Source organism: Pinus tabuliformis, chromosome 7 (genome assembly GCF_031772625.1).
Source record: "Pinus tabuliformis cultivar Carrire ecotype Pingquan chromosome 7, CPIR1, whole genome shotgun sequence".
Lineage (NCBI taxonomy): Eukaryota > Viridiplantae > Streptophyta > Pinopsida > Pinales > Pinaceae > Pinus > Pinus tabuliformis.
The window spans coordinates 1,784,742,935-1,784,815,023 of record NC_142293.1 but is presented as its reverse complement, the minus strand read 5'-3'; positions in this window follow the sequence as shown (position 1 = coordinate 1,784,815,023).

Sequence of the window (72,089 nt, the reverse complement as noted above, 5' to 3'; positions counted from 1 at the left end):
GAACAACCTATTCTGATCTGCATATCTGTTCTTCATACCCTATGTTGCTTTCAAATTCTTCTTAATTACTTGCATTTCATGCTTCATGTCTAGTCCAATCAACACCCTATAAACTGGATCGCTCCAAATGATGGGAGTATTACAACTCGACCCATACAATGCTTCAAACAAACTCATCTTCAAATATTCCTGGTACCCATTGTTGTAAGTGAACTCTACCAGTGGAAGGTACTCTTCCCACTTCTATTTTTGATGCATCACATACATCCTCAATATGTCCTCCAATATCTTATTGACCATTTATATTTGTCCAACTCTCTCCGAATGATAAGTTGTATTGAAGGCAAAATGTTGCCCAAACCTACAAATAACTTCTTCCAAAACTTGGAAGTGAACTTCGCATCCTTGTCTAACACAATGTTCTTTGCCACTCCATGCAATCTGACCACATCCTTGATGAAGACTTGTGCTACGCCACTCACTGAGAATGTAGACTTCATTGGAATGAAGTGCACTACCTTTATTAACCTGTCCACCACTACCATGATGGAATCATGGTGTCTCACTATCCTTGGAAAACTTGTGATAAAGTCCATGGAAATGACCTCCCATTTCCACTCTAGAATCAAAATCAACTATAGCAGTTGTTAGATAAACTTGACCCTACGGTGGAGTTGAAGTTATGTCAACAATTATGGTCAACAGTTGTGGTTTTGGGCACCTAGTATTGGTGACTCATGATATTACATGTACTTGAAGCCCTTAAAAGGCTTGTGTATTCTCCAATGTAGTTAGCCATGATTGAGTAGTGAAAGCTTAGGTTGTTGGCCGGCTTGGCTGTGTTTTAGCCAAGGACAATAATAGATCTATTGTTGGTTGGTTTTTCCCCAATTGGGGTTTTTCTAGACGATCATGGTGTACATGGTTTGAATGTGTGTTTCTTGATTGTGATATTTATTTCTCTTGAACCCTAACAAGTGGTATCAAAGCTCTAGTTGGCAAGGGCCCTGGCTAGCTGTTCGAAATGTTCCCATCGATGAAGTAGTGGTGGTAGTGGCACTGGTTGAAGCAATAGCTCGTTGTACAAACCAGCAGTGTTCGTTAAGTGCTGGTTCGATGAGGAGAATGAAAAAAAATGAATTCTGAAGGTTTTGCTAAGGCCTGGTTCGATGAGGAGCAAGAAGAAAATAAAGAATTAAACACAGAGGTACTACCCACAGAGGAGGTGGAAGCGCTAGTAGAGGGTTGCAGGGTGAAAAGAAACCACGGGGATGTTGGCATTATGATTCTGGTTTGGCTCTATGGTACAGGTGTTGTACTTGATGGCAACTCACTCAAGTGGAAAAACTCTATTCAGGCTCTTAAAATGATGGAAAATAAGAGGTTCGCAGGTGCATCGTTCAAAAGGTGCGGACCTGCAGGTTCGTTGTCTAGGGAGTGCGGACATACCCGCAGGTTCACCGTTCATAAGGTGCGGTCCCCCAGTTCACTCACTCCAATGCAGAGAAGCACGCTCACGTGGGGTATCCTATGTTTGGCCCTTGGTATTTAGCCCGTCTTTTATGATCCTATGGTTTTGGCCCGTGGTATAGGATCTAAATTATTGAACCCCGGTTTGGATCCCTTGTATTGGTTTTTGTTGGTTTTGTCCCATGGTGTAAATAAGGGATTGACTATAAAAAGGGGAAGGAGATCACTTGGCTGGACACTTGTGAACTTTGAATATCTTATGATCTGAATTTTTGGGTGATTGGTTTTACAAAGCTAGATCTAAATCAAGGAGAAAACTTAAGGCGAATCTATTGATAAGTCGTGATCTCTCGGGTGCATGGATCTGACTGTCTGTGCCACATTGGAGGACTGTTAATTTGGCCCTAATCAGAGGTTCGTAGGTGATCCATGGCGTAAGTGCGGGGGTACGCAGTGCAGGAGAAGACACAGTGCGGGGGTACGCAGCGAAACAGAAGGCGCAGTGCGAGGTACGCAACGCGGAAGAAAGCACGATGTGGAGATACGCAGAGGTACAGAAGGAACAGTGCGGAGGTACGCGGTCAGACAGATAGTGCAGTGCGGATTTGAGTTGAGATACGCAGTTCAGCAGAAGGAGTAAGTGCGGTGGTACACAGAGCATTAGAAGGATATAGTGCAGATCTGCGTAGTTCAAGCCCAGAAAGACTGCGGATATCCGCAGGTTTATTTCGGTGAAGTTGCGGACCTGTCTTGAAACATTTGTTGGCTGTCTTTTATCTATTGCTGCAGAGTTCTGGGTTTATATTTCTGGTATTAATTTTCTGTTTACAGCATTATGAGAAGTTGGGTGATTCATTGGTTGATTGTATAAGAAGATTAGGTGATTTGCATGTACTTGATGAATATTTGATCTTCTTGGATCCAGTCTGAAAATTAATGAAACGTGGTCTTTAAAGAAGTAAAAGAGCAAATGGGGTTGTAGCTCCCTTCCAGGAGAGACTGGAAAATGAGAGAGAGTTGTAGCTCTCTGCAGGTTGCAGCCTGCATACTGGTAAAGGACTGCACCAGTACAAAATCCTTGTAAAAGAAGTTTCTAATTGAAAGAAGATAGAGACATATTGCAGCAGGTGGTTTTCACCCACATTGGGTTTCCACCTTATATCTGGTGTTCTTTGGCGTGTTTATCTATTTTTCTTGTTCTTGTTCATTATTATATGGCACTGACATACAAATTAATGATCAATATCTGAAGAATAAATTAAAGTATAAATCTGGAAGGCATATTGAAAAAGAATTTGATAATACTTATTCACCCCCCCTCTCAGTATTATTTCCAACAATTGGTATCGGAGCAGGTCCTTCTGAAGAAGCTTGATCGCTTGAAGGAAGATCTATCATCATGAGCAACTACGAGAGGGAAGCATCAATCAGGCCACCGATTTTTGATGGGACAAACTTCGTTTATTGGAAGGTAAGAGTTATTGCCTATCTTCAATCTCCTGGTACAGAAGTTTCGGATATCATAGATACAGGGTATACTTTTCCATCAGCAACTCCTACAGATTCGGCTGAGAAGAAGAAATATGAAACAAATGCAAAGGCGGTTAATACTCTATTAGGATGCCTATCTCAGTCAGAATTTATTAAAGTAATGCAGTTTAAATCCGTAAAAGAGATATGGAACAAGATTGTTCTGAGCTATGAAGGAGATGATCAGGTAAAACGAGCAAAACTTCAAACCCTCAAAATTCAGTATGAAAATCTCAGGATGTATAATGATGAAAGTGTGGCTAATTATTTTCTTCGTGTAGATGAGATTGTTAACTGTATGAAAAATTTGGGTGAAGAAATAAAAGAGGCTGTTGTGGTTGAAAAAGTTCTAAGATCTTTGTCCCCTAGGTTTGAATCTAAAGTTTCTGCAATAGAAGAAAAGGAGAATCTACAAAGCCTTAAAATGTCACAGCTGCACGGAATTCTAACTGCTTATGAAATGAGGAAAGGAGGTCCATCGGACATGAGAGAAGCTGCCTTCAAGGCTTCAGGCAAAGGAGAGCACTATGAGTCAGGACACGTGTAAGAAGAAGAAGAAGAATCAAATTTTGTCAGAAATCTTCAACGAGGTACTGGTCGTTTCCGAGGTAAGTTACCTTTCAAATGCTTTTCTTGTGGAAGAGTCGGTCACTATGCTACCAAATGTCCTCACAAGGATAAGATTGACAAAGGGAAGGAACCTGTTATATGGAACAAGAAACAGAATGCAACTAAGAAAAGTTACTACACTCATGAAGACAGTGATGGCCTATCAAATAGTGACGAAGATGAACGAGGTAATGATTATAAACTTTTAATGGCCTTTGAAGATGATGATTACATGGATGCTATAGATGTAGATGGTTTTTATGAAGAGATTTCTCGACTCAAAATATGTTTAGAAGAAAAAGATATGATCATTGATACTCTGCAATTCCAACTTGATGAAAAAGAAAAATATCTTGAGAAGTTAGAATGTGAAATTGTTGGCCTTAGAAAAGAAATTGAGAAAACAAAGGCTCTTAATCTTAAATTTGTTAAAGGGTCTGAAACTCTGGATGAGATTATCAATGTACAACGTTCTCCACTAATCAAGACAGGTATGGGTTATAATGGAGAAACATCTCAAGCATCCATCTCAAAGAGCTATCTTGATGCAGCAAGGAGGAATGAGCAAAAGCCCAATGGAGATGACCAGGTAAGGCAGGGACGAATTACATCAAGAACAAACAAAGACTACTAGGTAAACCAGGGGCAATCCATCTTAAGGGTGAACAAAAGCTACAACCAGCCACAGGTAAAAACTTCTCAACTTGCTTCAAGAATGGATGACAATAGAAATTACAATCATTCGGCTGGTAGATTTGATAATCGCAGAAGCTTCTTCAATGGCCAATGTTTCTCTTGCCATAACTTCGGTCACAAAGCAGCTCAATGTGTTGCTTATAAGACAATCATGACTAGAGAAGCTAAAAAACAAAGAAGTATGACTGGGATTACGAAGAGGACCTATAACAACTTTTCTGCCCTTGAAAATGAAATTGAATGTTCTATTTGTAATAATTTCGGTCATGAAGATTCTGAATGCAGGAGCAGGTTTAGGCAACAAAGGAACACACCTCAAGCACGAGAACATGGAGAATAAAGGAATCACAAACAGAAAGATGTGGGATAGCATTTTATGCAGAAGGGCAAGAAAATTTATGGTACATTGACAGCAGATGTTCGGAGCATATGACAGGTGATAAAGAAAAACTTTAATCATATACTGCTTTAGAAAAGGGAAAGAAAGTTTCTTTTGGAAATGATACCCCTGCAGCCATAAAAGGAAAAGGCACTGCTCAGTTGAAAGAAAAGGTCAAAGCTGGAAATGTGTTGTATGTTGATGGCTTGAAGCATAATCTACTAAGTGTCAGTCAGATGTGCGATCAAGGAACAGAGGTAATATTTTGATCAAATGGATGTAGTGTTCGTGATCTTGATACAGGAAAAACAGTGATCAAAGGCAGAAGAACTCCAAATAATCTATACATATTTGAAGAAGGACAACAACAATGCTATTTGAGAAAAGATGATGAACATTGGTTATGGCACCGGAGGTTGGGGCATCTAAGTTTTTCAGAAATAAGGAAAGCATGCAAATACCAGGCAGTTCGTGGCCTTCTAGATATCAAAATTCCAGACAACACCATATGCAAATCATGTCAGTTTGGTAAGCAAACCAGAACTGACTTCCCTGAGAAGGAAGGATCAGCCAGCAGGCCTCTTGAACTGGTCCATACTGATGTATGTGGTCCATTTAGGACAAGGTCACCTCAAGGAGAAGAATACTTTATATTATTCATTGACGACTTCTCCATGATGGTTTGGTTGGGACTTATGAAACACAAGGACGAAGCATTCGAAAAATTCAAATCTTTCAAAGCCTTGGCTGAAAACGAATCAGGTCACAAAATTAAGTGCCTCGGGTCCGACAAAGGTGGGGAGTTTACCTCAAATGAATTTTTCGATTTCTGTGAAGAACATGGAATAAGAAGGGAATTCTCTATAGCTAGGACTCCTCAGCAAAATGGAGTGGTGGAAAGGATGAACAGAACGGTCCAACAAATGGCTCGTGCTATGCCTGATGAGTCTAGGACTTCCGCAACCTTCTGGGGTGAAGTTGCATTTGCTGCGGTTGTTATTCTCAACAAAACAAATGTCCGAGTGAACAGCACTCAAACTCCTCATGAGCTCTGGTATGGTGAGACTCCTTCGGTAAATCATTTCAAATTTTTTGGGAGCAAATTCTATATTAAGAATACTGATGAACAGCTTGGAAAACTTGAACCTAGAGCAGATGAAGGCATTCTCCTTGGTTATTCTCCCCACAGCAAAGCATATAAGTGTTACAATAAAAGGCTTGGAAGAATTTTTGACAACATTGATGTAGTGGTTGATGAAAAAGGATACGTCCCTCGGCAAGTAAATCATGAAAATATTGAAGAGAATGTAGACTACTCTCCAAATCAGACAGATGATGAAGAAGAACCTCAAGAGGCACCAGAGGAACAGATAAGGATAGAAGAGAAAACTCCATCCAGGTACGTTCAGAAGAATCATCCAGAATCTCAGATTTTGGCGCAGAAAGAAGCAGGTGTACAAACAAGAAGAACGATTGCAGAAGCTTCAAGATATTTGGCATTGCTCTCCTCCACTGAACCACAAAATGTAAGAGAGGCATGCAAAGATGAATGATGGGTCAAGGAAATGGATGAAGAACTTGAGCAGATCGAAAAGAACAACACTTGGGAGTTGGTTCCTAGACCAAAATATAAGAATGTTATAGGGACAAAATGGATCTTCAAAAATAAGTTGAATGAAAATGGGGAAGTAATTAGAAACAAGGCCAGACTTGTGTGTAAAGGGTATGCTCAACAAGAAGGAATAGACTTTGAAGAAACATTTGCTCCCATTGCTAGAATTGAGGCCATCAGAATGTTCCTTGCTCTCTCAAGCTTTCAGAAGTTCAAAGTATTCCAAATGGATGTAAAATCAGCTTTTCTGAATGGAGACTTAGAAGAAGAAGTGTACATTGAGCAACCAGATGGTTTCATCCTTGGGAATGATCCAAATCTTGTATGCAGACTAAAAAAGGCTCTCTATGGTCTTAAACAGGCTCCAAGGGCTTTGTTACACTAAAATTTGTCACCATGACTATTTGCAGTCAGTATGGCTCCATCAATAACCATACTGTCCTCCATGGCAAGTCTTATACCTCTGCTCCTCATGTCAAACTCCAAAAAAGAGAGAAAGCCTTTAAAAAATCAATATAACTCTAGTTCCGCACTTTCTCTTACTCTTACCTGCGGGCACGCACCTCAAGTACATAATAGCTATGTACTTGTACGCTATGTCTGTAAAGGGGTGGGTGCGTACCCCTGTAAAAGTCAAAAGGTGCAAGTTTTACTTCAAAAAACTTACTTGCGGTCGATTCTAGAACATTCTAGAAGATGGTTTGACGTGGATTGAGCGCCTCCAGATGGTTCATGCATCCCAATGAAAGAGGAACTTATCCCATGAAGAGGGGAGCTATCCCTTTGAAAGATGGACTTATCCCATTGATGGTGGACCTGTTTAACTTCCTCCAAAGCATTATAAATACAGGCATTGGGCCAAAGGCAAGGGAGGTTGAAAGCTGAACATTCCTAAGGGTAGATGCTGTTGAAATTAGGACTCCCTTATAGAGCTTGAGAGGAGAGATCACATTCCTTTCTTAGCTTCATTTGGAAGTGGGTGAGCTGATCAAAGTAGAGGAGAACTCTTGCTGGACCCTGGGAGGGACCTGCACAACACCAAGGCGTTGGTTGTAAGGTTTCTTTTGTTTCCAATTAATACAATTAAGTTCATTTTTCTCAACAAGTTGTTATATATAATTTGTTTCATAAACTCCTTGGTCTTTATGATGAATATGTTTTATTATATGAGTTATTCAGGTGCCATGTAATCGTTTTCTTGTTTGTGTATGGAGGCTTCAAGGAGAGGAGCTCATCTAGATCGAAGAGGCTTGGCTGCTACAAACAGTGTTGGACTAAAGGTAAGCCTTAAACACCTGGTTGCTTTTATTTTAAATGCATATTTAGGGAAAGATAGTGCTTGATTGTTTTGTTTGTCACTAGAAATGCCTTAGTTTCTAGGGAGGTCGGTTTTGTCCGCAAAATTGACTCTTTCCGCATGACAAAATGGCGACTCCACTGGGGAATCCATGGATTTGATTGATTTCTCTTTTGATTGATACTTTGATTTGAGAAACGTTGATTGCTTTCTAGTTTTTGACTGATTGACTGTGAATTTGGGTAGAATAGCTTAGGATTGAGTTCGTTTTTTATTTTTCTTGTTTTTGAGAGAAGTACGCACCCTCTAAGTTAAGCACAGTGCATACCTGTACGCACTTCTGCTTTGCACACAGAGCGTGGCCGCACCTGTGCAAATGGGCTGCCTGCGTACCCAGTCAAAAGTTTAGAAAATTTCAATTTTTGTTTTCCTTTTTTTATTAGATCTTGTTTATAGCTTATTTATTGCTGCCCAGATCCACTGGTTACCTGTCAGAAGTTTTCATCTAGGCTTGTTTCATTAGCATCAAGGGTTTTAGTGAAGTTCATAGAAATTCTAGCCCTAGGTTTGATTTTTGTATTGGGTCTTGTAGTGACTCTGGATCTAGAAGTTGTAGAAACCTTGGATATCCCTGGTCTTTTCAGTCTTCTTAGGAGTTAGACCATTCGTAAAATCCACCTTTTTTTGAGAAACCTACCGTTGTGTTGTCTCTTTGCGGAATTTCGAGAAGGCTTGTTTGTTAAGCTGTGAATTTCATTCTTAAGAAAAAGAACAAGAGCTTTTTATTTTTGTTTTTGACTGATTTATGATTCTTCATGAATTAGTCCTTGGTTGAATTGTAACTGAGTAAAGCAACCTGGAATTATATTTTGTAGGCTTTTACCTCATTGGATTTGCTTTTAGGTAAATTTCTCTTAGATTTTCATAGATCTTAAAATTGATTTTTGTTAAGTAGTTTTACATGCTTTGTTAAAATAGGAAAAATACAAAATCTCTTTTGAAGAAAGTTTGTTTTAGTAGCGTTTGAAGTCTTTGAAAAGAGAAAGGAAGTTTTTGTGAAATAATTAGTGGTCTTGTGTTGTGTGCTTTGGAAAAGATAAAGAGATTTTTTCTTTGATTTTCATTGCTAAGAAAATTGTCTTTATAAATTTTGCATTCTCCAACTCTCTTAGCTAGGGAATTCATTGAAAAGGAAAGATTGTTTAAATCATCTTAGGTGCATCTTTTTAGTGATTTCGAGTCGAGTCTACACATCATAAGTTTCATCTCCACTACCTTTTGTCCTAAAGAAGAGCCATAAAAAATTAACGCTTAAAGTAAAATTCACTTAGTAACATTTTATTTTAGGGCTCTGATACACCAACTTAGCTTAGGCTAGTGTCTTGGAGTAGGAGAGTAATTAACTCTCCAAGACAGTAAAAACAAACAAGTAGTTGTATCTTGTGGTAGGAAGAAATCCAACTGTTGCATTTATGCTCTGGGAAAGCTCCTCTTAAAGGAGAAGCACGAGATCGTGTCCGAACTAGTGTGGGAATCAATCCTTCCTCATTGGGAACGACACCAGATATTCACGTATTAAAAACGGTAAACCTCGGATTAACCATTGTCGAGGAGCCTGGGGTCACTTGTTGGTAAACCTTGGATTATGTCAAGGAGCCTTCAAGGTGATTGAGCTTGCTACTCTGCCCTTGCGTGCGTATCAGATCATAGGCTGTTCCCCTAGGTGTATTTGTCTCAATTGGTAGCCTTAGTGACCATATTCTTTAGGATTCTTCCTAAGGTGACAGTGGTGGGAAGATCCCACTGTACCTGGAGCAGATGTCGGCTAGACTCACTTGGATTTTCTGGGGGGTTCACTTCACTCGAGACGGTTAAGTGGAGGAACTTGGTCCAGTCTATTCATTAAGCAGGTTGTCGGGGTAACTGTTCCAACCGCCATTTCTGTACTGAATTCTGCGAGGTTGGATTTCATCACCAACTAGTGTTTTCGATCTGGAAAGTTACTGTTTGTGTGTGTTTGATCTCTAGATTCTTTAGGCATGTGATTCAAATTTGTTTGGTTCTTTAGAGACTTTAGGCGGTTTGCTTTGAGATTTTACTTTGTTTGCGTGTGCAGTAGTTAAAAGTTTTTAACTGTCGCTGAATTACCAAGACAGTCCCGTAGACTTCGGGGCCAGTCTCCTGAGGTTGTAACCGTGGCTGATTTGTTGAGGAAGTCCCGTAGACTTCGGGGCCAACCTCCTGAAGATGTCTCGAGCCATTATGAAGGTTTGAAAGTCCTCATAACTCCTAGTGGCAGTAAAGTTGGGTCACCTGAAGAAGGAGAGTCTTCGTTGGTTGTTCATCCTGATTACCAAACTCTAGAAATAGGTTATAATCCTGAAGCTATTTCGGTTTCCGAACTTGCTGGTAGCTTTTCATCTACTAGTGATATAGGTGAAGAACCTGAGATATCTGAACCTGTTACTCCAACATCGGGGTTTGTCTCTCCAACTTCTAGTGCTCCTAATTCACCTAGGGTAGAAAGAGTAATCACCGAAAATCTTCCTTCTGGTTTGATAGCTATTGAAGAACTTGCTCCGGAAGAAGAAATAGGCATCCCTATCCCTGAAAATCAACCTGTTATTGATCTAAGGGAGCGTGAATCAGTTTTTTACAGTCCACCTAGAAGTACTACTTGGTATCTTTCTTTAACTAATTATTTGAACAACTCAGTGTTAAGTTTTTCACCACCTCGTGCTCCTTATCAACCTAGGGGTTTTTATACTCCCGTAAATATGTCAGGTCAGTCGTCCATGTTTACTCAATCGCCAGAATCTTTTTTGTATAGCGGTCCTTCCGTTCCCTCTGGGTATCAGTCACTTTCTGGTACTTTTTCGGGAGCATCTCCTCAACCCATTGAACAAGGGTTATTCACTGGAAGCAATGGTGCAAAACCGTTGAGCGTAGAAGACATTCTTATGATGTCAGGTTCTATTCCCAATTCTCAACCTCAAGGTGGCCAGTTACCGCCTGGGGGGCAACCTCAAGGTACACAATTTGCATCTGGGGGGAAACCTCAAGGACAGTACATGCCTACGGTGCATTACGTTCCTCAAGGTCAACCCCAGACTCAATATGTACCCCAAGGTCAACCCCAGTATCAATTTATACCTCAAGGTCAACCCCAGTATCAGTACATGCCTCAAGGGTATCTACCCCAAGGTCAGTACTCGAACCAAGGTTTCCAACCACCCCAAGGTCAATCTTATGTTCAAGGAATGGGAAATGTACCTTTCAATTATCAATCCTACCCTCAACCCGGTTTTGGATCTCAATATTCTCAACCTGTTATGGGTCAGTACCCCGGAATGAACATAGTGTGGGATCCATCGCAAATTCAACAGGTGTTGCAGCCAAATGTACAGTTGTCATCTCAAACTGGACAACCCTTAGTTTCTGGTTCACCCCAGCAACCAGTCCAGTCTAATATTCAAACTTCTGTACCTTCGGTAGTTTCTCAGTCTGGGCCTACTGTGCCTCGTACTCCATCTCAAATGACTGCTGCAACTGCCACAACATCTGTTCAATCTACCACACCTACTTTTGGAGTATCGACAGCTCCGGTTTCTACTGTTCCTGTATCTACTCCTCAGACATCTTTACCACCGTCTGGATCCACGATTCAAACTACGGTTCAGATGCCTGTAGGACAACCTGGTTTAAGTACGGTTGTCACAAGTCAACCACAATTCACTTATCAACTGTACCAGGGACAGTACCAATTCGGTCCTGCTGTCCAGCAGCCAGTTTATTAGTATCAACCGTATCCTGGGTACACTTATCAACAACCTCAACAACCCCAGTACAGTCTGGTTAATCCTGGTTTTCCAGGAGGATACAATATCCCAAACGCGATTCCTATTCCTAGTTATCCTGGATATCCTCCTCCTGGGGCTGGTCTCATGACCTAGAGTTTTAGGGATCCTAATCGGCAGCTACCGTTTATCGCAACTTTGGCCTTACCAGACTTGTCGCGCCTAACGAACGATCCAATTAATTATCTTCCGTTTTGGCCGCCAATGCCGAATAAGTTGCCTAGTGACATTCCCAAGTTCGAAGGTAAATCTGGAGAGGACCCGTCGAACCATGTGATGACTTACCACCTCTGGTGTGCCTCTAATTCCATCTCGGATGATTTGATCCGCTTACGTCTTTTCCAGCGCACTCTCATTGGTCTTGCGGCCAAGTGGTATATTGAGTTACCACGGGCCTCTTTTTATAATTTTAGTCAGTTAGCTACCTCGTTTTTAACTCATTTCCAGTTGCCAGTCCGATATGACAATGGCACAGAATTATTAACTTTGCTAAAACAATCGACATCCACGTACATTTCAGATCATATTCATGAGTGGAGACGTCGACGACGTTTAGTGAAGGTATTTATTCCGGATCAAATCTTGGCTGAGTGGTTTGTAAAATCTTTGTTGCCAAGGATCACTGAAGATGTTGCTAAAGCCGGAGTTGCTACTGAGGAGCAAGTCATTGCTCAAGAACAGTACCTTGACTTGGTCTATACTCAGTCAAGTACGTTACACGAAAAGATCCCCGATCTTCCCAAGTCAAATCAAATCGCTGCAGCTCCTTCGGGATCTCATGCCGCTGATGGTATGATTGGTACGGTTAACACTAAAAGTAAGAAGAAGTCTTCCAAGAATTCTTCTCCTATCATAACCTTGCCTGATTCCCCGACAGGAAATTCTTCTGCAGAGGTTTCCGCCGATGTTCACGCTATAGAATCATCTACGACTAAATCAAAATCCGGTGGAAAGAAGAAAGGAAAGAAGAAGAATAAAACAGACAAGAGTTCAAAAGAGAAATCCGAAAAATTGGAATCCAATGATGAAAAGCGCAAACCTCGATATCCTTGTCTTATTTGTGAAGAGGAACACTTTACAAGAGACTGCCCTCATCGAGCAGAGGTTGCGAAAATCGTCAAAGGTTCCCAAACTCCTGCTGTTTTGAAGGATCCATTTCCAAATCAAGATAGCAAGATGATAGGTTCTTCCTCGAGTGCCAATGAAGAACCCATATTGATGATGTCCCATGTAAGGATTGCGACTCGATCACAAGATTATGGTAGTAAAAGTCCTGTTGATGGCAAAGAAGGAGAATCTTCTCATTCTAATCCATCAACCTCAGCTCCCGGTTCCGATCCACTACAGATCGAGAAGCCTAATCCAGACTTAGTAATCAAACCGCCTGCCAAGGGTATACTTCGAAAGTCTACTTTCAATCCACATGTGAGAGCGGCCCAGAATTATAACATTGTTGAGGACTTAGCTGTTTCACCCTCAGCAATGTCGGCTTTGGAAGTGCTGCAATCATGCCCAGCACAACGTAAATTACTTTTGTCGGCTATCGGAGCTGTTGATGTTCAGGACCCGAACCTAATAATCTTTGATCTAGAAAATAGTACACTGCGTTTGCCTCATCAAATGGCTTTCCAGATCCCAGTGATAGTAAAAAACAGGCCTATTCATCGAACTGTAATTGATGAGGGAGCTTCAACGTGTATTATGTCGATACAGTGTTGGAGATCACTTGGTTCTCCTTCACTAAATCAATCCCCGACAATTCTTAAGGCCTTTGATGGCCGTGGGTTTCATCCTTTTGGCATTCTACAGGATTTGCCTATAGGGGTTGAAGGAAAAACCGTTAGTCTAGATGTGGAGGTGGTTGATGCCCCTCTAGACTACAACCTTCTCTTGGGTCGAAGCTGGTCTTACGCTATGACAGCGGTCATTTCATCGGTCTTCCGAGTAATAAAGTTCCCACATAATGGAAAGATCGTAACAATAGACCAGCTGGCTTACTTTTCATCCGACCGAGCCTCTTCAGAGAGTATTCAGCATGTCGGTAAAACGACTATCCCATATAAGGATGTTGGAGTAGGATTAGTTAAAGATGCTGGTTTACTGGGAACTTTTCCTTTTCCTCCAATCAATGCATCATCTTCATTTGCAACCATTCATATGATTACATCAGACACTATTTTTTATGACGATCCTTGGATCGTTCCTTCTGAATCTGAAATAGACTCATTTGGTAATTTTATGCCTTTGAGTCCATATGGAATTGCCTATGAAGTCGTGCAGTCTTTTACCGACCCGTGTTCAACCGAAAAAGACTTAATGAATGTGGTCTGTGAGGAATCACTTTTCACATCAACCTCGGATTTAACTACGTTTTCTGAACTTGTTCACTCTGATGAGCAAATTCGTGAAATCCTATGTGTAGATGATTTACCATGGGAAGATCTCCATCACTGATCTTCGTTTTTACCTGAGGATGATCGTTTTGAAAATGATTTCTCATCAATCTTTACGACTGAATATGTCAAGGAACCTCAGAATCCCATGAAACATCCCGATTCAGAGTTAAATTTGGGAAACATCTCTCGAACTATTCCCATTGACATTTCGGTTAAGCCTGGAATTGTTGAGAACATTCATATAGGTGCCTCATGTACAGATGACGAAATTCAGACATACAAGGCCTACAAGGCCCTATTTCAAGAATTCCGCGACGTGTTTGCTTGGTCCTATGAGGAAATGCCAGGAATTGATCCCGCGATTGTTGTTCATGAGATCAAAACTTACCCGGATGCTAAACCCGTCCGGCAGCGTTTGCGTCAGATTCACCCACGAAAAGCTGCTGCAATTAAAGCAGAAGTTGAAAAACTGTTGAAAGCAGGTTTCATTTATCCGATCACGTTAACGGATTGGGTATCGAATATTGTTCCGGTTAACAAAAAACAGGGAACAATAAGAATATGCATCGATTATAGGGACATTAATCGAGCTTGTCCAAAAGACAACTACCCAACTCCCTATATCGATCAAATAATTGACGATTGTGCCGACAGCAAAATATTTTCCTTTATGGAAGGTTTTTCCGGATACAATCAAATCAACATTCTACCTGTCGATCAACCAAAAACGGCTTTCATTTGTCCATGGGGGACATTTTCTTATTGCAAATTACCTTTTGGGCTCAAGAATGCCGGAGCAACTTTTCAAAGGGCGATGTCTTATGCGTTTCATGACATCAAACACATTGTGCAACCGTATCTCGATGATTTGCCCACTCATTCATTACATCGAGCTGATCACCTCGTCCACTTACGTGCAATCTTCATGAGGTGTAGGCATTATCGTATTCAGTTGAACCCACACAAATGTGTCTTCTGTATAGAAACGGGTCGATTATTGGGATTTGTAGTTTTGAAAGCCGGCATTCGTGTTGATCCCTCGAAGGTCGAAGCTATTATCAATTTGCCTCCTCCTTCGAGTCTTCACCAACTCCAAAGTTTGCAGGGGAAAGCAAACTTTTTACGACGATTCATTCCTAACTACGCCGAGGTTACAAAGGGTTTTACACGGTTGTTGAATCAGAATGCTCAATTCTCTTGGGATGGGATAGCTCAGAAATCTTTTGATGCACTCAGACACGCGTTTACCCATGCACCGTTGTTGCATCCTCCCAACTACAACAAGGATTACTTTTTGTATCTCGCCGCCTCCCATTCCACCATTGGAATGGTCTTAGTTCAGGAAGATGGATTCGGAATGGAACATGTGATATATTACCTTAGTCGAACATTAAATCCAACTGAGTTAAAATACTCACATGTGGAGAAATTGGCATTGGCAGCCGTTCAAGCTGTCCAACGTTTTCGTCACTACATTTTACTACGTAAAACTACAGTCATTTCGGATTGCAACCCTATGATCTACATTTTGACCAAACAATTGCTAGGGGGAAAGTAATCTAAATGGATTGTTATCCTGCAGGAGTTCGACTTGGAGTTTGAGAAATCTAAGTCTAAGAAATCTTTAGTTTTTGCAGAGTTAATGTGTGACTTCCCGTGTGCTGACACGGAAATTGTGGTAGAGGAGCCCATTGCGGACGAATCTTTGTTTCTAATCAGCACTTTAGATCCATGGTATGGGGATATCATCATCTATCTCCAAACCCAATCCTTTCAGCCCGAAGTTTCAAAGTCGGAACATCGGAAAATTCGATTCCAATCCCAACAATACAAAATTATTGGAGATACTCTTTATCGCCGTGGGGCGGACTCTATTTTTCGACGTTGCTTAACTCACGAAGAGGCTGAAAGGGTTCTAAATGACTGTCACTCTGGAGCATGTGGCGGTCATATGTCTGGGTATGCCACAGCCCAAAAGATATTGCGCGCTGGCTACTTCTGGCTGTCCTTGTTTAAAGATTGTATTACTGCGGTCCGAAAATGCCACAACTGTCAAGTGTTTGATCGAAAGATGCGGGCTCCACCTGCTCCTCTCCACCCTATAATTTCCGTTGGTCTTTTTGCCAAATGGGGTATCAATTTTATTACTTGTAACCCTCACTCGGCCGGGGGGCATGCGTATATCATCCTTGCGGTAGATTATTTTACTAAGTGGGCCGAGGCGATGCCTACATTCGAGGCAGACGGCAAGACAGCTGCAATTTTCATGTTCAATCATATAATTGCTAGGTTGGTGTCCCACAAGCGATAATCACTGATCATGGATGTCATTTTCGAAACGTTATGATGACAGAACTTACAGGCCAGCTTGGTTTGCGTCACGATAGCTCAACTCCTTATTATCCACAAGCGAATGGTCTGGTTGAGTCCATCAAAAAAGTTTTAGTTATCATGATCCGACGAATCATTGGTATTCATCGGTCGAATTGGCATAACATGTTATTTTCAGCGCTTTGGGTGTACCGAACCTCAGTGAAAACATCAACAGAGTTCACTCCTTTCCAACTAGTTTATGGTTTGGAAGCTGTGCTACCCATTGAATGCGAAATCCCGTCACTGCAAATGGCCATCGAGTTACTTCCAGCTACTTCCGAAGAGGAAAAGCGTTTATTATACTTAGCTCAATTAGATGAGAATCGACGTGATGCTGCATTGGCGATCGAGACTCACGCAAAACGTATGAAAGCTCAGTATGATCGAAATGTGACCCCTCGAATTTTTTCGGAAGGAGACCTAGTGTTATTGTATGATCAAGCTAATGATAAATTAGGTGCTGGAAAATTCGTTCCTATGTGGCATGGACCCTATATTGTCAAGCGAAAGCTAGCAAAAGGGGCCTATGAGTTGGTAGACTTTGACGGGGACTCTTTAGGTAAACCCAGAAATGGTCTTTACTTGAAGAGGTATTATGCTTAAAAGAATGGGTATGAAGATTTTTAGTTAGGTTAGTTTTTCTTTCTAGCAAGTGTGTTTTGGTTTAGACAGTGTGCTTAGCTTAGAGAGTGTGTTTTCGCCATTATTTCTGCTTATCTTGGTTTTACTCTTGATGTTGCAGATGTCGATGCCTCTCCAAACACACATTGGTTTCGCTGATGGTGCTTGTCGTAGTATACGTAATATTTCTTCCGCAGCTTGGGTTATCTATTCGCCCTCTGATGAGTTAGTTTCTATGCATGGGGTAAGCCTCGGTCAAACAACAAACAACATTGCCGAGTACAGTGCAGTGATTGAGTTATTGTCTGAATCTATTTCATTTGAGATTCGGAGTTTGATAGTGAGGTTAGATTCTGAACTCGTTGTATTACAGCTTAATAGAGTGTATGCCATTAGAAATCCAGTGTTATTAAAATTATTTTTGAGAGTGCGTCTCTTGGAATGTGAGTTTGATTACATTGAATATCAGCATATTCCAAGGTCTTTAAATACATTAGCAGATGCAATTGCTCCTCGAATGTTAAATAGACATTTGCAATAATCATACATGTAAATTTAAAACCATTCCATAACATGATTTACAAGATAAGCCGGTAATAATGATATATATATATATATATATATATATATATATATATATATATATATATATATATATATATATATATATAATATATAGGAGTGTGTCAAAAAATACATCGTCTTCGATCATAGGTTGAAAAACACCTTATGATCGGCAAAAATGATAAATACAAAAAACCAAATTGTCACATGTGTCTACAAAACGACCATCCAATCACTGGTGATGATCTCTATATGACACCACTGCTCGGGCCACCCTACACAAGAACCTCCTAAAAGGTCCTGGGACCCCGACTACATAGCGCTGAAGCCTGATTGGAATGTCATCTATGGTAGTCTCCAGTATATCTACTGTAAGACGCTCCAGGTCACTTTCCAACTCAGCCAAAGTCTCTGTGGCCTCGTCCTGTGGGGCCGGTGCCGCTGCAGCTGGTAGTCTCCTCTCGTAAGGCCGGAGATTGGCTAGACGTCGTGGGCCTACATCTGCATTTTGAAAATTATTACTATCAGTTTTGAGACGATATAAAACAAACAAAAATAATAGATAGTTTAAAAAACTTGTGAAAAATGAAGTTACCTGTATCATCCCATTGTTCTCCCGGTGGAAGAACCATGTCTGGATCTCCACGAAAATCAACTCCGGCATAAGGAAAATCCTGTATAGAAAAGACCTGGTTTTCTAACCAGCGAAAGTACTCCGGAGTAAATCGGACGACCTCCGTCCCCTCATCAGGATGACGGGCCATAACCGCAACCCATCGCATCAATTTGGGCTCTCGAGGAAGCCCAACCTCAACAATGAGCTGCTGTGGGATCAGCATCAGAACCCTCTCTAAGCCAAAACTCACAACTAAAGCCCCATAACCAAAGGTCTTTAGCTGTCCGTTTTTGGCTCTAGTCAGTTGCCCTTTTACATTGGCCAACACAGCATCACACCAGTTGAAAATGGTACCTCGATAGCAATCAATTGCCATCCGCATCTGGGATCCAGTGGCAATGTGTAAAGCGGCAGCCCCGCAAAGTCTGGTAACTGTAAAGGCAATCACCATAAGTTCAGGACGGGATATAGTTTTTTTTTCTATCCCCTTCTCCTGAGACTGAGTGTTACACCACTCTAGTCGGAGACTAGTGACAGACTGGCCACCTGGCCTAGTCCCGAACAGAGTCAAGTGTTCGCCTCTCTTGGGCAAACCAGTGATAAAGTAGATATCTACTCACTCCATCTCAAGCTAGTGCCCTCCAATATAAAAACACTGGTCCTGAACGTTCCATCTTTCTACCAGCCACTCTAGAAAGCTCACTTGGGCCCTCATGCCAGGTATGGCCCAGAATTTATAAAGGTCGCATGCCTTCAAAGCATCAATTGACGGTTGATGATTAATGGCGGCCAAATCAACATCTTCGTGCTCTCTCTCTCGCCAATCGAGCATGGTGAACAATCTACATGTCGTAAAACATCCATTAGATTCCATAAAATAAAAAAAAATTGGTCCATTTTGGAGAATTTAGGTTTTAAAAACTCGTTGCGTGGGGTACGCACCCCACCTTTAGGAACAAAGCGTGGGTACGCAGGGTCCTTGAAGGCAGGGTGCGTGCCCCTGACATTTTTACAACTGAGAAAATGTCGGGGTACGCGGGTCCCTAGTGTGGCGCTTGCGTACCCCGAGAGGCGGTTTTTGAAACCATAAAACCTCCCAAAAATGAAATCTGGGGCCTAAAAAAGAATTCTAAATGGATGAAATTGAAGAGGAGGATGTTGTAGATTACTTGGAAGAGACGGCGTTCGATTTTGACGGTCGGATTCTCCGCAATGTCCACGGGAAGTTTCTTGCCAAAAGCCCTTTTTCTCTCCTCAAATAGTAAAATGGTAAAAATGAATTGGTAAAAACCTTTTTTATTGGTTTTTTGGGTAAATAAATGGTAAATTTGTTTATTTTTCACCATGAAAAGGTATTTTTCAAAGTATTTTTATCTATCTTCAACAGATATGAGTAATGTGTTGGTTTTTGTGCAGGATAAAGGATTTTCAGGGAAAATTGTCATTTTTTACAAACAAAAACATCAGAGTCATCTTTAAGCTCTTTTCTGACTCCTAAAATGTGAAAAGATTGTCGAGTTTTCTTTTTAGCTCGTTAAAACGGAATTAAAAAGACGGTCCTCTTACAGCCCTTTTCTGACCGTAAAAACATGAAAAGATTGTCGGATTTTTGTCGTTTCAAATTTGATATTGGAAATAAAACGACGTGTCCTTGATCGCTTTTTCAGATCAGAGACACTAATCATGAAAGTACTCCTTGGTCGTAAAGATCAAGCGGTTCTCTCAAGTATTATTTTATACTTTTTCGGGCTTGGGAGACACAAATTTACGAAAAAGGTCAACCCTGGAGTCTTCTTAAGTTTTTCAGACTCTCTAAAATTGAAAAACGCCGAGTTTCTCCTATACTGGACTCGTTAAAATTTCACAGTAAAGGACCTGTTCGATTACAAACAGGAACGGACCACTCCTTCTTAGGGTTCGAATCTAAACTAAGTTGGACTCATCCGAAGGATGAGCTTATAATCAAGCAAATGTTATCCTCCTCAAGCTTGTAAAAAATAAAGAGGTACTTGCCAGAAATGGTGGGGGAAAAGAGAGGAAAATGAGCCTATTTGTTATACTCTGTCTCGAAAAAACCTTATCACCACTCTTGAACACGACACTTTTCATTCACCTGGGTTGGGAAATCCTTTGCCTAATAGTTGATCAAACCACATTGAAAGTCTTCAGCCGGTTTCCGGGTATTAACTTTGGGACAATTGTCACCAAACCATCTGTAGTGTCGTTATGTGTTCAAGAGGAGTCTTGCAAATAAACCATTCATCTGCAAAATATCTGTCATCCATCTTGACCATCCCTGAGTCAGTCCTTGCAACTAAATTTCTTCAACTTGATCTATGATTTCGTGTTGTGGGCTTGCCTACGACGGATCGCTTTCTATCGACATCAGCACATTATCTAGAAAGATGATCTAGGAATCATCAGTACCTTGGGATCTGCATGCCTCAATGGCAGGTTTCTCGCCTTTGACGACAGGTTACATCAACGACCTTCGATCAAGGGATTCTGTGACATGTTCGACATCAACACATTCATTCACATCTCATGGATTGTACTGGGTACTTTGAGAGCCATTGACATCACTGGTGGTCTCTCTCACACTTGTTAACAGTTTACATCATTGACTGGTAATCAAGTGGTTTCTACCATGTTCGACATCAACTCATTTATTCGCATGGATAGAATCGTACTATTTCGGGAAGCAGAAATAAAGACCCTGGATCTAGTTTCCGCCATCCAGGCTGCGAGGAATTTTGTATTCATTATACGGTAGACTAATTATAAACAGATGGTTGTGTCCATACTGTGTCTATGATTATGATGTATTGCGAAATCATGCCTATATCAGAGCAGTAGTTAGTTTGTTAGTTAAGTTTTTGATCTGAGTATGGGAATGCCTACCTCAGCGATGATATGATCTCATATATGTATTTTGTGTTGAATATTTGCAAGTTCCGACTGGGCTCTCCACAAGATAATCCTCGAAATGATAAAGTGCTTCACCCTTCCTAGATGATATAAAACCCTGATCTACTACAGACCTCGCACTTTAGGGGGCAATCTGTTACACTAAAATTTGTCACCATGACTATTTGCAGTCAGTATGGCTCCATCAATAACCATACTGTCCTCCTTGGCAAGTTTTATACCTCTGCTCCTCATGTCAAACTCCAAAAAAGAGAGAAAGCCTTTAAAAAATCAATATAATTTTGGTTCCGCACTTTCTCTTACTCTTACCTGCGGGCACGCACCTCAAGTACATAATACCTGTGTACTTGTAAGCTTTGTATGTAAAGGGGTGGGTGCGTACCCCTGTAAAAGTCAAAAGGTGCAAGTTTTACTTCAAAAAACTTACTTGCGGTCGATTCTAGAGCATTCTAGAAGATGGTTTGACGTGGATTGAGCGCCTCCAGATGGTTCATGCATCCCAATGAAAGAGGAACTTATCCCATGAAGAGGGGAGCTATCCCTTTGAAAGAGGGACTTATCCCATTGATGGTGGACCTGTTTAACTTCCTCCAAAGCATTATAAATACAGGCATTGGGCCAGAGGCAAGGGAGGTTGAAAGCTGAACATTCCTAAGGGTAGATGCTGTTGAAATTAGGACTCCCTTATAGAGCTTGAGAGGAGAGATCACATTCCTTTCTTAGCTTCATTTGGAAGTGGGTGAGCTGATCAAAGTAGAGGAGAACTCTTGCTAGACCCTGGGAGGGACCTGCACAACACCAAGGCGTTGGTTGTAAGGTTTCTTTTGTTTCCAATTAATACAATTAAGTTCATTTTTCTCAACAAGTTGTTATATATAATTTGTTTCATAAACTCCTTGGTCTTTATGATGAATATGTTTTATTATATGAGTTATTCAGGTGCTATGTAATCGTTTGCGTGTTTGTGTATGCAGGCTTCAAGGAGAGGAGCTCATCTGGATCGAAGAGGCTTGGCTGCTACAAACAGCGTTGGACTAAAGGTAAGCCTTAAACACCTGGTTGCTTTTATTTTAAATGCATATTTAAGGAAAGATAGTGCTTGATTGTTTTGTTTGTCACTAGAAACGCCTTAGTTTCTAGGGAGGTCAGTTTTGTCCGCAAAATTGACTCTTTCCGCATGACATGCTTGGTACTATCGTTTGGACAAATATCTTCATCAACAAGGTTTCTCAAAGGGATCAGCAGATAGCAATCTTTATATAAAAATTGAAAATGACAAATTGCTAATACTTGTTGTGTATGTAGATGATATTATCTTTGGCAGCAATGAAGAAGCTATGAGTCAAAGCTTTACCTTGGTGATGCAGAAAGAATTTGAATTGTCTTTGCTTGGAGAATTGACATATTTTCTTGGATTGCAAATCCAACAAAATGAAGGCGGGATCTTCTTGTCTCAAACCAAGTATCTCAAGCAGACTTTGAAGAAATATGGCATGGAAGAGGCAAAACCAGTATGTACCCCCATGGTCATAGGATGTAGTCTCAGTGCAAATGATGAATCACCAGTAGTACATCAACCAACCTACAGATCTATGATTGGAAGTCTACTTTATTTGACAGGTACCCGACCAGACATCATGCATCCAGTGGGAATAGTTGGAAGATTTCAGGAAAATCCAAAGGAAACTCATCTTCAGGCAGTGAAGAGAATTTTCAAGTACCTTCAAGGAACTCAAAACTATGGCTTATGGTATCCTAGAGATACAGATCTCACACTTCATGGTTATACAGATGCAGATTGGGCCAGAAACATGGATGACAGGAAGAGCACAAGTGGTGGTGCATTCTTTATGGGTTCCAGATTAGTATCTTAGTTCAGGAAGAAACAGAGTTCGATTGCTTTATCTATAGCTGAAGCAGAATATGTGGCTGCTGCATCTTGCTGCACTCAACTCCTTTGGATGATGCAAACCTTGTAGGATTTTCAGATCACTTGTACTCCACCTATCTCCATCTTATGTGATAATACAAGTGCAATTAGCATTTCAAAGAACCCAGTCATGCATTCAAAGACCAAGCACATACCGATCAAGTATCACTTTCTCCGAGAACAAGTGCTTGAACAAAAGGTCAAGTTGGAGTATGTTCCTTCTAAGGAACAAGTTGCGGATATACTCACCAAACCATTGCCTAGGGAGACCTTTGAATACCTCAGGCAAAAGCTAGGGGTTGTTGATGTATCATCTTGTTGTTGAATCTTATCTGGTTCAGAAATTGTTGGTTGTACACGAGGTTCATATGGGGTATACGCGTACATTTGCTGGTTTATGGATTGGTCAAAGATCGAATGGCACAGATTTAGGGGGAGCACATATAATGCATGTTGGCATTATGGTAGCACAGAAGGAGAACATGGATGCTGATCTAAATATTGCTGCAATATGTCTCTATCTCTTTCTCTTATGGTGTATGGTGGATTATGGTTTGTAGATCTGGTTTACCGTCAGGGGGAGCATGAACAAAGATTTAAGCATGGTCTCAGGGGGAGCATAACCCTTTGCCCTTGATGTCAAAGGGGGAGAATGACGATGAGTATCTTGAGGTTGCCATCAAGTCCAAAGGGGGAGATTGTTGGCATTATGATTCTGGTTTGGCTCTATGGTACAGGTGTTGTACTTGATGGCAACTCACTCAAGTGGCAAAACTCTATTCAGGCTCTTAAAATGATAGAAAATAAGAGGTTCGTAGGTGCATCGTTCAAAAGGTGCGGACCCGTAGGTTCGCCGTCCAGGGAGTGCGGGCATACCCGCAGGTTCACCGTTCATAAGGTGCGGTCCCCCAGTTCACTCACTCCAATGTAGAGAAGCACGCTCACATGGGGTATCCAATGTTTGGCCCTTGGTATTTAGCCCGTCTTTTACGATCCTATGGTTTTGGCCCGTGGTATAGGATATAAATTATTGAACCCCGGTTTGCATCCCTTGTATTGGTTTTTGTTGGTTTTGTCCCATGGTGTAAATAAGGGATTGACTATAAAAAGGGGAAGGAGATCACTTGGTTGGACACTTGTGAACTTTGAATATCTTAAGATCTGAAATTTTGGGTGATTGGTTTTACAAAGCTAGATCTAAATCAAGGAGAAAACTTAAGGCGAATCTATTGATAAGTCGTGATCTCTCGGGCGCATGGATCTGACTATCTGTGCCACATTGGAGGACTGTTAATTTGGCCCTAATCAGAGGTTCACAGGCGATCCACGGCGTAAGTGCGGGGGTACACAGTGCAAGAGAAGACATAGTGTGGGGGTACGCAGCGAAACAGAAGGTGCAGTGCGAGGTACGCAGCGTAGAAGAAAGCACGGTGCGGAGACACGCAGAGGTACAGAAGGAACAGTGCGGAGGTACGCGGTCAAACAGACAGTGCAGTGCGGATCTGAGTTGAGATACGCAGTTCAGCAGAAGGAGTAAGTGCGGTGGTACACAGAGCAGCAGAAGGATACGGTGCAGATCTGTGCAGTTCAGGCCCAGAAAGACTGCGGATATCCGCAGGTTTATTTCGGTGAAGTTATGGACCTGTCTTGAAACATTTGTTAGTTGTCTTTTATCTATTGCTTCAGAGTTCTGGGTTTAGATTTCTGGTATTACTTTTCTGTTTACAGCATTATGAGAAGTTGGGTGATTCATTGGTTGATTGTATAAGAAGATTGGGTGATTTGCATGTACTTGATGAATATTTGATATTCTTGGATCCAGTCTGAAAATTAATGAAACGTGGTCCTTAAAGAAGTAAAAGAGCAAAGGGGGTTGTAGCTCCCTTCCAGGAGAGACTGGAAAACGAGAGAGAGTTGTAGCTCTCTGCAGGTTGCAGCCTGTGTACTGGTAAAGGACTGCACCAGTACAAAATCCTTGTAAAGGAAGTTTCTAATTGAAAGAAGAGAGAGACATATTGCAGCAGGTGGTTTTCACCCACATTGGGTTTCCACCTTATTTCTGGTGTTCTTTGGTGTGCTTATCTATTTTTCTTGTTCTTGTTCATTATTATATGGAGCTGACATACAAATTAATGATCAATATCTGAAGAATAAATTAAATTATAAATCTGGAAGGCATATTGAAAAAGAATTTGATAATACTGATTCATCTCCCCTCTCAGTATAATTTCCAACAGGGGAGAAAAAAGAAAATGAAGAATGTTGGTGAGAGCTGGAAAGAAAGAACACTTTGTCTGATTTGTCTGAATTTGCTAGAGTCAAAAAGGAAAACGCCTATGTGAATTCACGTCTGTGTGAATTCTGCCATTTGATTGCATGAAGTGCTGCCAATACTGTCTATCTTTGCGTGAGAAGAGGAGGACGTGCTACCTGTTAAGCCATGAGTTGCAGCGTGCTAGGGAGGAGGAGCGTGTAAGCGTGGAACTACTGGATGTAAAAACCTTGTGCTGTGTGTTAAGCTGTGAGTTGTTGCATGGTGGGAGGAGGAGCGCGTGTATTCTCTGCGTGCTGGTAAGAGGAAGCCAGGGCCGCAGCACTGCATGCCATTGCTGGTTCAGTCCATTGCTAGTTCCGTCCATTTGCTAATTTACAGTTGACGAGGAGCCCTACGCTGCCGGTCCGTTTGTTGGTTTGCATGGTTGGTAATTTACAAAGAAAGATTTATACGGGATCGATCCCAAGCAATATAGCTCCCTCTCGATCGAAGAGTTAGAGGCGTGTCTCTGTCATTGTGGAGTTATAAAAAAAATTTCATATATATTTTTTAAATAAAAATTCAGTTACAAGAGAAGGGTTAAATAGTGGGATAGGAGTCTTACAGGGTGAAATGCATGGTTAAATTTGCAACTGTTCAAGTTGTGTGTGGGTCAAGATAGCAAAAAAATAGAAAGAAAATGAAAATTTTCATGTAAATGGGTATACGACTGTAAGACCTGGTAAGGCATGCGTACCCCAGTAAATCACTGGTAAAGTCTGAATGTCCACTTGGGTGACATGGGGATGCATGTGGTGGTATGATGAAGCATGCTGAACTAGGATAGTGTGTGAGATTATCAAATACCCAAACATTGACTGGGTAGGGCCTGGAGGTGAGTGGTCGCTGGCTCACTTGGCAGATTTGGCTAGTTTTGGCCAAGGAAAACCCAAAGTCAAGTTTAAAGGGGGGATTGTTAGATAAACTTGACCCTATGGTGGAGTTGAAGTTATGTCAGCAGCTATGATTAACAGTTATGGTTTTGGGCACCTAGTATTGGTGACTCATGGTATTGAGCTCATGGTATTACATGTTGTTGAAGCCCTTAAAAGGCTTGTGTATTCTCCAATGTAGGTAGCCATGGTTGAGCGGTGAAAGCTCGGTTGTTGGCCGGCTTGGCTGTGTTTTAGCCAAGGAAAATAATAGATCTATTGTTGGTTGGTTTTTCCCCAATTGGGGTTTTTCTAGACTATCATGGTGTACATGGTTTGAATGTGTGTTTCTTGATTGTGATATTTATTTCTCTTGAACCCTAATAGTAGTCCACCTAGATTCTTACACTCTTCCTTCACCTGCTGACAATCCAAGCACCTAGCCACAAAATTTGCTACGTCTCTCTTCAAATTTGGCCAATAGTAAAACTTCTTACCACGATCAATGTATTCTAATAACCTTGGTGATTTGAAGGGGGTTTCACATGAAACTCCCTCAATACCACCTTCCTGAGCTCACTACTATCTGGCACATATATCTTGATCCTAAATCTAACCAATCCACCTTCCATGAGACAATAGTCCACATAGTGTGCACCCACACCTGTACCTATACTTGTACTAGTACCTGTACCTATACCTGTACTCTACTGCAACTTGTGCACAATCTCCATATACCTGACATCTCATTGACCTGCTTGCAAGATCTTATCTTGTAAGCTTGTCTCATAGCAGCTCATAGCTGCTATGTGATTTAACTGTATCCGCTTGCTAAGAGAATATGCCAACATGTTCTCTTTAACTTTGATGTACCCAATCTCAAAGTCGAACTCGTTGATTATGTCCAACCACTGAGCTTCCCTACCATTCAGATTTGGTTGGTCAAATAGATACTGTAAACCACTATGATCACTCATCAATACAAACCTCTTACCAAGAAGATAGTGCCTGTTATGAAACCAACTCACAAAAAGATAGAAAAGATAGTTGAACGCCTTAGAGTTTAGCCTCTTCGAGGGGGCAACCTCACTTACATTACACAAATGAACAATTCATGGATGATACAAATGACAAGACCTCCTTTCTATATATAGGAGTCTAAGGGGTCATAATATAATCAGAGCTGACATAACAATAATAATGTAAGGGCACAATAATAACAATAGTGGGCCTCTATGGGGCACAATAATAACAATATGGGGACTACATGGGCACAAAAATATAATAAGGGGGTTGTACTAATAACAATAAGGGATTACACTAGTAGTATAGGGACCTAACACGCCCCTTTCCTTCAAAAAGTGTTGTCCTCAACGCTTGAGTAGTTCTTCATGCTTCTGTATAAAATTCTTGTCCTCCCATGTGGAATATTCAGCGGGCATGCTCTTCCACTTGATGAGATACTCTGAAATTTATCGATTTCATAGCTGTCAGTTTCTTGTTTCTGTGACTGCTCCAGGTTCCAATATGATTTTTCCTTCCTCTTCAAGTTCTGGCAATATTGTTTGAATTGGGATCTTCTGCAACTTTTGAATGAGTTCCCACTCCTTTGGGCATATGGATATATGTAAGCCCTGATTTTTGGAGGAACACTTCATGGAATTAAATGAATAGCATGATCATTATCATGAATAGGTGGGAGGCCTTTGGGAGTCTCAAATACCCTGGAATGATTGTCCAAAACGTTTTGGAGATTTGGATAAATACATGACTTTGATGTGGGATCCTCTAGTGAACGTAATTGTGCAATTACACCCCGTTGTTCTTTATTTAGAATATTTGTCATGTTGTTAGAGTTGATTATCTTTCTAGGTTTTCCTTCGATACCCCTCAATTTAACTTCCTTTCCTTCCCAAAAAAATTTAAAGAAAAGTTCTTGAAAATTAAAAGGTATTGTACCCAAAGATTGTAGCCATTGGACTCCTAGTAAAACATCAACACCACCCATTGGAATGGAAAGCATTGGGCTATTCAATACATGTTCTCCCATGTATAGCTTGATATTATGGCACTTTCTAGAGCAATTTATGGTTCCTCCACTTGCAACCATCACTTGACACTCTGGTGCTAGATATAGGAAGCAATTCAATTCCTTGGCTATCTTACAACCAATAAAATTATGGGTACTACCCGAATCAATCAACACTCTTACCTTTTTCTTCTTGATATGTCCTTCTATCTTAATAGTTTGAGAAGTGGTAATTTCTTCCAATGCATTACAAGATATGGTCGGATTGATTTCTTGAGACTCGTTGCGATATTTCAATTCTTGAACATTTTTCTTCTTGATATGTCCTTCTATATTGATAGTTTGAGGAGTGGTAATTCCGTCCAATGCATTACAAGATATGGCCAAATTCATTTATTCTTTATCGATGTGATCTTTCACTTCTTGAACCTTTTTCTTCTTGATATGTCCTCCTATCTTGAGAGTTTGAGGAGTGGTAATTATTTCCAATGCTTTACAAGATATGGTCGGATTCATTTCTTCTTTCTCTAGGGTTGGTTCCTAGTGTATATCCTCTTCTTTTGATGTTTCTTGATCCTTTTCTTCCTCCTCTTCATAATCTATGTAAAATAATTTCTTCTCAGCACACTTATGACCTTTAGTGCATTTGCTATCACAATTGTAACAAAGCCCTTTTTCTCTTTTCTCTTCCAATTGTTGTGGTGTCACCCTTGTAGGTTGTGGAAGGCTATGAGAAGAAACACTTCCATAATTATATTCATGAGTGGTGGGATTCCTTATTTCCATAATTTCTCTTTCAATTTTTCTTGCCCACCTGAATTCTTTCTCCAATGAATTAGGTTCCCAAAGACGAACCTCATGTTGAATGTTATCCTTTAAAGTACCTATGAAGACATCAATCCTTTGCTTCTCTAAAATATCATTTACCCTTATATTAAATTTTTGAAATTCCTCAATGTGCTCTACCATTAAACTATTCTTTTTAAGATTTATCAATTGGCTAAAGAAGGTGTTTCTCTTTGTATCCTCATAATGTGCTATCATTTCCACTGTGAAAATTGACCACATGACAAGTGGTTTATGAGAACAAAGCCTTTTATACCATAAAAATTGATTCGGTTCTCAATAATTAGATACAATACATACCATTTGTAACAGTGGTACACCATGTAGATCAAAATATTTCTCCATCTCTAGTATCCACTTTACCGGATCCTTGTCATCAAACTTCCTCATCTCACTTTTTCTTAATTTTAGGAGCTCAATCTTGAAACGACTGTAACTTTGTAATTTCAGATCTTCCAATTCTGAAATCACATTTTGTAGTAGCCCTCTATGTCCTCTTTCCAATGCCACCAGTCTGATCAAAATTGGATTCTCCAAGGAAGAGTTATGCCAAATCTCCCACGGTGACCTGATTATAGACTAGTTCAGTAGAGCAGAGTTGTACGTCGTGCCACGTGTCAATGTTTCGACCTTAGTACCTGAAACTGATAAACAGAAAACCATAGTCCGTACTCTTTCTGTAACTTCTTACGAAATGTCAATCTAATGCTCAAAACACAAGTTATGACTATTTTCCCTTGGTCACCTATTTGGAATGTAATTTGGGAGTCTGCAAAAAGGCCAACTTCCTCAGACCATATCTCCATAATATAGAGTGAAAAGCTCTATAATCTGGACCCAAGATTCAGAATGATTTTGGCCCAAATGGGTTTTTTGTTCAACGTCTGAAACATCGTAGAAAAAAAATTATAGTGAAAATTCCATGATGACCTGTTTGGAGCAGCGAAGCCCTAGAATCCAAAGCTCTGATACCAAATGTTATGAAACCAACTCACAGAAAGATAGAATAGATAGTTGAACAACTTATAATTCAGTCTCTTCAAGGGGGTAACCTCCTTTACATTACACAAATGAACAATTCTTGGATGATACAAATGAGAAGACCTCCTTTCTATATATAGGAGTCTAAGGGGTCATAATATAATCAGAGCTGACATAACAATAATAATGTAAGGGCACAATAATAACAATAGTGGGCCTCTGTGGGGCACAAAAATAATAATATGGGGACTACATGGGCACAACAATATAATAAGGGGGTTGTACTAATAACAATAAGGGGTTACACTAGTAGTATAGGGACCTAACAGTGCCTCCACATCTTCAATGCATGTATGATCACTGCTAACTCAAGATCATGTGTGAGGTAGTTCTGCTCGTTCTCATTCAATTTTTGTGACTCATAGTGTTATCACTTAGAACTAAAATTGATATATGTAACTTTTCATCCTAGCCCGATGACAAAGGTCAGTGCTAGTCTATTTTTGTTTTAATTTTCTTCCCTTAGAATCTGAAGTTTTGAAGAGTTTTTGAGTCAAGTTATTCTCAGCTCCCATTGGTTCCCCTCCATCTACCATTGTTTTATAGCCACCTGTTATCTTATGTCAGTCACCGTGCCTTTTTGTAATTTCGCAGCGCAATCCCAATTAGGCAGTTTCGCAGTGCAATCCCAGTTAGGCAGTTTCGCAGCGCATCATTCAAATTTAAAACTGACAGCGCTGCGAAATCATGGATTCGTACATTTCGCAGCGAATCTTCCCGAAATGTCAAGTCCGTTAGGTGATTCATAGGCCGTGTCTTCTCATGTCAGCTCATGTACCCCTCTTATCACATTTCACCACTCATTGCCACTATCACCACCACTAGATCTGTTGATACGCACGAATCATCATTTCCAAGAAAGACCACCGTGCATAAATCTTAATGATGGTCGTAAGTCTTGCATGAATGAAAAATCTGCAAGATTACAACTTGAAAGATTTTAAGCGGCAAAATTTAAAATTCAACTACAAAGATAATCAAGCGAGGCTGATAATCAAGCGAGGCTGAATTCAAATAGAAGCTGAATCACAATTCCAACCGGAGCTGGTAGTCATTGTTTGCGAAGATTTGGAAGAATCAATGGAGAAAAAGGAGCACAGATCCGGCAAATGTCTAAGGACTGAGCCTGAAGGCTTAGATATAACGCTGAGAAATAAAGAGGTGGAGAAAGCATTTAAAAAGGCCGGGTGCTGGAATTTTTGTAAAAAGTTACAAGGAGGACACGCACAGGTAACTAAAGAATTCGCACTTAACTTCACAGGCTTGAATTCAAAAGTAGCCATGATAGAATTGCAGGTTTCGCCAGAAGTGATATCTACTGTGACAGAGATCCCACGAGGACAAGAGCAATGGTTTAAAAACTTCAAGTTTGACATGAATCCTTGCAAGGAGTTTTTGAAGGATGAATTTGTAAATGAAGATTTAAGTAAGGCAGTGCCCAGGAGTTATGTCAAAGAATATTATGCTCATTTACTCACCTGCATACAGAAATATCTGACTTGTGAAGGAAGGTATAACAAGGTTTACTCTTACCATTTTAAACTCCTTTTGCATTTCACCGGGAAGGTCTCCATAGACTTACCTTTTTATCTTTTCCGTAGTTTGAGTAAGATGTGTGATAAGGTACAGCTGAGGAAAGATGATTGTGAAACCTCTTTGTTTCATCATGGTTTGATCAAACTACTGGTTTTAGATGGGCTCCAAAAGGTAGACAGAGATTGGAATTCATTCATTTTTATGGTTGGCTTCAAAAGCCAGACTGGCCTCACTCCTCTACCTGCTAGAGATTTTACAATAGCTGAGCTCCAAACAGAAGCAAGAGCTAAAAGAGTTCCAAATTCACAAGTAAGAAAACAAGTGAAGCCACTCATCATCCAAGATCAACCTCAGCAATCAACTAAGGAAAAAGCTCATGGTAAAAAGACTGTACCTGAAACAAGCACATCTGAAGTAGTCTCAAGGATAAGAACAAGAAGCCAGATGAATAAGGAAAAAGGTAAAGCTATAGCAGTCGAAGAAAGTCCAGTGTCCAAGGGAAGTTTAAATGACTTATCACAGGCTATTGACTTTGAGCAGTCTCTACCAGTTCAAATTGAGTTGATACAGTCAGAACAAGAAAGCACCAAGAAAGCCAAGGCCTCAAAAAGGCTTAAATTTGATGAGCCAGCTGAAGAGTTTGTTTTTAAACCTAGAAGACCTATGACAAGGAGATTCCAGCAAGTACAGGAAGCACTGCCAAGAACAGAGGAAACAGGGGAAGGGACACAACGTTGGCAAAAGAAAAACACAGGCAAAACAGTCATTACATCTAAAGAAGATAATATAGCAGACCTGAAGAGCCAATTAGAATCAGCTAAACATGAGATTGCCAAATTGAAGAAAGCTGCTAGAAGACATGCAGTCATACAAGCAAACTATTATAGAATTAAAACTCTATGGGAAGAGAATGCAACTGTAGAAGTGGTTGATTGCAATACACAATCTCACACCTGGACAGTACCAGCAATCAAAGAAGCCAAGTACATCAGAATGATCAATATGCAACTGAGAGCTGGGAATAAGGTTATGAAGAAACAAATTGAAGATCTGAAGGCACAGCTAAGCCAGCTTAAAGGACTTGCTAAATGAGTTTTCATTTCAAGTAAGATTTTGTTTCAAAATTTTGATAAGTTTGCTTGATCTTATCTTTCTGAAGAAATCTAAATCCCTATTCGGCCTTTGGAAAATCTAAAGAAGTTTTTGGCAATCAAGCACTCGGTTAATAAAGGTCTCAGGTTAAAAACAAGTTGTTTTAAATAACTCAGCAGTTTCGTAGCGCGCTACGAAACTGCTGAAAGTGATGATTTCAACATAAATCAAGCAGTTTTAAAGTTGAAGCGGGAAAATTTTGAAGGACAGTTGTGTACAACGAGAACACCTGAAGTTACAACAACCAATCAGACTAGCACAAGTGGAAATAAATAGTTTGAATCAAAAAGTGGCATTTTGTCATATCATAAGGAAATTGAAGCATGTATCAGACAGCTTGAATACGTTTTCCTTTTTTTTTTCGAAACAGTGGATGACACATCATCAAATTAGGTTTCATAACAGCGGACAGCACATCAAAACGTGGCCACTGTCATATTTTGAGGGACAACAATTAAAAAACCGACTTATGAAGATTTGAAGATCATAAAGCCGAGAAGCAAGGATAGTCTCCTAATTTTTCTAGACAGTAAAGAAGATACAGCATCCAAGGTCAACATGGAGCATTAAACACCCATCTCAGCCAAACTGAAAGAGAACCAGATGTCATAGAAAGGAATCATCTTAATTATAGCCATCATGCATGTAATATGGAGTTAGAGTCATAGTTGATTTAGATCTCTAAAAACTCCAGTCAACACTTTGTTGTATTTATTAAGTAGTTAAAGTTTAAGAGTTGTGAGTAATAGAAGTAGTTTTCGAATTCCCCTCATGCTGGAGGAGGAATCTCGATCAGTTAGAATAAGAGCTCTATATATAGCTGAAACAGCAATGTAATCAAGGTTGGAAATTTTATGGAAAAGCTTGTATTTGGCCTATGTAAGACTCATTTTCAGTAATACATGCTTGACTTTACTTCTCAGGATTAATGAAGGATTTTTTATGTTCAGAATATGTGAGGTTGTCCTTTTCTTAATTCTTACAGTGGTATGGATGTATAATCACTCAGAATTCACTGAATGTGCTCTGACTTCCTGTATACATTTATAAACTATGTGGTCCCATATGAGTTTATGTTCTGAATGTTTAAATGCTGAATGCCTTGACTTCCATGTAAGGTTGAGTTCATTGTTATATTGAGGTGTTGTTGACTCCATAAGCCCAATGGATAGTTGTTTAATGTGTTTACACCATTCATATTTTTCACAGTTGTTCTATAAGAGTTAGCCATCTTATCTTTAATCAAAATCATTAATCCATCAAGAGAGAGCCCTCTCAGGTTGAGGAGGCTAAGCCTTAGCCTAAATTCGGTTTGAAATAGTTACTTAGAGTCAACCTGACCAGCAGCCTATCAGGATCTGATTTTGAGATAACACATAGCATACCACTTATCTATCCTACATAAGGAATCCACCAAGTTGTCTCCTGCATGCATCTGTACATACCATAAACTCTTTATCCGGATCTTCAATCTTTAGCGTTGGTGGATGTGTCAACAACTGCTTGAGTTGGTCAAAACTAGCTGCATACTCTTCTGTCCATTCAAACTTATTACCTTTCCTCAGCAATGATGTGATAGGATAAGCAATTTGCGAGAAGCTCCTAATGAACCTCCTGTAATAAGCTTCTAACCCCATGAAATATCTCACCTCATCTACATTCTTGGGAGTTTTCCACTCCATGATAATTGTTACCTTTTCTCGATCCACTGTTATGCCATCTGTTGGTGTCTGAGTGTGAATAAACTATTCCACCCTTTTCCACATTAATTCATTAATCCGTGTGCATACAAATTTCAAGGTAATGTGCAAGGTATATGTAGGGGCAAGGTTACAATCTTAGATCAACCAATGATTTGTGGCTAAAGAATCAAAGCATCATTGTAATAGTAATTAGAAATAAATTGCAGAACTTAAAAGGCATTCACAGCAATCAATAAAGATTTGTAACAAAAATAAGGAATTAACACACAATAATGAAAACAACACACATAAAAGAAATACGCAACACCTGATCAGAAGAGCAGGGCCAACTCTCTGATCAGGGTTGCGTTAATGCATGGCTAAGAAGAGAACAACAACTTGCTTGTATTTGATTACTATGTAAAGCGTTGTTACAATATATGCTTTTGTGCGGCTAACCCTTCGCACAAGAATAAATTACCCCTTTTATACAAATACATGGGAATGACATATTCCCCAAAACCAGGCAACTAATGCCCAAAATATACAATAGTTCAGAACAACAACTAATTGCCAAGAGAGCAAGAACAGAAAAGATCCAAAATAGGCTTTGAAAGCAGTTGTGAATTGCTTATGTCATTGAAACATTGACAAACAATTGTTATGAACGCAGGATCACTGCTGCAAGTTGTGAAGGTGATACCTGTTCAATGGAATCTGCGGAAATAACAAGATTTAGTAGTTCGCATACGTAAAATCCCCGTGACCTTACTTCATCAATTAAATATTCCAAGAGACTTAGAAAGAAGGGTTAGCTCATAGAGTTATCACAATAAATGCATATCATTTGGTGCAAAAAGGATGAAAGGATAGATGAAAATATAAGGAAAAGATAGGCAGATTTGGTGCCCAACATCTCCTCCCAACTAGCCTTCTGCATGCCCTCATGCAACTCGTCACTTCCACAGGTCTAGGTTAGAACGACTATAGTCAGCATGGAGCTGGGCGAGATCATACTCATTTGCCATGTCTATTCCTGGGGATTTGTACCCTTCTGTGAGAAGAAAATCCTTCCACCAATTGTCTGGTACATTGTAAGTTGGGGTATAATGCTCTGCTAACAACCAAATGATGGGGAACCTGAACCTGAGTCCCATCCACCGGACCCCGCATGTTTGGATGCATGCTACATTTCTTGGCACACGACTTAGTGCCCATGAAAAATTTGACGCTCCAAAAGGTTCCCTCTTCCGGACAGTTGTAGGGGACATCATCCACCTCTTCTGACAACTATCAAGGGCCTCATCTTGATATGTGACTATTTGTTTAACACAAAGGTTGATACACCACTTCTGTGTCCTCAACATTCGTTCTCTATTTCCCTCAATCTCTAAAAAGGTGTTGTGCTTATTGTACATAGTCACAGACCGTTCATGCTCCCTTCTCATCACAAGAGACTTCATGTTTTGATTTGACTCAAATGTTTTAGAATCTTTCTACCATTTTATCTAATTGATGGTATAGGAGGTGCGAGCCCTTAAATGAATGTCCCCCACATATGGGACTGGGTTAAATTATTTGTCATTGCACAAGAAGTATCCATGCAAATAAAGTTCACACATCAAATGTTGGGTTACCAAATCATGGATTCTCAGTATACGAAGGAATTGTATAGAGTCCTTAATCTCATGACTGACCTCCTTCTTAATACTTTCCAAACAGAATAAAATAAATTTCTCATGCAAGAACAAGGCATAACTAGAAGCAGGAGGGCAACATGGCATTACCTGTTGTGCCAGGCTGAACATCTGTTCTGTGTTAGTCTTCAATTCCAACACTTTCCCTTCCAACCGTTCTACTTTGAGCTGGTGCTTTGCATACCTCAATCGTAATATGTCCACTAGCTCTATATACTTGAAGATAGCCTTGGACGACTATTCTTGGACCCTTTTCACCTCATTCTGATAACTGGTAGCGATGGATTTCCAAGTTTGAATCTCGGCTGTTAAAGAGAATTCATGTCGTCGAACAGGTGCTCAATAGGATCCGTTTGAGTAGCATCAGAGGTTGTCGGCACATCATCTACCTGTGTTGTTGCTTTGACCACCGTGGCCTTAGGCTTCTTAGCATGCCATTTATACTTTCTTACCTGCTTCTTGAGTCGATGCACCTGTCTTCTCAGCCTTCGAACCTTTGTTTTCAACTGCATCATGTCCTTGAACTGTAGATGATATTTATTTTTAAGGGGTAGCCTCCTCTGCTCGGATAGTTCTATCCATTCCTGCTGAACAACCACTTCATCTGGCCCTACAGCTAGTTCAACGAGTGGTGGATTACTCAAAGGAGTATCCACTAGTCCTTCTACCAGATTCTCTATCCTTGGTTCCTCCCTTTCAGAAGTAGTTGCTTCTTGTTTGACAACCAACTCAACCAGCCCTGCATCTGGTTCAACAGGTTGTGGATTACTCGGAAGAGTATCCACTAGTCCATCTGTCGAGCTCTCTGTACTTGGTTCCCCTTTTTTTGGGAGCAATTGCTTCCTCTTTTATAATTAATGCAATCGACCCTGAAGCTAGTTCAGTAGCTGGTGGATCACTAGGAGGAGTATACACAGGTACTTCTACCGAGCTCTCCTTACATGTTTCCCCTCTTTCAGAAGCAATTTCTTCTTCCTCCCTTCTAACCTCTAGGGCATATTTTGCCTTAACAACACCTCCTTCGTCCACTCGCTATTCCCATTCTTTCGCAAGGTGTTCCTCCTCCCTCTATTCTTTGAAATGGCCCTACTGAGAATCAATAGTCAGGAGACTAAAATGACTGAACCTTTAGCCGACCCAGCAAAATTTAAAATGGGAGGAAAAGCAACCTCCTTTTCTGAGCGTCGGGGGGAATGAGATACTCTCTCTCCTCTTGGAATGGGGGCACAAAAAGGAGACTGAAAGATGTTTTCTCCCTAGTCTACACTGGCTCTGTCTATAACCTTGAGTTCCTCCCCTTCTCTTGTGACAATTATGATCTAGCCTGAGGCTTCCTCCTGTGTTAACTCCTATCCTACGGTTGACATTGGTTCTTGTGGGACAGTTTCAACCTCAGGACTCATCCTTTCCACATTTTCTAGGACTGGATGGGTTGGTGGTGGTTCTTGTGTGGCACCACCACCTATATTCAACACTTCTTGAGTAGATGGTGCTGACATTTTTTCCTCTGGCACTTCATTAATAAAAGTTGATTCTTGTATCACCGTGTCAATCCCATCCATTGTGTCCATAATTCCTTCCTCCATTGGATCCATAGTCGAGGTTGGTTTTTTTGTAACAACCTAGGCTATAGCACTGACTGTCTCTTCTATCTCGAGCCTTTCCTTCTCAGTTGCTCTTCTTCTATTGACTCCACAGTCGAGGCTGGTTCTTGTGTAACAACCTCAGTTGTAGCACTGAATATTTCTTTCACTTCAAGCTCTCTTTCTTGCTCTAGTTTCTCTTCTTCCATCAGCTCCACAGTCAAGGCTAGTTCTTGTGTAACAACCTCGGCTGTAGCATCAACTGTTTCTTCCACTTCAAGCTCACTTTCTTGCTCTAGTTCCTCTTCCTCCTTTTCCATCTCTTCATGTTCTTCTTGGTCTACGTATTCATCCTCTGCTAGTTCTTCCTCCATTCTCTCTGGTTCCTCTTCTCTAGCAGCTATAACAGCTGCTACTTCTTCTTCTGTTGATTCCTGAAACACCGTCCAAGGAATTTGAAATCGGGTCAATGCATGCATGACTAGTAATCGAACTAGCCAATGATTAGTCATAACTGTTACAGCCTGTTGCGAATGCTAGGTATACTGTGCCATCAATTGGAGGCTCTTCAACAAAATGAAAGGCATGTTCAAAGAGAAGACCTCTGACTGTGGAAATCGAAGACGAGATAACACCTTGAAATGATACTTGCATACGGTGGTGTACCATCCTTCACAGGTTATGTATTTCATCGCAAAACCTGCTACATCGCCCCATGGATACGGTAATGAGTTCTAGTCATACCCCTGGCCTTTTGGGATGACGCTCTCACCAACCTACAAAAATTATTCAGGAAACTCCGGGAGGGAAGTCCATCGTGAAAACTAGCTTTGTCCCTACTGAGGCAATCCGTTGACTTCTGCTATAAATTTCTCTGTGATAGGGATTTCTATCCCTCTAACCCAAGAGTTTTCTTCATTCAAATTGAGTGTAAATTCAACTGTAATCCCCTCGTCAAATCCCTGCAACATGTTAAAATAAACATCCTAACCTGCATTGATGAAAATCTTCCACACCTCTTTATTGCTATGGACCAAGGTGGTATACTCCAGCTCATGATGTACATCCAACCCACCCATTGCTGTAGAAAAACTAACAGCACTTTGACGCAGTCAGCTATTGGGGGAGAGAGTAACAACAACCAAAGTACAGTGATGGGTAATGTCATGGTGGGATGCGGACAAAAGGCAGTGAAAGTGGCTGGTAATGTTTTTGAAAAACACAAAGAATTATGGTGAATCATGGTAAGTACGATGAAATAATTACGATAATAAATTCATATGAATTGGAAAAGATTGATTGGTTATTGAATGTACGTAATTCAAATTCCAATGGATAAAACTAATTATTACAGAATCATGGAATTTATGGGTGTACCGTTCGCACTAGAATTAATAATGATATATGATATGTCATTATTATGGTTTTAAATACGCCATCGTTTACTTATGACAAGACCCCCCCAACTTAAATGTTGCCACCCATGGCACGTATATGTCTCATCGATGGAATATTTTAATTGAATCTGTAAGAGTCAATGGAGACATATCTCGCGACCTACCTGGCAGTGGAGTAATGGAAAAGTAACCGACAGAGTAACAATAGCGGCGGGGTATCAACACTGGTAGAATAACAAAACCAACAGAGCAACATCACTGGTAGAGTAACAGCAGTCGTAGAGTAACATCACCGAAAGAGTAATAGCACTGGAGGAGTAACAGTAGCGGTGGAGTAACAACACCAATGAAGTAACAGAGTAATAACAATGGTGGAGTAACAACACAACAGAGTAACAACAATGATGGAGTAACAACACCGATGGAGTAACAACAACGGTGGAGTAACAACACCGACGAAGTAACAACAATGGTGGAGTAACATTATCTAACACTTAGAAAAATTTTCAGGAGTAACAACAGTGGCAGAGTAACAACATTGATGGAGTAAAAACACTGGTGGAGTAACAACATCCGAGACTTAGAAATTTTTTCAAGAGTAACAACAGTGGTGGAGTAACATCATTCGACACTTATACAAATTTTTAGGAGTAACAATAGTGGCGGAGTAACAAAACCAACTATTACTTGGAAAAAAATTTGTCAGCTCCTCCTCATCAGATTTCGATCGTTATTCCTACAAAAGACAAAGAAGGAAGTAGTAACAACATATTATTATTTTATTATTTGTTGTTGTTGTTGTTGTTATTTTATTTTTATAAGAAGAGAATGTACAAGAAGCATTCTCTGCACCAACAACCATCAAACCAGATTTATTAGAGAGATGTTTGATGAAGGCATCCTTAGAAGGTGGACGGTGGTATAATTTCAAATTGTGTCCATTCACTAAGAAGGAAGCATGCGTATCATATATTGTAACCAATACGACTATTCCATTGTCAAACACAACATCCACTTCATAGGGTCCCATCTAGTGAGTGCAAAGCTTTCCTTTAAAATCTTTAAAATAGGAGTCATAGAGCAGTGCCCAATCTCCTTTATGAAACACCTTATTCTTGATAAATTTATCATGCCATTTCATTCTTTGCTGTTGAATAGTAGTAGTTTTCTAGACAACCACTGAACGGATTTCATCTAACTCATTTAGCTATTCCATCTGGTGTTTTTGGGCCTCTTATAAGTCTAATCCTACTTCCAAAGCTGTTTTGAGTGCGCCGATCTCAAATGCTATTGGAAACCAGGGGGGTTTCCCATAGACTAACTCAAATGGTGAAAAACCGATTGTGTTCCGCCATGTTGTCTGTATGACTAGAGAGCTTCTGGATGCTTTTGAGACCAATCCCAAAGATAGCTTGCTATAGTCTTTGTCAAGATATTTTCCAATACCTTGTTTGTACTTTCTACATTTCCATTCGCCTGGGGGTGGTATGGAGTTGTCACCCTGTGTTTGAATCCATATTTCTACATAAGCCTTGCTATCATGTGGGATGTGAAATGTGCCCTTCCATCTGAAACAATCTCCCTTGGAGTACCATATCGAGAAAAAATCTCTTCAAAAAGGAAATATGAAACTACCTATTTCATTGCTTTTGCAACAACTCTAGATTCCACCTACTTAGTCACATAATCAGTGCAGACCAGAATGTGAACCTTTTTTATGAGAAGGTGGGTTAAAAGGTCCAACAATGTCAATTTCCCACTTCTCAAAAGTTTCGTGGACTACCTAGGGCTGCAATGGCATTTCAACTAATTTTCCAGGCTGCCCCATGCGTTGACAACTGTCACGTCTTCAGACATAATATCTAGCATCCCAAAAGATAGAAGGCCAATAATATCCCATTTGCAACACCTTGTGGCCTATTCTTTTATTTTCAAAATGTCCTCCACAAGGGCCATCATGGGAAACCTTCAATATCTCATAAATGTCATCCTCAGATACATAGCACCGAATCTATTGATCAACCCCTGTGTGAAAAAGGTATCCTGCCATTCATGAATATTGGGTACTATGATGAATAATTTTTCGCTATTCCCTATATGACAAGTGATGAGGTACTTTCCCTGTAGCAAGATAGTTAGCAATATTTGCATACCACAGAGTGTTAGCAGAAATTACAAAACGATGGTCATCTGGAAAGCTATCTTCTATGTGTAGAAATTTTGAATAATTTAACACATATTCAACAGAGATTATCCTGATCATGTACTATTGCGGAATACATACACAATACATAAGCTCCTCTACGTTGATAATCAATATAGCAGCATCAATAACAATAAAACATCAAGAGCATTCACACATTAAAACAGTATGTAACCCGGGGAAAGCATCTCGCTAAAAACCCCACACTATCTGTATATTAATGATTGAGACCATGTACATTACAAAGTACAATGCTTATCACAAGCAATCCAGTACCAGCTCCACATGTTACACACAATACAGCTAAGATCTGATCTCCAAATCTATTCCACTGCTTGCCTGCCTCCACTGCTCAATACCTGCTCAAGAATTAATGAGAATGGTCTACCAAACTCGTATTTCACCTCCAAAGAATCACTCACAATGTGTAAGACGTGAGAAGAAGCTACAAACTGGGCAAATACATGAGAAAACTCATTGGCATACTCAATCCCTTGGTTGTGCAAGATCTGATGCACAACTATAGTCACAACTGATAGCAATCTCATTCTCTAACACTTGTCCCTGCTGAACTGAACATGCACTGACATGCAACTGAGTTAACTGATGTATTCTATAGTTGTATTATGAGTTAATAATTAGTTTAACAACTCATCATTAGTCTATTTGCAGTTAGACTAACTACAACTAGTTTAACCAAGTCAAACTGAACACAACTCCATCAACTCCACAATCAACTCCACCAAACTCAACTGATTGAGTTCTAACTGAAGTCATGCATGCAACAACTCAAATGACTCATAAGAAAAGCGTACTTCCTTCTGACATCTACATGGGCCACATCTGTAGCTCAAACTGAAGTGCTCCAAGAGAATAAGATCAAGTTTATAGTCCAAATATTATTATGAGACAATAATATTTGACTTTTCTATTTTTGACATCCAGTCTAAAAATAGACTTTGATCACCCACACTGTGGTCACCCACACTTTGGTCACCCACATTGTGATCACTCACACTGTGATCACCCACACTGTGATCATCCACATGTGATAAAAAATAGAACTTGCGCCATAATTTGCCTGCGGGCCTACTTAGTGAAGGCGACTCTTTTCACGAAGCTCCATCATCTTGTTGCAATCTCAACACTCCCTCTCGACAAGATATGGATTATCAGCAACCCCTATCCTACCTCGGTGGTACTCGAATTTGCTCCTGGTGAGAGCCTTCGTCAGAATATCAGCATCCTGATCCTCCGTTGGAATGTATGAAAGCAACATGATCCTCCGCTGCACACAATCTCTGATATGATGGTACCTGATGTCAATATGCTTAGATCTATCATGAAATACAGGATTAGCCGAGAGTTTAATGCAACTCTGGTTATCACAGTAAATCACAGTAGGATCCAAATGAGAACCGAACAAACCAACCAGGATCTTCCTCATCCATATAGCCTCGCATGCAGCCAAAATTGCTACCATATACTCGGCCTCCGCTGAACTAAGTGCCACGGATCTTTGCTTCCTACTGTACCAAGAAACTGTTGTCGATCCAATACTGAACACCCCTCCTGATGTGCTCTTTCTATCCATTGGGCTCCCTGCCCAATCTGCATCTGTGAAGCCACATAGCTTCACCTCATCCTCCTGTCTGTACCACAAACCATATCCCGATGTGCCTCTCAAGTAGCGCAATACATGCTTGCCCGCCTTCCAGAAGAGCTTGGTAGGCTTAACCATAGCTTGTGAAAGCTGGTTAACTGCATAGCATATATCAGGTTGTGTATTGATCAAATACATCAGCGACCCCACCAACTGTCGATAAACAGTGGCATCCACTTCTTCTCCCGAAGTGGCATCCTCCTTCCTCCAACCTCCAGGAAGAGGAGTATCAACAGGCTTGCAGCCATGCATGTTGAACTTCTCCAGTATCTCCCAAGCATACTTGCCCTAAGAAACAAACAGTCCACCACTGCGCTGCCATATTTCCAATCCTAGGAAATAGTGAAGGAGGCCCAAGTCCTTCATCTCAAACTCTGTAGCAAGATCCTTCTTGCATGACAGTATCAACAGCTCATCACCCGTTAGAATCAAATCATCAACATACAGTACAATGATAAGCAACTTACCCTCCACCACAATCTGGTATAGGTTAGGATCTGCCTCACTCTTGGAGAATCCAAGTCCTGTGAAATAGTTGTCTATCCGTGTGCACCAAGCACGTGGTGCTTGCTTCAACCCATACAGCGCTCTCTTGAGCCTGCACACATGCGACTCGCTGCTGAAGACCTCAAAGCCTTCGGGCTGCTCAATGTACACCTCCTCCTCAATGACTCCATTGAGGAACGCAGTCTTCACATCCATCTGATGAATGTGCCATCCCATCTGCGCTGAGAGAGAAAGAATCGTCCGTATGGAAGAATACCTTGCGACAGGTGCAAAGGTCTCCTCATAATCGATCCCCTCTATCTGTGAAAAGCCTCGGGCAACAAATCTTGCCTTGTACTTCTCCACACTCCCGTCAGCTGCCTGCTTGACCTTGTAGATCCATCTCGAACCCACCACTGATTTCCCTTCCGGTCTAGGAACAATCTCCCATGCACTGTTTCTGACAATAGAATCATACTCTTCCACCATGGCGTCTACCCATGCGGGATCCTCCACAGCTTCCTCGAAAGAGGATGGCTCAGTCACAACACACTTGCTCATCAGAGCCATGTATCCAATGTACCGATCAGGTGACTGTCTCTGCCTGCGTTGGGCTGTAGGTGGTCCTACAACTTTCTCTGCATCTTGAGCCAGTCGCTCAGCTTCTATCAAGCACTTTCGCCCTCTGATGGTTTGTGTTGCATGAGTGGTCTCTTCCACTCCATGAACCTCGTCCTGTGGCTGATCCACGTCCTGAAGCTCATCCTTAGGAACTAATAGCTCCTCATCTGCATGCAAGTGTAGCTCCCTCTCAAGCAAACACTTCATGGCTTTCTCCTCCTGAAATTTTATATCCCGTCGCACAACAGTTTTACCACTGTCTGGAAAATACACACGATAGTTGTGGGGCGTATCAGTGTACCCCACAAATATCCCAACCTCTGCGGTCAGCTCCAACTTCTTCCTGGCATCTTTTGTCACATGCATGTAAAACGTTAGCACCAAAAATCCTTAAATGAGAAAGATTAGGCTTCTTACCAGAATAAGTCTCCTCAGGTGTACTCATGCCAAGTATCCTATGAGGACAACGGTTCTACACATAAACTGTTGTATTGCATGCTTCCACCCATAAGTGAAGGGGTAGGCCCTGATCATGCAACATTGCCCGTGCAGCACCCACAGTCATTCTGTTCTTCCGCTCAGCTACCCCGTTCTGCTGTGGGTTATGGGGAGCTATGAGCTCTCTACGAATCCCTTCTGCCTTGCAGAAATCCTTGAACTCGTCCGAGATGTATTCACCACCATTATCGCTCCTAAGAGCCTTCACCTTCTTCCCCGACTCCTTCTCGACCAATGCTTTGAATTCAAAAAACTTTGAATATGTCTCGCTCTTCTTCTGCATGAAGAAGATCTAGCACTTACGAGAGAAATCATCAACAAAAATCACATAATACCTATGTTTTGTTGTCGAAGCAACTGAGAAAGGTCCACACACGTCTATGTGAATTCTCTCAAGGATTGTCGTGGCGCGACTATCCTTCTCGTGAAAGGTGGCTTTCACAAACTTCACCAAAGTACACCCCTTGCACTGATGTGACTGCGCAAGTGTGCCTTTAGGAAGCCCTGTAGTGATCTGTTGCAGTATCTTCAAGGCTCCATGGTGAAGGTGACCCAATCTCCTATGCCACAACTTGCCATCATCCCGACTCACCAATCCTTCTGCCTTGCCCGCCATTGCTGCGTATCCATCTACATGCAACTGATAAAGGTTCCTCACTCGAACCCCTATCTTCTGAGTCTCACCAGTTGTCTTGCTGCGCAGGAAAGCCTTTCCCTCGCTGAAAACAACATCATACCCCTTGTCTTCTAACATCGCCACTGAGATGAGATTCTTCGTCAATCCTGGAACATGCATGACTTCCTTCAATACGAAGGGTTTACCAGACTCCCTCTCAAAGGAAATGGTACCGATACCGGTCGCACTGTATCTACCATCATCACCCATCTCGATGTGCACTCCAAGATCTTTGCCCTCCAGATCAGAGAACAAATCTCTATCCCGTCATGTGAAAAGACGCACCACTGTCCAAGAACCACACTGATCCCATCACACTTGAAACCAAGCATGTGATCAATGAAAAATCAAGCTCAAACTGTGAGGCTAGAGCCTCTCCTGCTGAAGATCCAGCAACCTGCTTGTTCTTCTTCTTCTGCGGACAATTAGTGGCATAGTGTCCGTGCTGGTGACAGTGAAAACACTTCACCTTGGACATATCCTGCTTCTTGCCTTTCGCACCAGACTGAGAAGCTTTCTTGCTCTTCCCTTTCTTTGCTTTGGCAGCCAAAGCACAATTCTCTTCATCAACTCCCTTTGACGAAGATCTGTCCCTGGTACTCCTCCTGATCTCCTCCTGCACAAGATCTGACCATAGTCTTTCCCATCCTGGCAATTTCTCCCGACCATTGATAGAGTCCTGATAGGAATGAAAACTCTTCGGAAGACCAAGGAGAGCCAAGCTCACCAAGTCCTCATCATCGACAGTAACCTCCACACTTCCCAGCTCATCTCGACACTGAGTGAACTTCGTGAGATACTTGGGAATACTGTCACCCTTCTCGCATTTGATGTTTCTGAGTTTATCTTTGAGCGCCAGCTTCCTCTGATCACTCTTGCTTTGGAATAATTCTGTTAATGATTTCCACATCAAATATGGAGTAGCCTTTCCATGGAGGCTCGACACAATGTGATCCTTCACGCCCTCCAACAGAATCCTTCGACATTTTGCAGTCTTCTTTTGCCAAACTTCCGCCTCAGCAGCATCAGTAGGCTTTGGGATATCCGTATCTATGAACTCCTTCAGCTCGTTATCATCCAATACTGCCTCCATCCTGTCCTTCCATGCAATATAGTTTGAGCTGCCCTCAAGAGCATACTCCAATCGCAATCCGTTGAAAGACATTGTTGCGTTGTCACCAAGAAAACACTGCTGCAAATTCGAATTCCACCAGCAACCAACTCAACCACCTCGGATCTAATATTCGTGAGAACACAATATTTCTCGTACAGAGATTGACTGTATGGGCATTCACTGGATATCTCACCTTCCAAAGGAAGGATGAATCCAGAGGCTACCTGGCCCGATTACAGACTCTGCCTGAAGAAATAGAATGTAAACACTTCCTGAATAGTAGATCTGATGATCAACAGCTCCGATACCATGTAGAACTTCTTCTACAAATCAGCTCGCTCTGATACCATGTAGAAATTTTGAATAATTTAACACATATTCAACAGAGATTATCCTGATCATGTACTATTGCGGAATACATACACAATACATAAGCTCCTCTACATTGATCATCAATATAGCAGCATCAATAACAATAAAACATCAAGAGCATTCACACATTAACACAATATGTAACCCGGGGAAAGCATCTCGCTAAAAACCCCACACTATCTGTATATTAATGATTGAGACCATGTAACATTACAAACTACAATGCTTATCACAAGCAATCCAGTACCAGCTCCACCTGTTACACACAATACAGCTAAGATCTGATCTCCAAATCTATTCCACTGCTTGCCTGCCTCCACTGCTCAATACCTGCTCAAGAATTAATGAGAATGGTCTACCAAACTCGTATTTCACCTCCAAAGAATCACTCACAATGTGTAAGACGTGAGCAGAAGCTACAAACTGGGAAAATACATGAGCAAACTCATTGGCATACTCAATCCCTTGATTGTGCAAGATGTGATGCACAACTATAGTCACAACTGATAGCAATCTCATTCTCTAACACCCGTCCCTGCTGAACTGAACATGCACTGACATGCAACTGAGTTAACTAATGTATTCTATAGTTGTATTATGAGTTAATAATTAGTTTAACAACTCATCATTAGTCTATTTGTAGTTAGACTAACTACAACTAGTTTAACCAAGTCAAACTGAACACAACTCCATCAACTCCACAATCAACTCCACCAAACTCAACTGATTGAGTTCTAACTAAAGTCATGCATGCAACAACTCAACTGACTCATAAGAAAAGCGTACTTCCTTCTGACAGCTGCATGGGCCACATCTGTAGCTCAAACTGAAGTGCTCCAAGAGAATAAGATCAATTTTATAGTCCAAATATTATTATGAGACAATAAAATTTGACTTTTCTATTTTTGACAGCCAGTCTAAAAATAGACTTTGATCACCCACACTGTGGTCACCCACACTTTGGTCACCCACATTGTGATCACTCAGACTGTGATCACCCACACTGTGATCATCCACACTGTGATCAAAAATAGAACTTGCGCCATAATTTCCCTGCGGGCCCACTTAGTGAAGGCGACTCTTTTCACTAAGCTCCATCATCTTGTTGCAATCTCAACACTATGGGTGTACTTTTGACATTATTATCTAGTCTAGATAGAAAATCCTTTCCTAGTTTATCTACTATGGTGATGTCCAATTATTGAAGTAACAACATCCATCTTGTAATACGACCAGGAGTAATGGGTTTATTCATCAGATACCTAATTGTTGCGTGATTAGTGTATACAAAGGTAGGATACCCAGTAATATAATTCTAGAACTTGTTGATGGCGTAGATGACAACAAGGAATTCTTTTTCAGTAACTGTGTACTTCAACTTGACAGGAGACAAGTTCTTACTAACATAGTAAACTACATATGGCACCTTGTCTACTTGCTGTCCCAAAACTGCCCCAACTGCTGTTTGAGAGGCATCAACATGGATATGAAATGGTAATGTCTAGTCCGGCCCTTGAAGGATCATATCTCTACAGACAAGTTCCTTGATCTTCACAAAGGCTGCATCACAGTTATCTGTCCACACAAAATCTACATCTTTTGTCAGTAACTAAAAAAGTGGGTGTGCTATCTTAGCAAAATTTTCTATAAGGAACCTGTAATAATTAGCACAACTGATAAAGCTACGTACCTATGTGGGTGTTTTGGGTATTGGAAAGTGCAATGTTACCTTTATCTTAGCTAGATACATCCGAATTCTAGCACTTGAAAGAAAATTTCCTAAGACTATTCCTTCCTCCATCATCATGTGGCACTTTACTATACCCAAAGAGACATGCATCTGTTTACATCTTTCAAGAAATTTTCCAAATATGCTAGCCCTTCCGCGAATGAATCCCCGTATGGAGTAAAATCGCCCATATAAATTTCAACACTGTCATCTACCAGATCAGAGAAAATCCCTAAAATTTCACTTTGGAATGTTGCAGCTGCATTACAAAGGCCAAATGGAAGGACTCAATATGCGAAAGCTCCCCAAGGGCATGTGAAAGTGGTTTTATCTTGATCCCCGAGAGCTATCTGGATCTAGTTGTACCCACTAAATCTATCTAGGAATGAGAAGAACTTCTTCCCAGCCAAAGTATCCAAGACTTGATCAATGAACAGTAAAGGGAAATGGTCTTTCTATGTTGCCTTATTTAATTCTCTGTAATCTACACATATCTACCATTTATCGTTTTTCTTGGTAACAATCACCAACAGGGAAACCCATTAGCTGTCAAAAATGGGGTAAATAAATCCTACATCCAGTAGCTTTTGAATTTCTTCCTTGACAATGTTTTTCAGAGTGGGGTTCATCCTCCTCTGGGGCTATCTCAATGGACGACGATCCTCCATGATGTATATATGATGGGTACATAGATTGGTAGGAATCCCCTTCATGTCTGTATAGTCCCAGGCGAAGGCTTCTTTATGATTTCGAAGAACATCTAGAAGTTGTTTTGTCTAAGATACTGATAGATTTGGGTTAATATTCAGGGCCTTTCCTAGTTCTACCTCCATAGCAATGTTGTCATGGGAAATAGTTGTGGGCAGCTCTTCAAATCCATCTGTTGTTTCAATACTTTCCTGCATTTCATAGCTCAAAACAGATTCTAGAATTCACTGATTTGAATTTGAAATAGAACAAGGGTCACTAATGAAGGTGGTAATTGTATCATCTTCTGTTTTTGTTTTCAGCTGAAGGGTTTGCCCAATAGTAAGGACTGGTCTTAATTCTTCATCCTTAAATTCAGATTCTTCCTTTGGTAAAGGTTTCTTGATACCAAATGGCTTCATTGATGGGCTAGGTTATGCAAGGGGATATAACACAAGGTTTTTAGTAACCTCCCCATTTGAGATAACCATATTCCTAGAACGACACCCAATGTAGGTGTCTACGGTTTCCAACCATGGTCTTCCCAGAATCAAGGGATGGCCACCAGCTGGGGACTGTGTTTGCAGTACTAAGAAATCCACAGGGTAATGCCATGAATCAACTAATATTGTAATGTCTTCTAACTTCCCTACCGGTTTGACTATAGATCTATCTGGCAGCTCTAACACTATAGGTGTATGTTTCAGGTTTTGAAGACCCAATGTATGCATAGCTTCAACAATGATCGAATTTATAGCAGCACCCAAATCTACCAACACATTTGGAATTTCCACTCCATTAATTTTCATAGTTAGAATTGGGTTCCCTGGGTCCCATACTTCACAGGCATAACCTTTCCCATCATAAAATCTGATAACTTTCCAATCACATGAATGGTGAGTGGGTCCCTTGATTTCTTTCTAGGCTTTTTAGCACAATATTCCCTAGGAGTTTTTGCATATATAGGTACATCACTCATAGCTTGTAACATGGGAATCTTAACAAACAGATTTTGTAACTACCCTAACTAGTCAAACTTAGGCTGAGGTATCTGTTTACTCAAGACCAATCTTTCAGGATAGGGTGGATCAACTCAGTGTTCTTGAGTAATTAGCAGTTGAGGAGATGTCTGATTTTTCCTATCTTGGTTCAATTTCTCTTCAACTGTTTCTGGTTCTTTAATCTCACTGCCAATTTGTTCAATAATAATAGGTGAGGGCTGAGCATCTACTACCCACCCGGATGTCAAATTCACCTCATAAATTTCTACAGTAGAGATGTTGTATGAAGGTAGGTTGAGGGTGTCATCTTGCTAAGCTTGTTTATTGTTAGGATTCAGATTGGGTTGGATAGGAAGTTGAGGGCGAACAGGTGGATTACCAGGAGGTATATTAGAGGGCAGCTAAAGTTGTTGTTGTGGCATTGACTGGGATATCCAGGAGGAGAGGGTCCACGCTAGTTCAAGGCCCATTGAGAATTCGAACTAGTTTGAGGAGCCCACTGTTGTCAGGGTGGAAAATGATATTGAGGACACATAGGTGGATAGGGCATGGACTGAGGACCCATATTAAAATTATTAAAATACTAAGATGGATCATGTAACATACCTTGATTTTTGGTTGGTGAACGAGGTTGCCATGGCTTTTGGATCCCATAAAATACAGTTGGTCCATGTCTTCGGTTGTCCCTTGAAAGACCGCTTTCAATCCTGGCAAGGAGGGGCATGAACTTGTCACATGACTCAGCTCACAGATTGCACATTCTTCCACGGAGTTCAATGGGCATTATCTATGTGGATGCTTCTTTCTGCATTTCAGGCAAAATATAGCCATAGAATTTTCCAATTCCATTTGTTTTTGTTTTAATTGCAGAGTGTCCATATGTGTAGACAGGGTACTCAAGATATCCATCCTTAAGTTATCTAGCAGGTTTCCAATTTAAGCTTTCGTGACACCCCCACCAGATGCTTTTGTTGACCGAATTCCTTGTTTATTCCTTGCAGCTCCCCTCAAGCATTGGATGCACAACTCACAAATGGTATCAAAGTCCTCTTTTAATATATCTCCCTTTCCTACTATGTCTAACAGTTCCAGACAGTCTTCTTGAAAATCCCAGAGAAGGATAATTTTCAAAATGTCCTTATCTAGGTTAGAATGACCTGATCTTTGTAGTGTGTACTTAAATCGTTTCACACAGTCCTCCATATTCTCGTCTTCTTTCTGCATGAACTTAAAAATTTCTTCCTTAATATCCCGAGATTTGCAGTAATCCAGATACTTCTCCACACAAGAGGTTTTCATACCATCCCATGTGGAGATAGTCTTTCCTCCTAGACCCATAAACCATCACAGGGCTGTCCCTTTTAATGTAGTAGGGAATATTTTCAGTTTCTGAGCATCAGTTATATAGTCATATCCCCGACACACAATATCAATTTCAAAAAGGAACGTGTCGGGGACTTCAGAAGTCAGCCCATGAAATCTTGGTAAATCTGTCAAAGGAATTGGATTCGTTGGTGCACCAATCCCAAGATACTCAATTGGGAAGTCAATAGTAGAGGCTGTAGGTGCCATGAATATCCTCCAATAATCACTGGGAATTTCAGCAAGCTCTGTAGGGAATGATGGAGGGGGTCTTGTCACGAAAGTTTAAGTTGCTTTAACATCACTATCCTTATCTCATGGTGATATCAATACCCTTACAGCTCCTTCCTCCTTGACACAATGGCTTGATCCCTCAGACCCCTTTTCTGCAACTTCTCCTTCCCTACTGGAATGGGTTAGTTCCTCAGACCTTCTGCTTGCAACTTCTTCTTCCTTTGTTATCAGCAACGGTACTCCTTCATCAAGTACATTGTTGCATACTTCTTCTGCTGCTGGAAGGTTTTGTTGTATTGAATCAATAAGAGGTACTGTGGATAGCACTAGCTGTTCAATAGATTGTCCCTCTGATTTTGTTCGAGTCCCTGCCCTCACAGTAGCACGAGAAGATGCCTCAGATTCAACTTTTGTGATGATTTGTTGGATATAAGTGTTCCTTCCCAAATCCTATCCTCCTTTCTTTAGGGATTTTCCTCTGCCCCTTTTATTCAAATCTTTGTTCATGCAAGTTGGTAAGAGGGAAATATCTAAACTAAATCACTACACTCAAGACCTGGAGTAGGGTGTCAAAGGACCATTCCCTCCCTAGGACGAGAGGTAGGGTTTTAACAAATAGGAAAAGAAAATGACTTAAAAAAAAGAAATCTAGGGTTCAAGACCTAGAGCAGGGTGTCAAAAGACCCTTCCCTCCCTAAGATGAGAGACCAGAAAAGAAATAACACACATAAAAGGAAATCTAAAGCTCAGGACTTGGAGCAAGGTGTCAAAAGACCATTCCCTTCCCAGGACGAGAGATCGAGTTTTAACAACTCAAAAAAATTCAGAACAAATAACCAAAGCAAGCGACTCAACCCAAAAAAATAGTAAAAAGTGACATAAATCAAAATAATATGCTCATGACCTAGAGTAGGGGTAGAAATTCCCTCCCTAAGATGAGAGATTGATCCTCTGTTCAATATAGATCATGTCTTGCACCTTGTTAGGTTTCCCCAACAATGACACCAAAATGTTGGTGTCCAAGTCTAAATAAAATATTCCACCCTTTTCCACATTAATTCATCAATTTGGGTGCGTAAAACTTTCAACGTAATGCACAAGGTATATGTAGGGGAAAGGTTACAATCTTACATCAACCAAGGATTCATGGCTAAAGAATCAAAGCATCGTTGTAATAGTAATTAGAAATAAATTTCAGAACTTAAAAGGCATTCATAGCAATTAATAAATATCTATAACAACAATAAGAAATTAAAACACAATAATAAAAAAAACACACATAAAAGAAATACATAACACCTGATAAGAAGAGTGGGCCCAGCTCTCTGATCAGGGCTGCGTTAATGCACGGCTAAGAAGAGAACATCAGTTGCTTGTATTTGATTAATATGTAAATAGTTGTTACAATATATGCCTCTATGCTGCTAACCCTTCAAACAGGAATAAAACCCCTTTTATACAAATACATGGGAATGACATATTCCCCAAAACCTCGCAACTAATTCCCAAAATATACAACAGTTTAGAACAACAACTAATTGCTGAGAGAGCAAGTACAGAAAAGATCCAAAATAGGCTTTGAAAGCAGCTGTGAATTGGTTATGTTGTTGTAGCATTGCTAAACAACTGCTATGAATGCAGGATCGTTGTTGTAAGCTATGAAGGCGATACCTATCCATCGGAATCTGTGGAAATAATAAAATTTAGTAGTTCGTATAGGCAAAATCCACATGACCTTACTTCATCAATTAAATATTCCAAGAGACTTAGAAATAAGGGTTACCTCATAGAGTTATCACAATAAATGCATATCATTTGGTGCAAAAAGGATGAAAGGATAGATGAAAATATAAGGAAAAGATAGGCAGATTTGGTGCCCAAAACCATCCTTGGAAACAACATGCCCCAAGCAGTGTACCTCAGTATGAAAGAAACTTCACTTGTTGAGCTTAGCATACAACTCATGCTCTCTCAACAATCTCAACATTGCTGCTAAGTGCTTGACATGTTGTTCTTCATTTTTAGAATATATGAATATATCATTAATGAAAAAAATAACAAACTTATCCAAATATGGATGCAACACACTATTCATCAAGCACATAATAGTAATTGTTGCATTAGTTAAACCAAATGGAATTACAAAAAACTCATAATGCCCATACCTGGTTCAAAAAGTTGTCTTGTAAATGTCTTATTTTTTAATGCATACCCGATGATATTTGGATCTCAAATCAATCTTTGAGAACATTGTTGCTCCCTTCAACTGATCAAACAAGTCATCAATCCTTGATAACAAATACCTATTCTTGATGGTCACTTTGTTCAAATTCCTGTAGTTAATGCATAACCTGAAAGTATCATGCTTATTTTTCACAAATAGTACTGATGTGCCCCATCGTGATACACTTGGCCTAATGTATCCCTTGTCCAACATTTCCTTCAACTACAAATTCATCTCTACCAACTCTGGTGTACTCATCCTGTAAGGTTCCTTTGATGCCAGAGCTTCCCTTGGAACCAACTCGATAGAAAATTATACTTCCCTGTGAGGTGGAGACTCTGAAATATCCTCGAGAAATACATCCTGAAACTACTGTAGAATTGGGTACCTACTCAAAATGTCTGCATGCTCAACTTCCTTACCTTTTTCACTATAAATGTGCATTGAAAATAACAAAAACCCTTTACTGTGACAACACTTAGCCTGTATAGTTGTCACCATTCTAACTATTGTTGCTTTATTCTCACCCTACAAGACACTTTGTTCCCCATTTTCATCCAAACACTCAATGGCTTTGTCATAACAATCCACCTTGGTTCTATGAAGGTATAACCAATCCATTCCTGACAACATATTGTATGATCCCAATGGTAATACATTCAAATGCTGAGGTAGGCATACAATTCAAATCAAATGTACAAGCTCTTACCCAATGATGAACTCACGTTTTCTGTACCTATAGCCAACTGAACTAACCAAGACTCTGCATGCACTTATTTATTCAAACCACACTTATCCACCAGGTCAGGATTAACATAACTATAATTAGATCCAGGGTAAATCAAAATATAAAAAAATTGATCACAAAGCTTGCCATCCATCTCGATAATAAATACTTGGTGATCTGCCTTTTTGTTATCCAGTGCTGCATAGATCCTAGGAATAGTATTTCAATCATCTCCCACTGTTATTGCCTCCTAAGCACTGTATACGTGTGGTCCACCACCCTGTTGTTGTGGAAAATATCTCCTACGATACTCTCCTCACAAGTCCAACACTGCAAAGGCTTCCAACCTTCATCCTTATTTTGCTCCTCAGATTGATGTCCTTGTCCTTTGCTATATGTATTGAAATTCTTAGGTGGTGAAAAATTCTCTTTCTTACCTAAATCTTGAGATCTTGCTCTCTTCTTGTCCCATTTGCCTTTGTTTTTATAGTTTCCCTTCTAATATTTCTTAGTCTCAAACCTACGCTTCGATTGCTCATAGCAATGCTTTAGCTTTCAGATGGACTCCTCCAATGATCTAGGCTCATCGAACTCAATCTTGTCTTTGAATGCAATTGGTAATCCACTAATGAATATCTAAATCTTGGCCTTCTCCTCCCTAAGGTAACGAACATACCTCAGTAGATCCAAGAACCTGCTAGTATACTCCTCATCTTTCATTAATCCCATCTTTAGCTCGTAGAATTCTTTTTCCCTTTCATCAAAGAATCTCTTTGATAGGTACTTCTTTCAGAATAGTCTCTTGAACTCACTCCAATTCAAGTCCTCCTCATGCATGCCTCTGAGATTCTTCACATCTTCCCACCAAATATCTTCTTTACCTTTGATACTGAATGTAGGTATTTTGGCTTTCATGTTCCCTGAATAATCATTCAACCTAAAGAACTTCCTCATACCAAGAAACCATGCCTCTGAATCCCATGATATCTTCGTATACCCATCAAATGTAGGAAACTTTTATTTCTTAAACTCATCCAGAAAGTATCCTCTAGAAATCCTCCTATAAGGATGATAACAATGATGATCGTAGTGCCTATCAGAACTAGAACTAGAATAGTACCTGTTTCCATCACCTCTCCTATATGAAGTATCCAACAACATACCATCTCCCACTTTGTCATCTCTATCTGACTTGTGATCACCATGAGACCTACTACCATATGCCCCATTAGTTCTATCCTCCTACTCATGAATTATCTAAAGTGTTCTTTGTCATTGTTTTTATGACAAACTCTGAAGTATTACTGCATTTACCTCTTCTTGTTTCTCCTGTGCTTGTATGATTCTCTCATTTTCTTCATTAAAAATCCTTATTTCTACCTTTAAGCTTCCCAATGTGTCTTCCAAATCAGAAGATTACCCAATACAACACCACTCATCTGATCCATAAGGAGAGTCTCAGGAACTATAGTCTACCATCTTTATAGTCATGTTTGGTATTCTTCCTACAAGGTATATCATCTTAGCTAAACCAAATCACATTGAACCAACATACCTTAGCATAATTATGGGAGGATACCTCATCTACAAGATCAAAACGTTAGTGTACTACATGTATAACATAATCATGACAACATATAGAAATACAACACATAGGCATATAAGCATATAACCATCATTCTAGCTAGATTCCTATCATCAATACATGACCATATCAACTACACATATTGTGACCTCATGCATGATAACAACCATTACATCACTATACACTTGACCACATGTGAATGCTAATGTGCATAAGAAATGCATAATCAACCATACACTCATGAAGACACACTCCACAACAACACCCTCAAATTCCCATGGCAACCTCACTGCAACCATAACCCATACCATATAAATGCAACAAGCACATGGCCTCACAACACAAGAAACACATATGAAACCGACATGAATGCATGACCAACATGCAACCCATCCATTATGAGGTGTGAACCATGCTCTAATACCACTTTGTAACATCCTCCTCCCACATCTACCCAAGTAACCATCAAACCAAGGTAAACATGTGATGAGAAGTTACTATGATATGATTCGACGTCCAAAGTCACCTTAAGGAAGTGGAACCAACGAAAACACACCATACAGATATTCCACATCAGCAACAAGACTCCTAGGAACCATCCCACCTTCTCAAGTAACCAACCCCTGGGTCCCACTAAATTTTTAAACCACTAAACTCCCAGGTGCTCCCTTGATATGGGCATCCATGTGTTCAGGAGGTTATGCACATTCCCACAGCATGGGTATGCCTTCGTCCAAGGACTTTTCTACCCAGTGCTATGCCTATGTCCCTGGGATTTGAGCCACTTTTTCAAGGCCACAACCTAGGTCACTGCTGAGAACTCAATGACACCTTTAGGGATGAAATATAATAATAGAATAATGATACAAATGAAATTACTTGAACAAGGAATTGACTGGACCCCTACTAGGCATGACAAACATTTCATCAAACACATCACAAATATGTAATCTACAGGTTTAAACAACATATATGATCACATGGGTCTCATACTCTTCCGAGAATCGCTAGGAAGCATTGATGCATCAACACATTAGTTGTGTTTTAATCCATTGGTCCACAGATACATTGTTCATTTGTTGGGATGGGGTCCCCTGGGTTAGTTTGGGTTTAAAATAACCCAAATTTTGGTACAATTTTGTAAATGATATAAAGTTTCCATGATTTGTGGATGTAGAGCACATAGATGAATAGGAGTCAAAGGGGCTTAGCCCCTTGTTTTGGATATGTTTTGAGTCAGTTTCTGAGATTCACCCATGGTCCACGGAGCATGGCATTGTATGAAAAAAGTCTATAAATAGTGAGTCTTAGCGAAAGGAAGAGAGAACTAGATGAAACAGAGATAGAAGATTGGGTTGAATGAAGAGTCTTGGGCAGGAGCTAAGGCAGGAAGGCTCTACTTCCTGCACTTAGATAGAGAAATAAAGGCTCCACAGCTGAGTACGAGGAGGCCTAGGTAGAGTTCGAAGTTGAGTGCACCGACCCTTGAAGCTATGTGCGTAGGGCAATTTTGAGTCTGTAATCTGTGAATTGAGATCAATAAAGACAAGTTTTTGAAGAACTATTGAGTGTTGGGTTGTGTTATATTCTTTCCATGACTAGCCCATGTCGTTAACTAGGGGTTAGAGGGGGGGGGGGGGGGTCACAGGGGGTTTGAGGCATACCCGTAACCCCACTTTATGGGGTCCAAGGCAGCACCCCGGAAAATTTTGGTTTTGGACCCTATGTTAGTTTGGGCGGACCCACCTATGGTTTTGTGCATGATTTTTGCACATGTTTTTTGGACGCAATGGTTTTTGGTCCATGGTATTGGATGCGATGGTTTTTAGTCCATCGTATTGGATGCTTTGGCATGTATAAATATGTATTATAACATTGAAAGGAACATAATGAAAAATCAAGTTGGTAGTCCTGGTTTTGGGATCCAGGGGAAATCTCTGTGTATATGTGTTTTATGTGTTATGCTCTTGCATTGTTTATTTTCTGTGTTTTAGAATTCGTATGCGGGTAATTTTTGTATTGGGTTAAAACCTACATTTCGTATTAGAGCAGTTTTGGCTTCAAGGGGACGCCTTTATTGCTAAGGGGTTTCGCTCAAGCCTGTGGTAGACCCTGTTCAGTGGGAGATTTGTGAGATCGATTCTCGTGGTGAAAGAAGATGGCGAGCAGTGGAAAGATAGAGATCGAAAAATTTAATGGTTAGAGTTTTGAGTTGTGGAAACTCAAGATGGAGGATTTGTTGGTGGATAAAGATCAATGGATCACAGCAGATCTGGGTACTAAACCAACGGGAGTATCTGATGAAGAATGGAAGAAGTTGGATCAGAAGGCAACAACACAATACGATTCTGTGTCTCAGATTCAATATTATTGAATGTATTAGGGGAAGCTATGGTGAAGGCTTTGTGGGACAAATTAGGGACTTTGTACCAATCTAAGTCTCTGGTGAATAAATTGTTCCTGCGGAAAAAGCTATATAACCTAAGGATGAAAGATGGAGACTCGGTGACAAAGCATCTAAATGCATTTAATAATGTGGTAAGTCAGTTAGCATCTATTGATATTAAAATTTTAGATGAAGATAAGTGCATTAGTTTGTTGTGTTCTCTACCAGATTCATGGTATAGTCTGGATATTGCAATAGGTAGCAATGCAACTTCATTGCAGTTTGATGAAATAGTCTCATCCTTGTTGACGGAGGAGATGAGACGAAAAAATATGGAGAGCCATAATGGTGATGCCTTGTCTATACGAGGACAGTCCTAGAACAAAAAAAAATATAAGTCATCGAGTGGGAGATCTAAATCTAGAGGGAGATCTAAAGCTCCAGGAAAACCTGTAAAGGTGGTGTGCTGGAAATGTGGAAAGGAAGGGCACTACAAAAGGGACTGTAAATCTAAAGCTCCTGATAAAGGAAATGGATTTGATGATGCTCCTTTTGTAGAGGCGAAAACCACCTTAGATGAAGGTGGGCATGTGTACTTGGCAACTTCAAGTACACATGTAGATCATGAGGCATGGTTGATTGACTCAGGTGCATCCTTTCACTTCACTCCCCATAGAGAGTGGTTCTGCGAGTATGAGAAATACGATGGTAGTGATGTCTTATTAGGGGATGATAGGAAGGCTAGAATCATTGGTCGTGGAAAAGAAAAGTTGAAGTTGCAAGGTGGAAGGGTTAGAACACTTCTGGGTGTTCTACATATTCCTGCATTGGCCAGAAATCTAATTTCTGTAAGCAAGCTGGATGATGCAAGTGTAAAAAAAGTGTTCGAGAAAGATACCTGCAAAATGGCTCGAGGAGCACTAGTATTGATTCGGGGAGTTGGAATTGGAACTCTGTACAAGTTGTAAGGTAGCTCTGTTATTGATGGGTGCAACATTTTTGTGGTTCCTGAAAGTGGAGCAGAAAATCTAGTGGTCTCTGGAGAGAAGACCATGTTGTGGCATCAAAGGCTTGGACATATTGGAGAGAAGGGCCTTTGAATACTTCATGGTAAAGGTATGGTAGAAGGTATGAGTAATAGCTCTTTGGATTTTGATTTTTGTAAAAATTGTGTTTATGGGAAGCAGAAACGGGTGAGTTTCGCCTCTGGTAGTAAGAGGGCGAAACAGATATTAGAACTTGTGCACAGTGATGTGTTTGGACCTCTAAAGGTTCCATCACTGAGTAAGTCTGTGTACTATGTATCATTTACAGATGACTTCTCAGGGAATACATAGATATGTTTCCTTAAGAAGAAATCTGAAGCCTTTGATAGGTTTAAAGAATTTAAGGCTCTTGTGGAAAATCAGACAGAGAAGAAGATAAAGGTGCTGAGGACAAATAATGGTGGAGATTTTTGCAGCAAGGAATATGAAGAATTATGTAAGAAGTGTGGTATGGCAGGATAGAAGACTACTCCATATACACCTCAGCAAAATGGAGTTGCAGAAAGAATGAATAAGACGTTGATGGAAAGGGCAAGAAGCGTGCTCAGTGGTGCTGGGTTAAGAGAGGAATTTTGGGCAGAGGCAGTGGATACTGCATGTTACTTGGTCACCAGGTTACCTTCATTAGCGTTGGAGGATAAGACTCCACAAGAGGTATGGACTGGTAAGAAACCCTCTCTTTATCTAAGGGTATTTGGATGTGATGCATATGTACATTTTCCAAATGAGAAACGAACCAAGTTGGATAGTAAATCAGAAAAGTGCATCTTTATTGGGTAAAAGGATGGTTTAAAGGGTTATAAGCTTTGGAACCCAGTAACAAGGAAGGTTGTGTACAACTGAGATGTGGTGTTCAGAGAGGTGAAAGATGTTATTAAACATGAAGTCCAACCAAAGGAACCTGAGAAGATAGAGTTTGAGCTAAAGGAGGAAGAATTAGACTCTACAGTAGAGGAGGAATCAGAAGATGAAGAGCCACAAACTCCAGCTGTGAGAAGATCAGTTCGAGAAAGAAGGCAGCCTGAAAGGTATAGTCCATCTACTTTCTGTTCAAATTTTTCTTTATCTATTACTAACGATGATCCCAGGACTGTGAAGGAAGCAGTAGATTCAGAGGATGGTAAACTCTAGAAAGAGGCCATTGTTGATGAAATGGCATCTTTGCACAAAAATGACGCTTGGGATCTGGTGGAGTTGTCGGCTAGAAGGAAACCCATTGGCAGCAAATGGGTGTTCAAGAAGAAGACAAATGCAGAAGGAAAGGTGGAGAAATACAAAGCTCGGTTGGTAGCAAAAGGTTATTCCCAGGTGCCGGGAATTGATTTTGGTGATATTTTTTCTCCTATTACCAAGGTAACTTCTATTAGATTACTTTTATCTGTTGCTGCTACTTTTGATTTTGAGGTAGAACAGATGGATGTGAAGACAAAATTTCTTCACGGGGATCTCGAAGAGGAAATCTACATGAAGAAACCTGAAGGCTTTGTGTTTAAGGGTAAGAAAGAACTGGTATGCAAGTTAAAGAAGTCTCTGTATGGGTTAAAACAGTCACCAAGGATGTGGTATCAGAAATTTGATACATTTATATGGGGACTTGGCTTCACCAGAAGCAAAGCAGATCACTCTGTGTATTTTAAATTAATTGGTGACTGTGTTATTTATTTGGTCTTGTATGTGGATGATATGTTGCTAGTTGGAAATGACAAAGAAATTATCTAGGATTTGAAGACCCAATTTTCCTCCAAATTCGACATGAAAGATCTTCGTGCTGCAAACTATATTTTGGGCATGGAAATTAAAAGAGATCGGGCAAAGTGGAAGCTCTGGTTAAACCAGAGGAAGTATGTCGAGACAATACTGTAGAGGTTTAATATGTAGGATAGTAAACCAGTGAAGGTTCCTATTCTTGTAGGTGTGAAGTTATTTGTTGAACAGTGTCCCAAGATAGAAGAAGAGGAAGAGGACATGTCCCGAGTTCCATATGCAAGTGCAGTCGGTAGCCTAATGTATGCAATGTTTTGTACTAGACCAGACATTGCACATGTAGTGGGAGTATTGAGCAGGTTTATGTCAAAACCATGGAAGGAGCACTGGACAACAGTGAAGCAGGTTTTCAGGTATTTTTGTGGCAATAGTGATTATGGTTTGTGCTACCATGGAAGACCAGGAATGGACAGAGTGTTGGATATTCATGGATTTGTTGATGCAGACTGGGTTGGAGATCTGGATCAGAGAAGATCTACAAGTGGGTGTTTGTTTAACCTATTTGGAGGTGCAGTCAGTTGGATGAGTAAGAAGCAATCTATAGTGGCACTATCAACTACAGAGGCAGAATACATGGTAGCCACTCATGCAAGCAAGGAAGCAGTTTGGTTGTAGAGATTGTGTTCAAGTATGTGTTATAGACCTATTTGGGCACTACAACCCCGATCACATATGTCCATAAACCAAGGGCTTCTAAGTCCCTAAAAGTGTTGTTTCATACCCTAAAGGAGCAAGGTCAGCTGATTACATCATCTCCCAGAAGTTCTCCATGAAAAATTACTCAGAACTGGTCAAAACTGGACCATACAGACTGCTCAGTGCTAAGGGTGCGATGCATCTCACCTGCCACATGCAAAAAGTGTGATGCATACTAGAAATCCCTTCTGTGGGGTGCGATGAGTGAGAGCAGACAAATGGCAGAAGCAGTTGGCTAGGTGGAAACCCAGAGAATCTTCTAGAAACTGCCCATTTGACACTTGCCTCTCTGAATTCACCCAGGGATGAGTAAGAGATCATGAATCTCCAAGTGGAACCAAGAGCTATCAGAGAGAGGACACTAATCAAAATCCCAGAAGCTGACTCACCCACCTGCAAACATCTATATATGGATACCTCATCCCAGAGATCCAGGGTTGGAATCTTGTATTTTGTAAGGAAGTGTTGTTGGTTTCTTATGGAACATCATAGTGTTGGGTGATCTAGATTTTTCATGAGGTGAAGAAGGGCTTTCATGCTGGGAGGATGACGCTGGGTCAGATCAATGGGTTGTAATCCTCTCTTCTACTCTTTCTATCAATAAAGTTATTTGAGTTTTCCTCCACATTCTTGTATGTTTGAGTTGATATATGCATTTGTGTGGTCAATATATATCTGATCCTATATTGCTTATGATTGTAGATCTCTATGCTTTGATGGTATTATGTTGCTTTGACTCTACAGGTGTTCTTTGAAGTGGGACAAGCGAGGAAGGAGTGGCAAAGATCTGTCAAAGGGGAGAAGAAACAAGAAAGGAGCCAAGCAAAAGAATAAGGTTGGTACTCTCTGCTTCTCTCTCATCTACTTTTCATAAAGGAAAACATAAGTAACTTTAGTTTGTTTGTTTCTAAGATAGCTACCCATCTTAGTGGGACTAGTAGCTTTGAATGGACACTAGTTTTCCCGATAACAAAATGGTGACTTCGTTGGGGAGCGAATAGCTTGTTTTCTTGTTTATATTTGTTTGCTTTATAAACTACAGACGGAGCCTGAAGTCAAGCCAGCTAGCCTTCGAACTGCTTTTGCCATGCAACTGCAAAGTAGATCAATGCTGCTTCAGTCCATCTCTAGGTTTTGTTTATAAACTAAACAATTGATTTACAAACATCCTAATTGCCCTGATGGTGGCTCAAGTAACCTCATTAGATTAGCCCCTATGATTTGTATTTACTGACTATCATTAGCTCAACCTAAATCCCTGAACCAAGCTACAAACTGTGACCAAAAACCAAGTTAAAGTCTCATCCCTGCACCATCGCATTGTCTCCTTTAGGAAATATGGATGCATTGCAGCTCCCGTGTGCAGTAGGTGAGATGCATCCCTGTTTCCTTGTGTTACAGGTGCGATGATCAAATATGACTATTTCTGCCTCCAGATTTTGGTTTTTCTTCACTCTCTTCAGCTTTATTCAGGAGTTTTGATATCTGTGATCAGTATACCACTATTGAAACTCCCTTCCTTTGCATTATTCAACCTCCATTGTACAAAGAATTGTGAATGTTTTTATGTATTTTTCGCCATTTACAGTTCTCCTTTACAAAAAAGTAGCTTAATCGAACTATCGTCTTTTGATTTGGAAGTGTCGCAAGTGTTGTTTTCAATCAAAGAAAAGAATCCTACTCTTTTTTATGGTCAATTACATTGTTACTCTTGTATTTGATTGGAATTAATAGTATTTCAAGTGTCAAAAGTAGTTTTCAATTCAAAATCGCAAAGTGTCCTCCTTGTCTTCCTTTCATTTTTTGAAAAGAAAAATGTTATACTGTCACTTTGAAAAGATAATTCAGATTTGTACTTAGCATTCTTTTTGTCATTTACACATTAAGAAAGTAGAAAACAAATACATGCATGTGCATTTGCATTTAGACTGCTTGCTGATTTTGATTTAGGACAGTGCATCTAGTGTGTGCTCTCTGCTCTATGTTGAAAGAATTTCGCTTCTCTTTCTTTAGGAGCTAGGATTTTCATTGCAAAAAAGAATAGTAAATGATTATTTATCATCTTAGATTGCATTTTTAGGAATTTTATATCTACATCATGCGGTGAACCTTAAAGACAAACTTCCTAAGAAAGATCAACTGTAAAATAAATTCAATGAACATAAAAACACTTTGGAACCTAACGCACAACATTTAGAATTCTAGGCTAGAGACGTATTTTGGCGTCATAAAGTTTGGTAACTATCGCTTTCATCGTAGGTTGGGTGATTCCTCCTCTTTGAGACGACAAGTGCCAGTACGGACTTGTGCTCCCACGTACCGTCGAGTATATATTGGGAGACCACAATAAGCTATATCCTTTATCCTTAGGAAGCCATGTTTTCCGCCCTATCGATCGCAATGCACTGAACACACATTTGGAAAGATTGACTACTGTACCGTAAAAAGTATTTTGAATTTTTGCGATTGGTTTGGTAATCTCTCTTTCTAGATTTCCAGAGTAGTCTCTTTCATTCCTTTTCAGACTCCTTAAAGGAAAAGGTCCATTTGAGCACTTGTCACTTCAGGCTCATTAAAAATTGAAGGCGACTAAAGTCACTTAAGATTTTTCTTGACTCTTAAAAAGTGAAAAAGCAAGTTGTGTCAAAGCATCATAAAATTTATTTTAATTGGAATAACGTCATTGTTCCCTCATTGATCTTAGGTTGAGAAATGGAGTCCACCAACCAAGGATTTCCCCTTGGTGGAAATCCTAGTCCTTTCTCCTCTTGGGGAGATGTTGGTGCACCTCATATGGCCACAATGTCCCTTCCAGGATTGACGATTGGTCTACCACTATGGCTCTTCTCAACCTCTGTCATTCAAAGCACCGTGATTCTTGAGCAATCGAATCAACAACTAGATGATACTAAAGTTACCCCCCAACCTTCTACTTCGTTTGTTTCTCCCTCTCCTCCTTCCTCTTCGCTTGGTAAAGTTGGTAAAACTAAAAACCAAGAAGCTGAGAAGAAGAAGAAAGGGAAGGAGAAGAAGAAGAAGGAGCCAACAGCCAAAAGGGGCAACCATACATCGTCTGGTGAAAATCCACACACTGCACCATCCAAACCTAAATCTCCATGTGTCATTTGCAAAGGGGACCACTATCATCGAGATTTTCCTTGCATCCCATAGATCTTAAGGGACTGGTCTCCCTGCTTGCGCAATCCGGTGTCCTCAACCTCTGACGATCATGTTGAAAGTACACCGTCAACTAGTGAAAATGAAGTCACCTGACAAAAAGGAAAATATAAAATTCCTTGTAGATTGTGTGAAGGTGATCATGCCATCCACCATTGTCCCTTCCTAGAAGAAGCTAAAAGAGTCTTGGATAACCGTCCTGCTTCACTGCTACGGCTTCCTCCTGGATACAAGAAACTCTTGCCAAGTCCATCACTAGTTGAGAATCCAACTGACACACCTTTGTGGTTGGTCAAAGCATCTATCATTGAAGATAAACCCTCTGAGTCCACATTGGACCAAAGTCAATAGGTCGAGATTGCAGTCGACCCAGTTTTGTCTTCAGAAGGTCTACCTTCAGATGATACAGTCACCAAGGAGAACGAGAATGACACCATTCAAATTCTCTTCGTGAGCATAGAATCCAATGAACATGGGAGCAATCTAACCGTTCCTTTACTGCAGGAAGGAATTTCGTTGGAGACGTATTCGGCCATTTACTCGGTCCCACCTCCAAGCAACCTAGCCGTTTCCTTCGATTGGAATCTACTAGGCAGACCTCGTCTACCATCTAATGTACCATTCCAAATCATAGTACAAGCTTACAAAATGGTCATGGTCGGTACCATCATAGATGAAGGGGCTTCTGTGAGTATCCTTTTTGTTAGAGCCTAGATTTACCTTAGGTTGAAAAGGTAGGATCTAGGGCCAACATCAAACCACGCTCAGCCTGGTAGCTAGCCCTACCAGGTCAAGAGAGGGTTCTCTCTGGGTCGATCTCAGCAAATTATATTCACTAAAGGCTTGAGATGACTGATTTAGCTACTGATATTAGGCTAGGTATATGTGTGCAAGAGGTTGATTGAACGAATTGGTGATTTTTTGGCTCAGATGAGAAGGCAGATTTTGGGTGCGGGGAATGAGGCACAGTCTTGCAGGGATCTCGATGGGGCAAGGTAGGCAACTGAATTTGGCACTCTAAATCAAGTGAGATGGATGGATTAGATAGAGGAGGAGTTGAAGAGGGCAAGAGAAGCCATGGATCCTCTCCAAACAGTGGAAAATATCGAAAACTAAAGCAAACTTCAAGTAGAGCACTGCAATTTCAATGCATTCTACTTACACTCTTGTTTGATTTAGCTGAGAAGACATAAGAGAGAAAATGATATACATAACACATGAATAAATTCACAAGTACAATAAGAAATCACTGTACCAAAACAAAATCCACAGGGATCCCAAAGAGTACTGTAAATCCTGGTCTCAATTCCTTAGCCAAAATATTGATATGAATGTAAAATGAAGCTCCTTACTTTCTCAAGAGTCCAACCATGCCAATGACTGAAAAAACACATAATATAGACAAAGAATATCTCATCCTAGTCTCTAGGGGTCGAGCTCACATGTTTAGGAGCTGATCCAACTGATTCCTAGCTAGGAACTAGAAATCAGGCAATGGAACAGCATGCCTCTAGAAATAAGGGAACTAATTCATTTAGTTTCAAATAACATTTTAACCAATGAATCTACCTTACCAAGTGATAATTTGACATATTTACATCATCATCCATCAATATACATGAAATTACATCACAATTTTCCATCAAGAAAGTGAAAAAGTCAAACTAGCCAAAACTGGGCGAAAAACAGAGAAATACTTGGTCAAACTGGCAATTTTTCCTCTATGCGCCGCACCTAATTCTCTATGCATAGGACCTGTTTGGACCCACTTTTGGATGCCTTCCTGGTGTCCAAATTCACTCCAAGTGTGCTTGTTGGAAGGGTCTGCCTGTCTACCTTCCAACTCGAGTGGAAATTTTCATTTGGCCTTCATTTTCTTTATCAAAAATCAAATCTCCCAAGACTGCTTCTTGTGTGTCAAAATAGGGGCAGTGAGGTCATTTTTTGAGTGTTTTAGACATTTTTTAGGCTCAAAACCTGCCCAAATTTCTCGGCCATAGGTAGGAAAGCATAATTTTTCATTCCAAATCCAAAAATGCTGAGTTTTTGTGATTTGGAGCCCTCTAGCAAAAGCGAGCGCCATGTGGCATGACGCATAGGGCAGAAATTCTCGTTTTTTGTGCCAAAATGCAAAAAATGCCCCAAATTTTTTGAAATTTTGGCTGAGCCTTCTCTATCAAGAGCTATGTTGGGCCAAGGAAGCCTCAGCCAATATCCAAAGTCGATCGTGCTCCTTTTGCCTCTTTGTTGCCTTCTTCAATTTTTCTTTCAAACTCCTAATTCTCGCCTTGCAAACTTTGTTCCTTGGCATGTAATGAACAGCCATGTGTCTCAGCAAGTTTTTCACCTTGTTGGCCTTCTCCAACAATCTCTCTAAGTGGACATTGGCTTTTTCAAGCCAAGACTCTCGATCGGCATTGATCTCTTGCTCAAGTGAAGTGAACTCCACCCTCCTCCTTTAGGCGGCTTGGCGATTCTCCTGGATGTTTTGTAACTCCATCATTGCCTGTTGATCTTCAAGTTGCGTATTCCTTTGCTCCAAATATTTTATGATCCACTCAGCCCTATCCAAATTGTGGGACAAGGCTTTGATGTCTGCCTGCTGCTCTTGAATGATTTCCTTAAGATTGGTATTTTGTGGGCCCACATCTGTATCATCACCCTCAATGAGAATGAACTCGGTCTCTCACTCACCTGAAGGCCCCTCATCCTGCAATGGCCTCTTGCCTTTGTCCTCAACCTGTTGTGCTGATGACGGAAGCGAGACCCCTTCCACCCCAAGTGGAGACAATACTCGCTTTGCTGCTGCGAACAATTGCCTAGTGCCCTTCTGATAAGTAATAAAAACTGGCATACTAGCAACCTGTGTCTCATGACCCTCATGCTGATAAGAAGGTCCACCTGTCTCATGCAAAACCTCTGTAGGTGCCTGAGGAGCTCTGAAAAACTCATGAGAGATGAAATCATCCTAAGTGATGCCCTGCAAGCCAAGCTGGTGAATGACTACAATTTTAATGAGAGCAAAGTGGTAGATACTGTTAAACTGTTGTTGAGGGGTCTTGTGCTGCACTAGAGTGGTCATCTTCTCGATATTTCAGCACATGAAGTAAGGGAAGTTCATCATCTGTACCCGGGTAAAGTGCATCAGCAGCCTGATATGATAAGCATACGAACAGGAGAAACGGCCCTCACAACTGAAATACTTCATGATCAATTTCATTAAAGGAGCATATTAATCTTTGAGGTACCAAAAAGGAAACACTCTCTTGAGCTGTCTCAAAAAGCCAGGTTTAATGTACGATTCATAATGTTGCCGGTCAATTTTCTGCCTCTTGTTCCATTGCTCTCCAATGTTGGGAATACCAGTTGCTAGTGAAATCGATTCTGGTGTTAATGTGAAAGTGACACCAGCTAGGGTGGCCCAACCATCATGTAAATATAGCACAAATAAGCAAGCCAACTCATGGTGAAACTGAATGCTAGCAGCCTTCTCACAAAATTCATAGCAGAACTGGTGTTGGAAACAAGATATGTCAAATGGGCAGACCTATAACTCAACAAGAGTGGTTGGTTCTTCTTGAATATGCTTGCCACCTCTTTGAGGCCTCCTGGGTGCATGTACCTCTGTTGGTGAGTCACTGTGGGTCTCCTCTTCATAATCATATGAAGGATCAGATGCCATCTCTACTAGTGGATAACTGTATTGGAGCTGCCTTGATGAAAAATAGGTGATTTTGTGATGTGTTTTACTTTTGATGGTGTGTTTTGACTTTTGCCAATTGAATTTTTCCACCAAGAGAAGAATGATACAAGGGATTGTAGGGGGAGGAAAATTAGTGAGGGATTTAGGGACTGTTGGGGTAGGGTTTATTTAGGGAAATAGGGAATGATTTAGGAGGGACTAGGGTTTGGGAGTTTGTTTTTGGGATTTTGGGAAATGGGAATTGGGGTATGGGATTAGTGAATTTAGGGGTATGTGAATTTGGGGAATAGGGAAAACAAGGGAAATATGAAATAAGGGAGTGATGAGGTGAGGGGATACTTGGTAGCAAAACAGTCAATACAAAACCCTAGCAGCAATCTCCTTTGAAAATTTTGAAGAGATAGGGTTTGTTTTCCTTTAAACATTCACCATGCAACAAACACCATCAAACAACCATCAAATTTGGATGAAGAGCAATGACAAAGGGTCAACCTACTTGGACAAGTGACAATCCACGCGTTTTGGGCAATTTTGGAGCAAGTATTTGAAATTTCGGGCTTGCTGGCTATGTGCGCCATGCATCAAACCCAATGTGCCATGCCCAGTGTATGCACTGTGCCTGTGCAAAATTGAACTGGAGTCTGAGGCCCAGTGCGTCGCGCCGGTTGTATGCACCGCGCCTCCTGCCCAGTGCGCCGCGCCCAGTGACTTGGAGTGATTTTCACCAAATTTTCTCACTTGCTCACCAAAATCACTTTGCCTTGCTTCTACTTTGCAAATGAACTCTTGAAATGAAGAAATGGCTTATAAACAAGGAGCTTTTAAATTTTTGGCTCATAAAACCCATTTTTACAATGTTTTGAAATGACTTTATTTTTTAAACTCTGTTTTTGGACTTTTTCACTTCTTTTTAGCTTTGTGATGAACTAAATGACCTGTGCTTTGTTTGTTTTGCAGGTGATTGGAGCTACTGGGGCTAAGGAAAGAAACCAGGGTTGCAGGGGAAGCAATTTTACATATGGAAGGAATCCATAAATTTATACAATTAGAGCAAAAATACTCTGTTTTTCCTCAAAACAGAGTTTTGAGGAAAGACACATCTCTGAGCACTTGATGATGAAATTTATTGATGCTGGAACCTCCTCATGTGCCTGCTAGTTGTTATTGGACACTTTGAAACACTTTTTGTTGAAACCTTAATGAAACCCTAGACCTAAATGACAACTTTTGCAATCTTTAAGACAAAAAAGGAAAACTATATATGCTCTTTTTAATGAACAAACATGAACCAGCAGGTAAATGACATGAGGGAAACTGTAGAAGAGCCACTACTGTCAGATGATCCATGCACCTAATGGAATGCAGCTGACTGAGTGGGACACCTAATATGAAATGCAACAAGAGGGTTTGATCTCTGACGGAGGGATGAAGATACCGACACTAACACTTTCCTCAACTGCTTGGAAAGCACTTGGTTTGCCATCGCTTCTGCTTGAGATGCGAAATCTGACAAGCTTCGACAAAGGAACCAGTCGACCATTAGGGATCCTTCCAAATTTGCCTATAACTTTGAGAAGGAAAACTGTCTATCTGAACGTAATGGTAGTCCAAGGACCTTTATATTATAATATACTCCTTGGGCGTGACTACATTTATAGCATGGGAGCCATTGTCTCCTCACTCTTTCAAGTAATGTGTTTTCGGTATGAAGGCAGAGTGGTCCAGCTCATAGACCAGCCTTCATTCCCCCACTCACACATATCTAATAGTCAAATGCCATCCGTAACTGTCTTTTTACGAAAGGAATGTCTCATCAGTCTCCAGTCCGTCCACCTAATAAGTGCGAGTGATTCGGTGATTGTGACTGAAACCCAGGGGGCATGCACCCTAGTCTGCTTTGGCAGGAAAACCTCAGTTATAAGGTGAGTGTCCGCATAGGAATATGACTAGTCTGACACACCTGTCTGTTTAGGAAAATGGGTTTATACTGGAATAAGATACCTCTGTCAAAAGGTAGTCCTTTCCCGATAGAGAAAATGTTTTGTCTGCAAATTGAAGGGTAACTTGGAAACTTTAATTCATTATACCTAGGGGAATGCAACCCTTTTTGCATGAAAGTGAAAAGTGACCATTTATTTTCTTAGTTTGTAGGTTCTTAACCCTTTAGACTCGTAGGATTGGTCATTCCTTGCTTACATAAAGAAAGGATCCGGAGCAAAATTTCGAATGGTGCAAGCTCCCTAAAAAATGAACCTATCAATGAGACATCCTTATTATACGACTGGCACGAGCAGTTTTACACAAAGTTCAAGCTCGTTAAAAATTAAACCTAGCAATGAGCATATGTTCCACCGGAGCTTAAGCTCATTAAAAAATGAACCCACCTCTGGTAAATAACCATTGCGAACGCATTATCATCAGCTTTTGAGCCTTGGTCGTGTTCTTACCATCACCTCCACTCTGTTTTAGCTGATCATACGCCTCCATTTGATTGTTTACCTCTTTTGAGGAACAGATGTGACGAGTGATTCTGTTAGCCGTCTTCTTTACATTTCCATGACTAGGGAGTTCAAAACCTTACCTGGACCCAGTTGCTACCCGTACATATCACTCGTTCCTCGAAAAACGAGTCTCCTTTAAGCTCTTTTCATTTGACTCGTAAAATATGAAAAGATTGCCGAGCAATTGGCCTCTCCAGCTCGTTAAAATGATTGGAAGTGCTATCCCTCCTCTATATTTTAATCTTTTTGGACTTGAGGGATAATTACACAAAAAGATCGAGCGCTTGTCTTGTTTGGCTCATTAAAACTATCGAAAATTCATCCCTTTCGTATTATTTTATACTTTTTCAGACTTAAGGGATTACACAACGAAAAAGGATTGCTGGAGTTTCCATTCCATCCCTTTTCAGACTCTCTAAAATTGAAAAAGGACTGAGTTATCTTTGTCGTTAAACTCATTAAAACCATTAGCGACAAACTTGTCCATGCAAACAAGAACGAGTTTCACTGTCACTAGGCTCATTAAAACATAGCGATGGGTTTGCCCAAAGGGCAAATTGTAGAACAAGCATATGTTATCCTCCTCAAGCTTGACAAAAATAAAGAG